This window comes from Ranitomeya variabilis, chromosome 5 (assembly GCF_051348905.1).
Source record: "Ranitomeya variabilis isolate aRanVar5 chromosome 5, aRanVar5.hap1, whole genome shotgun sequence".
Classification (NCBI taxonomy): domain Eukaryota; kingdom Metazoa; phylum Chordata; class Amphibia; order Anura; family Dendrobatidae; genus Ranitomeya; species Ranitomeya variabilis.
This window is the reverse complement of record NC_135236.1, coordinates 543756467-543828555: the sequence shown is the minus strand read 5'-3', so window position 1 is coordinate 543828555 and position 72089 is coordinate 543756467. Positions and strand designations below refer to the sequence as shown.

The 72089-nt window shown below is 44.1% G+C and overlaps 1 protein-coding gene across 2 annotated transcripts; it reads left to right on the top strand.

Moving 5' to 3' along the window:
* Positions 1-16765: 16765 nt before the first annotated feature.
* Positions 16766-70762, top strand: NDFIP1 (Nedd4 family interacting protein 1). 2 transcript variants are annotated; one of them, XM_077265848.1, is made up of 8 exons: positions 16766-17029; positions 42790-42877; positions 46158-46288; positions 47214-47301; positions 50964-51088; positions 54149-54215; positions 55153-55269; positions 67963-70762. In XM_077265848.1, the coding sequence occupies exons 1-7, from the start codon at positions 16997-16999 to the stop codon at positions 55254-55256; spliced, it is 636 nt and encodes a 211-aa protein (XP_077121963.1). In that variant the 5' UTR covers positions 16766-16996; the 3' UTR covers positions 55257-55269; positions 67963-70762. The 2 variants fall into 2 exon arrangements, with proteins under 2 accessions (XP_077121963.1, XP_077121964.1); XM_077265849.1 differs by having other exon boundaries at positions 16859-17029; positions 55153-55258.
* The last annotated feature ends 1327 nt before the right edge of the window (positions 70763-72089 follow it).

Here is a 72089-nt window from a genome sequence, read left to right as displayed (position 1 = left end):
TAAGGGGTCTAGCCCATCTTGGCTCTCACTGAGGAGCTGGAGGAAGGTGAGTTTAAATGCTCCTTTTATTTTGGTGCTGGTGCTGTGTGGCGGCCATTGTTGCTGTGGCTTTGTGCTGGTGGGGCGGCGCGGTCTGGAGTCATGGAGGCTCCCACACTAGGATCGGTTCGGGTTTCATAAAACCCGACTTTGCCTAAAAGTCGGCGATTTATGAAAATGACCGATCCGTTTCGCTCATTGCTAGTCTATAGGAGACCGCTGCCTGGGGTTTCGGGAATTAATGTGATATGCACAGGCTCTGAGCCTTTAGCTTTTACAGCACAGCCTATCCTGGGAAAACTATCATTAAGTGTCAGTCTATTATTAAGTTTCTCACTAGGAATCAAGGGCTCTGCACTGATACCGTGGGTACCAGGGGTCACAGTCTCTGTACTGATACCGTGGGAACCAGGGGGTCACAGTCTCTGCACGGGTCTCAAAGCGCCCCTCTCCAGTCACAGCAGAGTCCGCTTTCATGTACTCACAAGATGCAGTCTTTCTGGGCAATCTCCCTGTATTTGTCCTCTGACCGGGAGCTCTCTCTCTCTCTCTCTCGGTGCACAGCTGCGCCCTGCTCTGACCACTGCTCATGCTGCTCACACTGCCCTCTTCCTTGCGCGCGCGCGCGCGCCTTTTCCGCTCTCTGCCAGGCTTCCTTCCTATCCCAGTCTCTAAGTCTGCCCCCTGTGGAACCTGCAGCACAGCTCAATGGTTCCAGGCACAGAGCCGAGAAGGTAACCGCCCCCGGACTCTTCTTGTGCTTTACTTCCTTACAGCCATACAGGAGGACTGGGGTGATTATGGCATCGAAGATTTTTAGCCAGACCCTCACTGGTGGCTTCAGATGGTAGATTTTCCTTCGGATGGCATAGAAGGTTTTGCAGGCCTTGTCCTTCAGGGTCTCTATGGCTTGTTTGAAGCTCCCTAACTGGTGAATTTCCAGGCCCAGGTAGGTATACAGTATTTGTCAGTTTCTGTAAAAGCGCAGTTGTTTAGCATGAATGGAAGGTGCTGGTTTGGTCTTGGTTTTCTCTTCTGGAACACCATGATGTTGGTTTTTTTTGCATTGATCGGTAGTGCCCATGTGGAGCTGAATTTCTCCAATATTTTCAGATTTTCTTTTCATATATCTATATGTACACTACCATTCCAAAGTTTAGGGTCACCCAATTTTGTGTTTTCCATGAAAACTCATACTTTTATTAATCAAATGATTTGCCAAATGAATTAAAAATCTAGTCCAGCCATTGACAAGGTTCGAAAAAAAGACTTTTATTTGAAATAATAATTTTCTCCTTCAAACTTTATTTTCGTCAAAGAATGCTCCCTTTGCAGGAATTATAGCACTGCAGACCTTTGGCATACTAGCAGTTAATTTGCTGAGGTAATCAGGAGAAATTTCACCCCATGCTTCCAAAAGCCCCTCCCAGAAGTCGGTTTGGCTTGATGGGCACGTTTTGCTGTATGTTGTTTCCCAGTATCGCCTTGGTTACCTGTCTGCCACAGTACTACATTAATACGTTGCTTTGGAGGCTTTCTTACTTCATTTTATTTACTCTAGGGATATTGTCAAGGGTAGTACAATAAATATAATCGATCCCCTTGCATTAATACCATGGCAACGATTACAATCACACACCAAGCCGAGCACATCCACCTCACTACACGGATGCTGAGTTACCACTGCACGCACTGCGCATGCGCCGCTAGCTCAGCCCTACTGCGCATTTGCTTACTGCTGCTGCCCACACTACGTACTGCGCATGCGCCCCTAATTCGGCCCCACCGCGCAAGCGCAGGCTATTGCTGGTACTACACACAGCGCAAGCGCCGGCGTCCACCACATCCGGTCACAGCACTGGCTAGAGTATTTATATGGCGGCTCCGCGCCTTGAAACTCCTCAGCCTCCTCTGCCTAGACACAGTTTGTGTCGGCTTCCCCCACTTTGCCACCAACGCTAGTGTCTATGACCAGGATTGCGGCCCCGCTGCACTACCAATGGATGTAAGCTAACCAACCATGACAGATAAGTCCTTTTCATCTTTGCACCCAGTTATTCTTAGCAGTGTATTTACAGACCACAAGTCTTCCGGGCAGGTGTGCACATACGGCGCCAACACCACTGTGTATTTTGTGATATACTTCAGCCCTGCGAGCTCAACGCCACACGGGTAAGTATTGTGTATTCTATATCCTGTGGGATTGATGTTACCCATAGTATCCAATGGGAACTGTTCTAGCTTTTGTTCATTTGTATATTTGTGTTGCAGTGACCCCTCTTTTTGGGTAAATGGTACATATACACCATCTGGGATATCCTCTATTCGGATTACTGGCCATATACTCCTACACAGGGTAAATATCTATCTGTATGTCTTTATCCCTTTACGCCATGTATCAATGGGAATAACTGCAGAGACGTTTTACTGTAACGCACTAAGGACTAAGAGGTTGCCCAATGTCTAGGGGTTATTCATATACACTTATAGAGTGTCTTTAAGCTATCTCTCATCTTTTTCTATTACCTTAAACAGGTTATGCTTTGGGCCAGCCTCCCTTTTGATTACCCTTAAGGCTTCTTTCACACTTCAGTTGTTTGGCGTCAGTTAGCTCCGACATCGTGACGGATCAACGGATCCTTCAAAATTGTTTAGAAAACGGTTCTAACGGATCCGTTTTTTTGACGGATCAGTTACACTGATACATCAAAAAAAGGATCCGTTAGAACCGTTGCGACCGTTTTTCCATCCGTTGTAACCGTTTTTTGACGGATCCATTTTTTAAAAAAGGAGGATCTCAATGTGATTGGCTACTGGAAACTACTGGTAAACTATATATACAGTGTATTTACACCACATCTTTGAAAGGTTGTAGAGAAAGTGGCAAAGATGGAAGGAGTGCTGGCGAATATTGTGAAGATATGTGCGGATTTCACTTTTGAGGCAAATCGGTTGGCAGTCATCGTTCGAGACAAGGAGGAAGAAAGACTGCGCATCCTGCGGCAGCGGCGGAAGAGAAGGCTGTGGATCCATCCTATCACAGCCCAACGCATGACCCGTGGCGTTTATTCCACACTGTACATTGAATTGAGGGAAAATCCTCAAAAATTCTTCAGCTATGTGCGAATGAAAGCGGAAAATTTTGAAATTTTGTTGGGCCATGTGGAAGAATCAATACGCAGACGAGACACCCAGATGCGCTTCTCCATATCACCAGCGGAGCGTCTGATGGTGACTATTCGGTAAGTTATTCTTTTTTTTAATGATTCTCATTCATCAGACTTATAACTGTAATGTTGTTTTTTGAAGTTTTTATTAATTATTGTCTTTTCCTTTTGTTAACAGATTCCTTGCAACTGGAGAATCGTTTTCATCCCTACATTTCCAGTACAGGCTTGGGATATCCACAATCTCAGGGATCATCGGAGAGACCTGCCGGGCATTGTAGGATTGCTTACAAGCGGAATACATTCCAGAGCCATCACAGGAGAGGTGGCTGGAGATTGCCCACAATTTTGAACAAATATGCCAGTTCCCAAATTGTGTCGGAGCAGTTGATGGGAAGCATATAGGGATTGTCAAACCTTATGGATCTGGATCAGAATTTTACAACTACAAAAAGTACTTCTCAATTGTATTGATGGCCATAGCCGACACACACTGCAAATTTATCGCTGTGGATATCGGTGCGTATGGACGCGCAAATGACTCCCAGATTTTTAAAACTTCATCAACGGGGCGTCGTTTGTATGGAGAGACATTTGACTTTCCACCGCCTAGACCTCTCCCTGGAACCACCGGTCCACCATTACCATTTGTGTGCGTTGGAGATGATGCCTTCCAGCTTTCCCCACACTTGCTTAAACCCTATGGAAGTAGTGGACTGACCCAGAGGAAGAAAATTTTTAATTATCGCTTAACCAGAGCACAAAGAGTTGTGGAATGTGCCTTTGGCATATTACCGTAACTGCTAAATGGAGAATCCTACTAACTGCAATTAAACTGCAGACTGACACTGTTGATGTGGTACTTCACAATTTTGTATTATCCAAAGAACATGTTTCCCTGGAGGATAATGTGTCAGAAACCACCTTGCGGGATTACCACAAGTTTTCGCAGACCAGTAGCAGTGTCCAGAATGCGGGACAATTTTGCAGACTACTTCATGTCTCCTCAAGGATCAGTTGACTGGCAGTACGAAATGGTGTAAAAAATTTTTTTTTCACACTTGTAAATATACCATGTTTTTTGTTTTGTTACAAAACCTTTGGACTTTAACCTCGCAGTATTGTATGTTTTGAACCGGTACCCCTTTACACATTTTCTACTGTTACTTTTACCATAACCTTGGTGGTTTTTATACAGTTTTTTTTTTTTTAAAAAGGAAAGACAATAAAATTGTTTTTAAACCAAAAAAAGTTTTATTTATTTACAAGTTTACAGGTTCTCATAATTTGGGGTGGAGATAGTAGCGGAGGGGCTGACAGGGTGGACCACGTCGATAGTGGGGGACAGGACATCACGGGGAGGAACAGAAGTGGAATGGGTGGTGAAAACATGAGGTTGGGCAGGGAGTTGAGGTACAGATGTGGTCTGTGGGAGGTATGGTGAAGGTGTTGGTGGGATTGGGAATGGTGAAGTTAAAGGGGAAGAATGAAAAGGGGAAGGTAGGTACTGGGAAATACTGAGGGGGGAAGGAAGGAATGGCGAAGGAGTAGAAGGAGGATGGATGGGAGGAGGATGGATGGGCGGAGGATGGACAGGAGGAGGATGGACGGGAGGATAGACGGCGGCTTGAGAGGGGAAAGGTGTTGAAACATGAAGGGTAGGTGGAGGGGCTTGGGACATCGCCTGCGCTAGAGCAGTGTGGCAGCCTTGCATCACATGCATCTGCAGGTCAGGAGTTAGATTTTCCATGTGCCTGAGGACCGACTGAAAAAAACTGTGTCTTGGTGACTGGTTTGCATCTGAATGCATCCTATCCAGATGACTGCTGAGTTCAAGTATGCTTTTGTTAAGCATATTGTACCCATCAGATGTTTGCTCACCCAAAAGCTTGATGGCATTCTGGAAGGCTGCATTCAGATGCAAAAACTCAGGCGCATAGCTCCTTTCCTGACCTCTCTGGCGCTGCCGTCCTGACCCCAAAGGTGGTCTACATGTTGCGGCAGTGTCAGAGGGGTGGGATAAAGGGAACTCTAACTCATCACCTGCAGCTTCAAGTGACGAAGTCCGCCCTGCTGCTCCAGCGCTGGTGGATGGGGCCGAGGGATCACACAAAAGGGAAGGTACAGATACAGAGGGGTCGACGAGGTCCCCGGTGGTGGACTCCTGAGAGATCGCTCCAGAGGGTTGCAACTCTGATGCAGGCTCCCGAGTGCTGCAGACAGTGCTGTTAAAGAAGAAAAAAAAATAAAAATTTGGTATCTTGATATTACAATTGCCCTTGCTGCCAAAAAAAATTTGAAGGTTACACATTTTAACAGTTTGACTGAAAACACGTGGTGTTGAATATTTACCTTCTGCTCAGCAGCGTCGACCGGAGGAACAACAGGGCTCTGGCATATTTGTACCTGCTCCTGCGTCCTCTAGATCCACTCGGGGCCTGCATCTCCTTGTTAAACTCCCTCTTGAAGCGATCCCTGAGTGACCGCCACCGCACGATAACCCTGTTACCTGGAAAGATAAAGCAAAAATTGGTTACTATACAACACATTAAATCATGCTAACACAAGTTAATGAAGTGTGAATACTTACGCGCTAAATCCTGGGCCCCAGCATCGAGTTCCTCCCAGTTCTCCAGAACAGCACTGCACACTTCCTCCCATAGCCGTCGGGTGATGAACTGGTCAGCATGGCGGCGGTCCGCCATGTTCCACAGCGGCTCCCGATTTTGAACTTCTTGGATGAGGGTGTCAACATCTATCCCCTCCTCTTCCTCAGCCTGTTCGGGAGCACGCTGTGAAGCCTTAACAAAAAAAAAAATTATAAAGGGAAAGATTGTACCACATGAATTTTACAGTTTACTAAACACCAAACCAAAAAGGAACTTACTTTTTGGTGACCGCCGCTATTAGCATTCCGACGACTATGGGAGGTGCTTTGAGGAACTCTAGGTCGAGCCCCGGATTGTGAAGACTAATAAAAATAAATAAATAAATTATGTGCTTGGATGGAGGCATATGTACTGTGTGTGTGCTGTGCTGAATGTTTGTGCTGGGTGTAGTGTGTTTTATGTGAGGATCTGTCTCTGTAAATCTTACACTATGCGCTCCCGCTCCTTGCATTTCTCCACCCTGCCCGTCTCCTTCTGGAAGCCCCTCTGCTTCAGCTTCCTGTGAAAACAGAATAAATACATATAGGGTTCAAAAACATATGTTACCAGAGACGTACCCAAAAAAATTTATGAAGAAAGAAAAAAATCACCTCAGGTGGCTGACGATGTGAGGGGGGGGGGGCTCTTAGAAGAAGACATTATGGTCCTGTTTTCCAGTGTCTGTCTTGGGTCCTTGCTGCGTTTCTCTTGGGTCCCTAAGAATCTGCAAGTATAAAGGGAGTTCTAAGCTACTATACAAAAGGATAGATACAGCTTTCGGGACTTTATACTTACATCTGTTTTCCAAACTTGGGGGGCCTGGCTGCGCCTGTCTTGGGTCCTCGCTGCATTTCTCTTGGGTCCCTAAGAATCTGCAAGTATACAGAGAGTTCTAAGCTACTATACAAAAGGATAGATACAGCTTTCGTGACTTTATACTTACACCTGTTTCCAAACTTGGGGGGCCTGGCTGCCTCTGTCTTGGGTCCTTGCTGCACTTCTCTTGGGTTCCTTGCTTGGTCCTTCTAAGAATCTTCCAATTGAAACACAGTTTTAATTAGAATGATTATGTATTGGTATGCCAACATACATTTTGATTCCCCCCAAAAAATTATTACACCAAAAAAAAAAAAATGTTAACTGTTACCTTCAAACTTGATATGTTTGATGCGCAAGCTGCAAAACCCTCCACCTCCTGTTTCCCCCCCAAATTCCTTGAAAGCAACACCAAAACTACTTCAAACTTGATATGCGCCATGCGCATGTTGGTAAACCTACCCCACCCCCTCCGCCAAACACAGTTTCAACCTTATAAAAAATTTCCCTCATTCAAAGTTAAAATACCAATACCCAAAAATGTTAATTATGGTTACCCTACAGTTACTATTTTCTAAAACCAGATAACATTTTCTATACCAAAGGTTTGCATTCCGCATTTGTATATAGAACCTCAAACACCTTTATTGAATGTAGACCCAGTTTTAAAGTAGAAGCTACACTGCTCTTTATTTTAAATACCAGTACAGTATGTCAATGTATGAAAAATAACAAAAATGCAGGACACACACATCACACTGCATTTATACACACACCACACACATGTCACAGCACAGCCATTCAAAATACCAGCACAGTATGAAAAATAAAAACATGCAAGGCGGGCGGTCGGGCACACACACACATCACACGGCATTTATACACACACACACACACACACACGTCACAGCACAGCTATTCAAAATACCAGCACAGTATGAAAAATAAAAACATGTAAGGCAGGCACACACACACACACGCACACGCACACACACACACACACGCAGAACTCATGCTGGATGGCAGTACTCACATGGCAGTCTCTGGCGGGTCTTGCTGGCTGCTGGCAGGATCTGTCTTGCTGGCTGGTGGCAGAGTCTGTCTTGCTGGCAGGGTCTGTCCTGCTGGCTGCTAGCAGGGTCTATCTTGCTGGCAGGGTCTGTCTTGCTGGCAGGGTCTGTCTTGCTGGCTGGCACTTTGTTCTATCTTGATGGCACATTGAGGAATGAGGCCCACCTGTCCTGTTTATATAGTTTTGGGGTTGTCTGGGCAAAGTATCTACTTTTTGGAGCATGCTCAATTGAAAAAAACGGATTGGGGCGACGGATCCGCCAAATGACGGTTCGCGACGGATCCGTTGCCCATAGGCACCCATTCTATGAAATGGCGGTCGCGATGGATCCGTTGCGAACCGTCAATTAGGCGCAGACAAAAAACGTTACAATGGCCGTCAATGTCTAGACAACGTCCGCCAAATTTCGACGGATCCGTCGCATGGCGGATGGAACGGATGACCATCCGCCACAATCCGTCACTAATGTATGTCTATGGGAAAATAGCGGATCCACCAAAAAAAAATGGCGGATCCGCTATTTGAGGAAGATGGAGGTTTCAGACTGACGCCAAAAGACTGAAGTGTGAAAGAGGCCTAAGCGACATAACATATATACGAACCACTACACAGGGTATGTGCACTTGTTTTATTGTCCTTAATATGTGATATCTAATCTCGCTCAGACAGTCCGATCCAATCCTTTTGAACCAGTCTTGTGCTCAATGTCTATAATGAACATAGGTCTCAACACTACAGTATGTGTCTCCATTGCTTTGGTCGTCTGAGAACCCTGACATATGTTTCTAAGAGTGTATATAGGTTCTTTTTGAAATTGTAAATAGTTTACTTATTGCTTTTTGTTTATTGTATATATTGTATAGATTACTATGGGTTTTTGTTCATTATATGTACATATCTTTTCTGTTACAGCACCTTTGTGATCAAGGCCACTGGGTGGCAGAAACGTTAAAAGGTTGCCTAAATAGAATACCTCATTAAGATTTCATTTTCACCACCGTTTTTTCAATAAAAGTTTCATCTAAGCAACTCTTTTTGAATTGGATGAGTGCAGTGATTTTCTTATTTCAATTGCTTACCATACGGTCAAGCTGCTCCCACAACAGCTCAATGGGGTTGAGATCTGGAGACTGCGCTGGCCACTCTATTACAGATAGAGTACCAGCTGCCTGCTTCTTCCCTAAATAGTTCTTGCAAAATTTGGAGGTGTGCTTTGGGTCATTGTCCTGTTGTAGGATGAAATTGGCTCCAATCAAGCGCTGTCCACAGGGTATGGCATGGCGTTGCAAAATGGAGTGATAGCCTTCCTAATTCAAAATCCCTTTTACCTTGTACAAATCTCCCACTTTACCAGCGCCAAAGCAACCCCAGACCATCACATTACCTCCACCATGCTTGACTGAAAGTGTCAGGCACTCTTGCAGCATCTTTTCAGTTGTTCTGCGTCTCACAAATGTTCTTCTGTGTGATCCAAACACCTCAAACTTGGATACATCTGTCCATAACACTTTTTTCCAATCTTCCTCTGTCCAATGTCTGTGTTCTTTTGCCCATATTAATCTTTTCCTTTTATTAGCCAGTCTCCTCAGATATGGCTTTTCCTTTGCCACTCTGCCCTGAAGGCCAGCATCCCGGAGTCGCCTCTTCACTGTAGACGTTGACACTGGCGTTTTGTGCGTACTATTTAATGAAGCTGTGAACCTGTGAGGCGTCGAATTCTCAAACTACAGACTCTAATGTACTTGTCTTGTTGCTCAATTGTGCAGTGGGGCCTCACACTTCTCTTTCTACTCTGGTTAGAGCCTGTTTGTGCTCTCCTCTGAAGGGAGTAGTACACACCGCTGTAGGAAATCTTCAGTTTCTTAGCAATTTCTCGCATGGAATAGCTTTCATTTCTAAGAACAAGAATAGACTGTCGAGTTTCACACGAAAGTTCTTTTTTTCTGGCCATTTTGAGAGTTTAATGGAACCAACAAATGTAATGCTCCAGATTCTCAACTAGCTCAAAGAAAGGTCATGTTTATAGGTTCTCTAATCAGCCAAACTGTTTTCACCTGTGCTAACATACTTGCACAACGGTTTTCAAGGGTATTCTAACCATCCATTAGCCTTCTTACACAGTTAGCAAATACAAAGTACCATACGAACACTGGAGTGATGGTTGTTGGAAATGGGCCTCTATGCACCTATGAAGATATTGCATTACAAACCAGATGTTTGCAGCTAGAATAGTCATTTACCACATTAACAATGTATAGAGTTTATTTCTGAATCATTTAATGTTAGCTTCATTAGGAAAAACTGCTTTTCTTTCAAAAATAAGGACATTTCTAAGTGACCCTAAAGTTTTGGACGGTAGTGTATCTATACACACAGAGGCTGCATACAATATATATATATATATATATATATATCTATCTATATACACAGAGACTGTATACAGTATATATCTATATGTATCTACACACAGACTGTATACGGTATATATCTATATCAGTCCATGAAAAAGATAAAAAAAGTGCACTTACCCGTGTATGTAGAAAGTCACAACTTTATTCGGACAACATTATAATAACAGCAAGGGAGAGTGTAGAAAAAATGCGGACAACGATCGTTTCGTGCCTTAGCACTTCAACGGGTCCAAACACTGAAAGGAAGTAGGGTGGGTCCATATCAGTGCTAGCTGGAAAGCACTGCCCCTCCTCTTACTCCTCCTGTCAGCGTGGTGCACAAATCACCTATATCTTAAATGTGAAAACATTAATAACAAAGACATGTTTAAAACCACAATTTAAAAGCAACGCAACCAATGATTTAAATCTGAAACAGGACATTGCAATAAATTTTACAATTTTTAGAGGAAAACGGCCATGTCGATCCTTTCATATAAACCTAGGGGACCTACAGCGCCTGCGCGCATAATCCATCTCCCTTCTCTCTGGAGTAGTAAGCGCTGCAAGTCTCCACCTTGTTTTGGTAAGGAAACCTGTTCCAACCCCGCAAAACGTAAAGACTGTATATTACCATCATGTTGATTTCTTACATGGTTAATGAACCTCGGAACCCCTTTGCCTGTTCTCACCAAATTAAAATGTTCTCTTATTCTTTTGAACAACGGCCGGATTGTCTTACCTATATAGTAAAAGCCGCATGGGCAGAAAATAGCATATACAATATGAGTAGACCTGCATGAAATGAAATCTCGAACTACATGTTGGATGGGACCAATTTTAACGTAGGTGCCTGTTAGATGGTATTTACAAAAGTTACAATGGCCACATTTAAAATTTCCCTTAGGTGTATTTGATGTGAGCCAATTATCCCGATCTGAGGAAAATCTATTACGCACTATCAGATCCCTAATATTTCTGCTACGCCGGCATGCGAATAAAGGTCCCCTGTCTGTCATTTCTTTTAAGTCAGTGTCTTGACCTAGGATATGCCAGTTTTTACGAATTACTGACCTAATTTGTGAATCCATAGGTCCAAATTCAAAACAAAAAACAAACCTTTTTTCTTTTTTTGTGGACCTGACTCGAGAATTATCATTTATATCTGCACTTACAGCTCTATTTAAAGCCCCATCTAAAATTGCATGAAGTGTGTTTTTTTGATTATGATTGATAGGAATAGGATCCGTAAGGCTTAAAAGTGTCCTGATATCCTCCTGTATATCTTCATTTTCTTTTTCAACTATAAACCCCAAAGGGCCTATTTGACATGGGACTTCTCCAGGCAAGATCTCTACTGGAGTTTGTTTTTGTGTTTTAGTTTTTTTATTTGTGTTCCCTCACAACTCGATTCTGATGTTCTTCTTCGTCCCCCAGATGATATGGCTAGGACGCACCCGTATGACGGGTAGGCTCGGAGCTCTTCCTGGACCCTAGTGTCGCCCTTCTCCTGTTGTTGCCCCCTGTGTCTTCATAGGTGATTTGTGTGAGACAGCCCGCCTATAGCTGACTGTCCTGCCGTAGGTTTGAAGTATTGCTTGGAGCCTAGTACTTCCTCGGCGTTCCGGCCACCGGCTACGCGCCTCAGTAGGATGTTGCCTCGTCTTACAGCACGACTCCTACTGGTATTTCTCCTAGTTGCGTTGATCTCGTTTCTCACTCAGCACAATATACCTCGCTTCTTGTCCTTTCTTAGGGCACCACCGCTATCTAGGGCAGACGCGGTCCCGTAACGTTCTCTCTCTGTTCGCTAGGCCTCCGTCAGGATCCCACCCCTGACAGGGACCCCCCTGAGTCTCTCCCCGCAACACCCTCTGCCACAGGGTGTTGCCTGTTCGATTCCCAGTCAGCTTTCTGTCTAACTTCCTGCCTAACCCCCAGTTTTACCAGATTGTGAGGAGTGGCCTAATACATAGCACCCTTAGCTCCCCCTGGAGGCCAGACTGTGAAGTGTATTGGTGTCTGTGATACCTGGTCAGAAGAACTCCTTCAGTGCCATCAGACGTACCATAGCCCCCCTTAGCGGCGGAGCATCAGTACTGCAACGACTAGGACTCTGGGGCGCTGCACTCCCCCCCGGTTAAATCCAGTACTGCTGGACTGGGAAGAAAACAGCAATACATGTCAGCAAAAAGACATACAATTTTGGAAATGCAATAACAATAAGTAAATTTGAACAGAGCTTCCCTTGATGGGAGGTGAGGACACTTGAACGTTGCAAACATGGTTAAATACTTTAAATAACATACTATAAATAACTTTTCTTACCCAACCGGGTATTCTACTTAGTGCAAGTTTTTGAACAATAATTTAACATGGCCTTTAAGGACGTACACGCTGAATCCACTAAAGACCTTCTTATAAAACATTATAAGGCTAATCAACTTTTTCTTCATTTTCCACCTTTACATCTGCAGGACCGCCTGTCTATCTGCCCCAGGCCTACTGCCTCTCGTTCTGTTACAGGACCGCCCCTTTCTGCCCGGGCCTACTGCCTTTCTACTACTATACACAGTATAGAACTTCTCATCCATCTCTCATTTTAGGACCGCGGAGCCATCTCTGTATGGCTCCTAGGAGGACTCAGTGACTAACCCCGTAAGGGTTTACTTCCTGTCCTCATTCTCTCATCACATTATCAAACATTTCTCACAATCAGTCAAGTAACTACTCATAACTTTTCCGGGAAAGCATTATTACTATTTCTTCTCTTTAAGGCATCATTATACTTTAAGTACTATAGGTGAACATTCCCTTTAAGAGGGGACCAAGTCTCTATGAGGTAGTGCAACTTCTCAAGCTGCAAGTCCGTATGCAGCAAGGACTACTGTACTGTTTCCAGGAACAGTTTCTTCGCAAAGAGTCCTTTCTTTTATAAAACCAGTAGAGGGCACCTTTAAGAAGGTGCAAACTATTTACAAGGAGTTTGTAATCATGCAGTGTTCATGATCCAGCAGTTCTTTCAACAATGATAAAACAGGAAACAAAAACAAAAAGCAGAAGAAGGGATCCCGGGTAAACAAAGGGATCCCTTTAAGAGTTACCCTGATCGGGTTGTAGCAGCAAGAGGACAAACAGTTAATTATTTACAAATGATGAAGCATTCTTGCTTACTCAGTTTCTGGCTGAGCAGGAGGCGGCCTCTGCTCTGCGGCTGATGTGGTGTCAGTGTCAAGGGTTGGTCTCTCGGGTGCAGTCAGGTCACCCGGTGTCTGGATTCGAAGGCTAACCCTGGCTGCAAGCTCGGTAGCCGCAACAAGGCGTACAGTAGCGATAGTAACAAGATCTGTCAAGCCCGGACCGGTCATGATCGGGGCAACAGGTGACACCCCCTCAGGCCCACATCGCTGGACGTTCCGAGCGCACCATCCTTGCGCACTCCGGTGGCGGGTGTAGGTCACCTGATCCCCCCTTTGCAATAGTGGGTCACCATATTGGTCGCAGCAGGGAGTCTTCACGTTATAACTGGTAACGAAGACATCAGTCGGTTGTCCCGGTTCCTGTATGGAGCCCCAACCCCGCTTTAGGTGAAAGGCCAGCACAGTTCCCCGCTTTACCACATCTTTCCTGCCGCACGCAGGCTTCGGGCGTTGTACTTTTGGCGCATTAGTTTGTTCTGTGTCTTTCCGGTTTTTCCAATGTAGGATCAGGCATTGTTTATATTGTTCCCAGGTGAGCACAGCAAGGGTGAGGCCTTCCTCCCGAGCTCCTTCTGGCCCGGTCCAGGGGGTGTCCCACTGGAGGATCACCCCTTCTGGGCTCACATCTATGGGTTCCCCCACCGTGGTCGGTAGTGGAGGTACCAGCTTCCCCATCGTGTCGGGGGTGAGCACCACCAGCCCCGCCGAGAGGAAACAGTTATTGTTGGGGTGAGGAGCGGTCGCGGGAGCGGGATCGGTCAGGGGAGCAGGATCGGTCGGGGGAGCAGAATCGGCTGGGGGAGTAGGGGCGCCTTCCATACCTGTGCCTGATGTGATTCCACCGATGTCGATCCGTTCCGCTGACAAGGACACTGGAATCGGCTGCAGCCCGGACCGCGGCTCCTCCAAGGTGGCCTCTCGATGTGGCTCCGCTCTCCATGGCTCCGCACCTGCTGGCTCCGTGGTCGGGATAGGTAGGCTCGGCTCCGCCGGAGTTCAGATCCTTCCGCTGCAGTGGATGCGAGTCCGCCTCTGGTGGGTGAAGGCAAGCCGGGATCACTTCGCCGTTGCTCGGGCACTTGCTGATCGTCATCGCTGTCCGGCATTCGGCGGCAACGCATGCACCTGGCTCCGCCATTTCTTCAAGGTCGAGTTCCCTCTTCACCTCGTTCCCGCCGTTGCAAATCAGGGGGCGGTTCTCCTCTGCTGCTGGGCAGGTCGTCGTCTCGCAGCAGAAGTCGGAGGGGGCGGTCGCTACTTTTGGCAGTCTCCTCCCATGGCACGCCCTTCTTCTTCCTCTGCGCTCCCTGTGGCGCTGCAATGGCGGCGGCTTTTGGCGGGAACTTTTAGCGGCAAGTGGCAACACACAGCCTTTGCAATAAGTCACAGTCCAGTCACAATAAATCACAGTTCCAAGGCACACATGACCTGATTCTTTAGGCTTAAGTAGATCCTGTTCGTGACGCCAAGTTGTAGCGCCCCCACTGCCGCAGGGCCGAGGGGTACCCGGTACCGGGCCTCTGAGTCTCTGCTCTGGGATTGTCACGGTGGCTAGACCCGGTCCGTGACCCTGCTGAGGGGCGTACAATGAAGGTGGAGGTATGGTGATGATGTTATGGTGGTGCGGTGCAGGTCGCAGTAAATAACGAGGACACCAGGTTGCAGTCTCTTTACCTCTTTACTGAAGGTCCCAGGATCCTCAGTCCGGAATACGGTTAACCGGGCTGCGCAAGTCCGGCCGGTCCGATGGCACCTCCAGAGTTCCCTTTGCAGGTGAAAATCTGTGCCTACCTTCTAGCGCTTGTGTGTTGTGGTCCTCCCCTGCTGTGCTTACGGGATAGTCCCCACAACTGTTGTGTCTGTTTCTCGTGTTCCCTCACAACTGGATTCTGATGTTCTTCTTCGTCCCCCAGATGATATGGCTAGGACGCACCTGTATGACGGGTAGGCTCGGAGCTCTTCCTGGACCCTAGTGTCGCCCTTCTCCTGTTGTTGCCCCCTGTGTCTTCATAGGTGATTTGTGTGAGACAGCCCGCCTATAGCTGACTGTCCTGCCGTAGGTTTGAAGTAAGGCTTGGAGCCTAGTACTTCCTCGGTGTTCCGGCCACCGGCTGCGCGCCTCAGTAGGATGTTGCCTCGTCTTACAGCACGACTCCTACTGGTATTTCTCCTAGTTGCGTTGATCTCGTTTCTCACTCAGCACAATATACCTCGCTTCTTGTCCTTTCTTAGGGCACCGCCGCTATCTAGGGCAGGCGCGGTCCCGTAACGTTCTCTCTCTGTTCGCTAGGCCTCCGTCAGGATCCCACCCCTGACAGGGACCCCCCTGAGTCTCTCCCCGCAACACCCTCTGCCACAGGGTGTTGCCTGTTCGATTCCCAGTCAGCTTCTGTCTAACTTTCTGCCTAACCCCCAGTTTTACCAGATTGTGAGGAGTGGCCTAATACATAGCACCCTTAGCTCCCCCTGGAGGCCAGACTGTGAAGTGTATTGGTGTCTGTGATACCTGGTCAGAAGAACTCCTTCAGTGCCATCAGACGTACCATAGCCCCCCTTAGGCTACTTTCACACTAGCGTCGGGAAAGACCCGTCGCTGTGCGTCGGGCCGACGTTCCCGACGCTAGCGTGGTCTCCGCCGCACAACGGGGGCAGCGGATGTATTTTTCCAACGCATCCGCTGCCTCATTGTGAGGTGCAGGGAAGTGCGGGGAGGTGGGGGCGCAGTTCCGGCCGCGCATGCGCGGTCGGAAAAAGCGGACCGTCGGGAGCAAAAAACGTTACATGTAAGGTTTTTTTCACCCGACGGTCCGCTAACACACGCCCAAGCGTCGCAAAACGGACGCGACGTTTGGCAATGCGTCGCAAATGCGTCGCTAATGTTAGTCTATGATGAAAAAACGTATCCAGCAAGAACTTTTGCTGGATGCGTATTTTCGGCAAAACGACGCATTTGCGACGTATTGCAGTTAACGCTAGTGTGAAAGTAGCCTTAGTGGCGGAGCGTCAGTACTGCAACGACCAAGACTCTGGGGCGCTGCATATATATACACACACACACACACACACACACACACACACACACACACACACACACACACACACACACACAGAGAGACTGTATATAGTATATATATAATGTAGCTATACACAGAGACTGCATACAGTGTATACATATATATATATATATATATATATATATAATGTAGCTATACACAGAGACTGTATACAGTATATATATATACACACACACACACACACACACACACAGAGACTGTATATAGTATATATATAATGTAGCTATACACAGAGACTGCATACAGTGTATATATATATATATATATATATATATATATATATATATAATGTAGCTATACACAGAGACTGCATACAGTATATATATATACACACACACAGACTATATGCAGTGTATCCTGTATATAATATGTGTGGACACAGTGCTGGTCGCTGAGCGCAGCTTCCCCTCAGCCAGTCTCCTCCTCGCCGCGCTCCCTCCTCCCTCCATTGGGCAGTGTTACCATCTCTGGATCATTCTCACCATCTGTTCTCCTCGGCCGCCGCCGTCTTGTTCTCTTCGGCCGCCGCCGTCTTGTTCTCTTCGCTCTCGGGTCACTATTTGGCCTCTGCCGGGTCATCTCCAGCTGACATGTCGGAGCAGAGCAGCAGTAGATACCAGCAGGTACATATATGGAGGGGCGGGAGGTGTCTGTGTGTGAGCCCGAGGATGAGCCGCCATGTACTAGGCCCCAGAGCTGTTCTACTGCAGCCTCACACCCGGAAACCAGGGTGTACGAGAGGAGGCCGTGTATTCCTGTGTGCGGAGGGCACCGGCGACATGTTATTATATACCGGGCCTGATATCATGTACGTGCACTGCCACCATATACACCATATACGTTATATCCATGTATGGCCACTGCCACCAATAGTGTCATGTTATATTTATACACCATATACATGTACGCCCACTGCCACCTATACCATCATGTTCTATATATACCATATACATGTACGCACACTGCCACCTATACCATCATGTTCTGTATATACCATATACATGTACGTGCACTGCCACCTATACCATCATGTTCTGTATATACCATATACATGTACGCACACTGCCACCTATACCATCATGTTCTATATATACCATATACATGTACGCACACTGCCACCTATACCATCATGTTCTGTATATACCATATACATGTACGCACACTGCCACCTATAGCGTCATGTTCTATATACACCATATACATGTACGTGCACTGCCACCTATACCATCATGTTCTGTATATACCATATACATGTACGCACACTGCCACCTATACCATCATGTTCTATATATACCATATACATGTACGCACACTGCCACCTATACCATCATGTTCTGTATATACCATATACATGTACGCACACTGCCACCTATAGCGTCATGTTCTATATACACCATATACATGTACGTGCACTGCCACCTATACCATCATGTTCTGTATATACCATATACATGTACGCACACTGCCACCTATACCATCATGTTCTATATATACCATATACATGTACGCACACTGCCACCTATACCATCATGTTCTGTATATACCATATACATGTACGCACACTGCCACCTATAGCGTCATGTTCTATATATACCATATACATGTACGCACACTGCCACCTATACCATCATGTTCTATATATACCATATACATGTACACATACTGCCACCTATACCATCATGTTCTATATATACCATATACATGTACGCACACTGCCACCTATACCATCATGTTCTGTATATACCATATACATGTACGCACACTGCCACCTATAGCGTCATGTTCTATATATACCATATACATGTACGCACACTGCCACCTATACCATCATGTTCTATATATACCATATACATGTACGCACACTGCCACCTATACCATCATGTTCTATATATACCATATACATGTACGCACACTGCCACCTATACCATCATGTTCTATATATACCATATACATGTACGCACACTGCCACCTATAGCGTCATGTTCTATATATACCATATACATGTACGCACACTGCCACCTATACCATCATGTTCTGTATATACCATATACATGTACGCACACTGCCACCTATAGCGTCATGTTCTATATACACCATATACATGTACGTGCACTGCCACCTATACCGTCATGTTCTGTATATACCATATACATGTACGCACACTGCCACCTATACCATCATGTTCTATATATACCATATACATGTACGCACACTGCCACCTATACCATCATGTTCTGTATATACCATATACATGTACGCACACTGCCACCTATACCATCATGTTCTGTATATACCATATACATGTACGCACACTGCCACCTATAGCGTCATGTTCTATATATACCATATACATGTACGCACACTGCCACCTATACCATCATGTTCTATATATACCATATACATGTATATCGTATATATACCATATACGTGTATATACTGTGTGTATATATATATATATATATATATATATCATATCTATGTACGCACACTGCCACCTATAGCGTCATGTTGTATATATATCATATACATTATATCCATGTATGTGCACTGCCACCTATACCGGCATGTTCTGTATGCACCATATCCATGTACGCTCACTGTCACCTATAGCGTCATGTTCTATATATCATATACAAAATATAATGTACGTGTGCTGTCACCTATAGCGTTATGTTATATATACACACCATATACATGTATGTGCACTGCCACCTATACCTTCATGTTCTATATATTCACCATATACATGTACGTTCACTGTCACCTATAGTATAATGTTCTATATATACCACATACAAGATATAATGTACATGCATTGTCACCTATAGCATTGTTATATATACATACCATATACATGTATGTACACTGTCACCTACAGCGTCATGTTCTATATATACCATATACAAGAGTTAAAGTACGTGCAGTCACCTATAGCATTATGTGATATATATATACCATATCCATGTATGCACTGCCACGTATACCTTCATGTTTTATATTTTTTCACCATATACATGTACATGCCCTGTCACCTATAGCATCATGTTCGATACATACTGTACCATATATAAGATATAATGTACGTGCACTGTCATCTATAGCATCATGTTCTATATATACACTACATACATGATATATATTTACAAGCACTGCCACCCTCAGCTGATTTCCTATTCTTTTGCATGTTTGTCATACTTAAATGTTTCAGATCACCAAACGAATTTAAACATTTGACAAAGATAACAGAAGTGAACACAAAATGCAATTTTTAAATGCAGGTCTTTATTACTAAGAGAAGACGAAATCCAAACCTAGAGGGCCCAGTGTGAATTTGAAATTGCCTAGCCACACCAGGCCTGATTACTGCCACACCTGTTCTCAATCAAGAAATCACTTAAATAGGACCAGCCTGACAAAATGGAGTAGACCAAAAGCTCCAGAAAAGCTGAATATTTTGTTGTGATCCAAAGAAATTCTGGAACAGATGAGAAAGTAATTGAGATCTATCAGTCTGGAAACGGTTATAAAGCCATTTCTAAAGCTTTCGAACTCCAGTGAACTACAGTGAGAGCCATTATGCACAAATGGCAAAAAAAAAATGGAACAGTGGTGAACCTTCCCAGTAGTGGCCGGCCGAACAAAATTACCCAAAGAGCACAGTGACGACTCATCCAAGAGGTCATAAAAGACCCTACAACAACATCCAAAGAACTGTAGGCCTTAAAGTCAGTGTTCATGATTCCACCATAAGAAAGAGACTGAGAAAAAATGGCCTGCATGGCAGAGCATGATGAAAACCACTGCTGAGCAATAACAACATAAAATCTCGTCTCAGTTTTGCCAGAAAACATGATGATCCCATAGACTTTTGGAAGAATACTCTGTGGACTGACGAGACAAAAGTTAAACTTTTTGGAAGGTGTATGTCCCATTACATCTTCTGTAGAAGTAACACCGCATTTCAGAAAAGGAACATCATACTAACAGTCAAATATGGTGGTGGTAGTGTGATGGTCTGGGGCTGTTTTGCTGCTTCAGGACCTAAAAATTGAGTACAGTAGTTCAATGCGGTATGTGATGTAAATTTTTTCATAACAATTTGGTAAAGTTATGAAATGTTCTACAAATGTTCCTGATCTAGGAATTTAGTTGACATGAATCTGTGCTGCGTTTTATGTATATGCTCAGTAGTGACCAATGCTGTGGAGTCGGAAGTCAGGGAGATTGAGGAGACGGAGTCATAGTCGGATGTTTGGCTTACAGGCTCCACAGCCCAGGGCATGACCTTAAGACTATGTGCACACGTTGCGGATTAGGCTTAGGAATTTCTGGTGCAGATTCTGCCTCTCCTGGCAGAAAACGCACCTGCGGATTTGTCGCTTTTTTTTGCGGTTCCGCAGCGTTTTTTGTGCGTTTTTGCTGCGGTTTTCTAGCGGATTTGCTGCGTTTTTTACCCCTGCGGTTTTCTATAACGGAATGGGTAAAAAAACGCTGCAGATTCACAAAAAAAGAAGTGACATGCTACTTCTTTTAAACTGCAGTGTTTCCGCAGCGGATTTTCCGCAAAATGTGCACAGCATTTTTTTTTTCTCATTGATTTACATTGTACTGTAAATCAATTGCGGATCTGCAGCGTTTCTGCACCTCAAAAAATGCTGCGGATCTGCAGAGAATCCGCAACGTGTGCACATACCCTAAAAAGGCGGTTCATTCTCGGAAACCATCCAGAGTGGCTGAATTACAACAATTCTGCAAGGATGAGTGGGCCAAAATTCCTCCAGAGTTGTAAAAGACAGTGATCGCAAACCCTTGATTGCAGTTGTTGCTGCTAAGGGTGGCCCAACCAGTTATTACTATAGGTTTAGGGGGCAATCACTTTTTCAGACAGGGCCCTGTATGTTTGGATTTCTTTTTCCCTTTAATAATAAAGTCTTTCATTTACAAACTGCATTTTGTGATTACTTGTGTTATCTTTGTCTAACGTTAAATTTGTTTGGTGATCTGAAACATTTAAGTGTGCCAAAGATTAAATAGAATAGGAAATCATGAAGGGGCAAACACTTTCACACAACTGTATTGTCATGTTCTATATACACTCACTGGCCACTTTATTAGGTACACCTGTCCAACTTCTTGTTAACACTTAATTTCTAATCAGCCAATCACATGGCGGCAACTCAGTGCATTTAGGCATGTAGACATGGTCAAGACAATCTCCTGCAGTTCAAACCGAGCATCAGTATGGGGAAGAAAGGTGATTTGAGTGCCTTTGAACGTGGCATGGTTGTTGGTGCCAGAAGGGCTGGTCTGAGTATTTCAGAAACTGCTGATCTACTGGGATTTTCACGCACAACCATCTCTAGGGTTTACAGAGAATGGTCCGAAAAAGAAAAAAAATCCAGTGAGCGGCAGTTCTGTGGGCGGAAATGCCTTGTTGATGCCAGAGGTCAGAGGAGAATGGGCAGACTGGTTCGAGCTGATAGAAAGGCAACAGTGACTCAAATCGCCACCCGTTACAACCAAGGTAGGCCTAAGAGCATCTCTGAACGCACAGTGCATCGAACTTTGAGGCAGATGGGCTACAGCAGCAGAAGACCACACCGGGTACCACTCCTTTCAGCTAAGAACAGGAAACTGAGGCTACAATTTGTACAAGCTCATCGAAATTGGACAGTAGAAGATTGGAAAAACGTTGCTTGGTCTGATGAGTCTCGATTTCTGCTACAACATTCGGATGGTAGGGTCAGAATTTGGCGTAAACAACATGAAAGCATGGATCCATCCTGCCTTGTATGGAGCATCTTTGGGATGTGCAGCCGACAAATCTGCGGCAACTGTGTGATGCCATCATGTCAATATGGACCAAAATCTCTGAGGAATGCTTCCAGCACCTTGTTGAATCTATGCCACGAAGAATTGAGGCAGTTCTGAAGGCAAAAGGGGGTCCAACCCGTTACTAGCATGGTGTACTGTTATGACCCCAATGGCGAGGGTCTCAGAGATATCAGCAAGTCTGCAAAGTACAAAAATCCAGCTCATAGGGCAGTGGTAACTGGGTTGACCATATATCTACTCCTAACGCCAACCCTAGAAGTAGCCGGGGAACATGCCTACGTTGGTCGCTAGATGTCTCGCGCCAGCCGGAGAGCTAACTACCCCTAGAAGAGGAAAACAAAGACCTCTCTTGCCTCCAGAGAAAGGACCCCAAAAGTAGGATACAAGCCCCCCACAAATAATAACGGTGAGGTAAGAGGAAATGACAAACACAGAGATGAACTAGGTTTAGCGCAGAGAGGCCCACTTACTAATAGCAGAATATAGTAAGATAACTTATATGGTCAACAAAAAACCCTATCAAAAATCCACGCTGGAGATTCAAGAACCCCCGAACCGTCTAACGGCCCGGGGGGAGAACACCAGCCACCCTAGAGCTTCCAGCAAGGTCAGGATACAGATAATATACAAGCTGGACAAAAAATGCAAACAATAACGAATTGCAAAAAGCAAAAAAGCAGACTTAGCTTAATCAAGCAGGAACCAGGATCAGTAGACAAGAGCACTACAGATTAGCTCTGATATCAACGTTGCCAGGCATTGAACTGAAGGTCCAGGGAGCTTATATAGCAACACCCCTGACCTAACGACCCAGGTGAGCATAAAAGGAATGACTGACAAACCCAGAGTCAAATCACTAGTAGCCACTAGAGGGAGCCAAAAAGTAAATTCACAACAGTACCCCCCCCTTAGTGAGGGGTCACATCGGATGACTCAGTGGACATAGTCTTGTAAGACTTGTGGAGATGAATTATAACTCACATTGCATCTAACTAGACACCACTTATTTGCTATTCTCTATACCTCATTTTTTATTGTGAACTCTCAGAATTTTTCTCTGTAAATCATTAATAGGATTTTCTTTTGCTGATAGCCATTATTATGTCGGCTATGTATAGATCAGCCAAGTAATCTGAGTGTTCCCTGCCATCTCTTTCAAGACTCTTACTTCCTTAGAAATAACCGACAACAATTAGTACATGTTATCTCTGCTATTACAGCCGCCCATGGAAACACCATACTTTCACAATGATGCTGTCATTACGCCAATTCTTCTAATGCATGGTCTAAAGATCTACCACTCTCTGCATAGCTTTGTGTTTTTTAGCCGTGCTTGCTAGCTTGGAAGGAGTATTGTATGCGAAGAATGCCACGTTCCACACTTACTAAGGTACCTTAATATTCACCTGTTTATAGGAATCTAGTAACTGGCTATCTAGTACCCTTGGTCTATCCAGGCCTTAAAAAGCGATATAATGTGAATGAAGGGCCTAAACCTGATGACCCCTCATCTGTTTCAGGGCCCCATGCATGTTAGATTACAGTTAGCTATTCTCGCTGGCATCAGTATGGGGCTCTCATGAAGTCCCAATTTTAAATGGCCTTTTAGGGAATAATGAATGCTGGGACCTGATTAATTCTTCATGTCTCCGGTGCTGGTACTGCAGTGAAATGTAATGCTTTCTGCTGTATTCCCCTGCAGATTAGAGCTGATTGCCCAGGATCCTAGCATCTTGTGAGGATCTGAATATTTCAGCGTCATGTCACCATCTGTGAAATGTCAGTTTGTTTATGTCATGGGCAATGCAAAACCATGTAGCATCCACTCCTGTAACTCCGCATTGTGATGTTTCTCTGCTATTACCCATGAATATTCGGTTTATTAAAACAAACTTGGTTTTACTCGGAGTCCCTGTGCCCACCAGTGGTCCCCTGCACTGCTTTCAGTGTCAGCAGTGACATTGTGTCGAGAGCCGGGCTGCCCGGTGGTGAGCTTAGTGTTTTGAGTGCGGTGTTTCATCTACATGGGCAGTGCCGCTGAGCTCAGGTGTTGGCTGCAGTGCTGTTGACGTGACGTCAGCGCTGCAGCCATTATCAGACGTCAGGAGCAGCACCACAGGAAAATATGCTCCGGAATTATTATTTCATGGGGAATACCCGAATCTACCAGGGAGACATGCCAGGAGAGCTGACAGGTCCTCTTAACCCCTTTACGACATATGACATAAGTTTATGGGATGGTTGAGAAGGGGTTCCCGCAAAATGACGTAAATTTATGTCATTGCGATCATGCGGACACGATCGCAGCTGGGACCTTGGCTTAAGTGAAAGCTGAACAGGAACTCACCCTGGGCCATTTAACCACCTAAGTGCCACAATCGGTAGCGATCTCAGCATTTAAAAGGCAATGGGACAGGTAAGGGACATCTAACATGGTGTTCGAACAACAAGCAATGTGCATCAGAAACTGGATGTGTAATTTCAGCCAGGTATGTTTTACTCTGAAGTGCCGCAGTATTTCTGCAAAAAACATACATTTAAAAGCCGTCTGAGGATCACACTGCCCGGGTGACTAGTCCAAAAGGCAGGTTTCCGGTGGCTTTTCCTAGCCCTGATCAGCTTGTTAGATTCCCTTTTAAAGGAGCTGTCCAGTGAAAACAAGTTATAACTAGTGTTGAGCATTCCGATACTGCAAATATCGGGTATCGGCCGATATTCGCTGTATCGGAATTCCGATATCGAGTTCCGATATTTTTGGGATATCGGAATCGGGATCCATATTCATGTAAAAAATAAAGAATAAAAAAATATGGATATACTCACCCACCGACGGCCCCTGGCTCTCAGCGGTGCAACAGGCAGCCTCCGTTCCTAAGAATGCAGTGAGTGTAGGACCTGCGATGACGTCGCGGTCTTGTGATTGGTCGCGTGACCGCTCATGTGACCACGACGTCATCGAAGGCCCTTCACTCACTGCATTCTTAGGAACGGAGGCTGCCGGTTGCACCGCTGAGAGCCAGGGGCCGTCCGAGGGTGAGTATATCCATATTCTTAATTTTTTACATGAATATGGATCCCAGGGCCTGAAGGAGAGTTTTTCTCTCCTTCAGACCCTGGGAACCATCCAGGATCACTCCCTATTACGTTCCGATATTTGTGTCCCATTGACTTGTATTGGTATCGGGTATCGGTATCGGTGATATCCGATATTTTTTGGATATCGGCCGATCCAATCCAATACCGATACTTTCAAATATCGGAAGGTATCGCTCAACACTAGTTATAACCTATCCACAGGACAAATGTTAACTTATTGATCGGCCACTGGGACTCCCACTGATCAGCAAAAGTTTTATGCCTTTTAGAATGGAGTTGCAGAGCACATGCTCTACCAAACCATTCATTCTCTACGGGGTAGCTGGAATAAGCGGAGTGCAGTCCCTTAGAGAACAAAACTGCCCCATTCTGCTGATCGGTGTGGATAGATAACGGGTTTACAATGGACAACCCTTCAAACAATACATGGTTTGGGTTACTCAGTGTAGCTTTTATGTTGCGTGACAGCTCAATCTATTTATTATTGTGATTCTCAGATTTGTCATCATAAAATACTGTAAGTTACTGATGTACAACCCCTGGCAAAAATTATGGAATCACCGGCCTTGGAGGATGTTCATTCAGTTTTTTAATTTTGTAGAAAAAAAGCAGATCACAGCCATTGCACAAAATTAAAGTAATTTCAAATGGCAACTTTCTGGCTGTAAGAAACACTAAAAGAAATCAAGAACAAAAAATGTGGTAGTCAGTAATGGTTACTTTTTTTTAACCAAGCATAGGGGAAAAATTATGGAATCACTCAATTCTGAGGAAAAAATTATGGAATCATGAAAAAACAAACATACAAAAAAACACTCCAACACATCACTAGTACTTTGTTGCGCCATCTCTGGCTTTTATTACAGCTTGCAGTCTCTGAGGCAAGGACTTAAAGGGCCACTGTCACCCCCCACAGTTGCTTCTTGCCCAGCGATTGCTAGGAGGAGGAGGCACGATCTGTATATTGTATCCAGAAGCAGTAAGGCGGGGGACCGGGCTGACAGGATGCAACACGCTGTGCGCATGCCCAGGAATCTCAGCCCCGCACTGTGCATAATGCATAACCAGTGCGGGGCTGGGATTCCAAAGGTGGGGGCCGCACTGCCCACGCAAGCGCAGTGTGAAAGCCTGGCTTGGACGGCAGACGGCCAGAGCTTACTGCGCCTGCGCAGAACAGTACTACACAGAGCAGGCGCCAGTTTGAAAACGTAAACAGCGCTGAGGGGGCGGCGCAGAAAGACCAAGAAGATGTGAGTGACGGCAGAGGAGCGTTTCGAGCTGGGGAGGGAGGACCAGCCTACGTGGCTAGAGACTCCAATTATGGCTAAGTATCAAATCGCTTTTTTTGGGGTATACTTGAACCTAAAACTAAAAGAGCCACCTTGTTAGAATGCAGCATTACTGCTGCACAAGGTGGCTCTTTTAGTTTATAACGGCTGGAGGGGGGTGACAGTGGCCCTTTAATGAGTGTCAAACAGTACTCTTCATCAATCTGGCTCCAACTTTCTCTGATTGCTGTTGCCAGATCAGCTTTGCAGGTTGGAACCTTGTCATGGACTATTTTTTTCAACTTCCACCTAAGATTTTCAGTTGGATTGAGATCCGGACTATTTGCAGCCATGACTTTGACCTTATGTGTCTTTTTTCAAGGAATGTTTTCACAGTTTTTGCTCTATGGCAGGATGCATAATAATCTTGAAAAATGATTTCATCATCCCCAAACATCCTTTCAATTGATGGGATAAGAAAAGTGTCCAAATATCAACATAAACTTGTGCATTTATTGAAGATGACAATCTTCCCAGTGCCTTTACCTGACATGCAGCCCATATCATCAATAACTGGAAATTTGCATGTTCTCTTCAGGCAGTCATCTTTATAAATCTAATTGGAATGGCACCAAACAAAAGTTCCAGCATCATCACCTTGCCCAATGCAGATTTGTGATTCATCACTGAATATGACTTTCATCCAGTCATCCACAGTCCACGATTGCTTTTCCTTAGCCCATTGTAACCTTGTTTTTTTCTGTTTAGGTGTTAATGATAGCTTTCATTTAGCTTTTCTGTATGTAAATCCCATTTCCTTTAGGCAGTTTCTTTCAGTTCGGTCACAGGCATTGACTCCAGTTTCCACCCATTCATTCCTCATTTGTTTTGTTGTGCCGTTCCTGTTTTGAAGACATATTGCTTTAAGTTTCCGGTCTTGATGCTTTGATGTTTTCCTTAGTCTACCAGTATGTTTGCCTTTAACAACCTTCCCATGTTGTTTGTATTTGGTCCAGATTTTAGGCACAGCTGACTGTGAACAACCAACATCTTTTGCAACATTGTGTGATGATTTACCCTCTTTTAAGAGTTTGATAATCCTCTCCTTTGTTTCAATTGACATCTCTCTTGTTGGAGACATGATTCATGTCAGTCCACTTGGTGCTACAACTCTCCAAGGTGTGATCACTCCTTTTTAGATGCAGACTAACGAGCAGATCTAATTTGATGCAGGTGTTACTTTTGGGTATGAAAATTTACAGGGTGATTCCATAATTTTTTCCTAAGAATTGAGTGATTCCATAATTCTTCCCCATGCTTGGTTAAAAAACGTAACCATTACTGACTACTCAGTTTTTGTTCTTGATTTCTTTTAGTGTTTCTTACAGCCAGAAAGTTATCATTTGAAATGACTTTGGTTTTGTGCCATGTCTGTGATCTGCTTTTTTTCTACAAAATTAAACAACTGAATGAACATCCTCCAAGGCCGGTGATTGCATAATTTTTGCCAGGGGTTGTAAATAGCCGAGAACCTCCAGTCTAAAATATGGCTGATATAAAGCAGATCTCTGAATTCTGCTAATTGCTAATCATCTATCAGAATCTGCCTCATATAAAGTCAGTGTGCTGGATTTTTCAGCTGGTAGAAAGTAGTCCTGGGAATAACCCTCTTGGCTGCTCTGAGGATATGGCTGAGGAAGCTGGCTTTTGTTTGCATGGTAATCATCTCATATACCTGTAATTACAGTACACACCAGGGATTGATTCCTAACTTCCCCACAGCAGTCAGCACAATGAGGAAATAGTTGATGATTCTATGCGTGAAATACAGTATGCATGTGGAAATGTAGGGAAAAATCCCAGTACGCTTCGCTTTTTTTTTCTTTTTATTTGTTGTGTCGCGCATAAAATACTCTGCTCTGTCTGTAGTCTGCTGTGGCATTTGGCATTTTAACATCTAAGAATCAGTGTAATAATCCGGTGAAAAGTAAAGCATTCAGTTATAATGATGTTACCCAGAACTGAGTGCCAACTGGCACCCACTTTACCCAGCATGATGTTATATTGAGTGTGATCGTTGCCTGAAATGGCAAAATGGATATGGATACACCTAAATAAAATGGGAATGGTTGGTGATATCAACTTCCTGTTTGTGGCACATTAGTGTATGGGAGGGGGAAAACTTTTCAAGATGGGTGCTGACTAGTGATGAGGGAATATACTCGTTACTCGAGATTTCCCGAGCACGCTCGGGTGACCTCCGAGTATTTTTTAGTGCTCGGAGATTTAGTTTTCATCCATTGTGTTGGATTGTCAATGCAACCCTCTTCTCCCACTCTTGACACAATGGTAGCAACACCGCAGAGGAAATGCTAGCACAGGCTTCCAGTATTCGTTGTTTCAGATGCTGCACATCTCGTATCTTCACAGCATAGACAATTGCCTTCAGATGACCCCAAAGATAAAAGTCTAAGGGGGTCAGATCGACCTTGGTCAGTCAGTCAGACCTTGGTGGCCATTCAACTGGTCCGCGATAACCAATCCACTTTCCAGGAAACTGTTCATGTAGGAATGCTCGGACCTGACACCCAAGATGGTGCACCACCACATTATGTAAGGTCCGAGTATTCCTACAATTGACAATCCAACACAATGGGCAGCACTTTGAATACATTTTATAAGTGGTCATAAACTTGTAAATAACTCATGAAAGAATAAAGTTACATTAAAACCCAGCACACCAAGTTTGATGTGTCACATGACCCTCTTCCCATTGAAAAAAAAAAGTTGGATCCAAAATGGCCGACTTCAAAATGGCTGCCATGGTCACCACCCTTCTTAAAAAGTTTTGCCCCTCCCATATACTAATGCGTCACAAACAGGAAGATGATATCACCACCCATTCCCATTTTATTTAGGAGTATCCATATAAATGGCCTACCCTGTACTTTTCCTCTGATTATTCCACTCCTGATTTTGGCACACATATACTGAATGTGTGAATCAAGGGAACTGTAGGAGAAAAGAAGCGCAAATAGGGTCTTATCCGATAGATTCAGAATCTGTTATTCAGAAAACTGCTCACCTGGTGCCCCTTTGACAAAGCATATAAACGTCAGCTGCCGCAAATCCATGGGTCAGGCATTGACAACGTCAGGAACCATACAAAGGAATTTTGTGGATATCATCCGCGCTGCTGAACAAATAGAAGTCCGGACATATTGAAGAAAAGGAATGGTGACTTTATTCAACACATTTTGAAGTCTGTGTATGACTTCTTCCTCAGGAATTACCACATGTGTAATAACTTAAATATTTAAATTTATTCATCTCATAAGGTGCTTGCCAATAAGGATAAATAATTTACATGTCAAAAAATAGGTACACAAACAAAATTATTATTACTAGTTGGCTTGTACGAGATTTTCGCACATTGGTTGTCGGGGGCGCAGGCAATTTCAGGAAAATCAAACTGGTCAAATGTAAATGTATTTAATAATATGATGAACACAGAGAGGTATTTACATATGTAGATTGGTAATACAATAAATTGGTTTGATAAGTAGAGGCTAAAAAAATTTCTTGAGGGTTATGTTGCCACATGCAGGTTATTTTTCTGCAGGTTCCTGAAAATGAATGTTTAAACTGTATTTATTGATCAAATCGTGAATGTGAATGTGTGGTTTGTTTGTGTCTTTTCTTGCTGAAGGGGGCAAGTTTACCTTTCAAATGGTGTATTATTTGTGTGTGTGGGGCGAAGTAATCACCGAAAAAGCAGTGCATGTTTACAAATGTGTTTGCATATGTGACTCACGCAAGCTGGAAAGACCCCAAGGCAAATGCCACCTGCAGGTAATTTGACCTTTGAAATGGTGCATCATTTCTGTGTGTCGGTGGAGTATAAACGGAGCAAGTGTGCGATTGAATAGGCAGTGCATGTTTACAAATGTGTTTGCATATGTGGCTCACCTGCAGTGAAGTGTGCAATCCTCCATTGTGCCTGAAATTGGCTGGGCAAGGAGTTCGGCAAGCTGGAAAGCCCCCAAGGCAAATGTTAGGATTTGTTTGTGATGTCTGTAAGCAGCTTTGTGGTAGTGTGCTTTGGGGTAGTGTGGTGCCACCTGCAGATTTATGGAAATTAATGTTTAAACTGTATTTTGTGATTACATCGTGGATGTGTGGTTTGTTTAGCTATTTTCTTGCTGAAGGGGTCAAGTTTACCTTTCAAATGGTGTATCATTTGTATGTGTGGGTGCAGTATGAACGAGCATACAAAGTAATCACCGAAAAAGAGTGTTTAGAAATAATATAGAAGGATTTTTTACAAAGTTCAGAATTTTTTACTTGTATTCAGTAATGGTATGCTTGGTATCGGAAAAAGTAACAAGAGAAACAGCACTCACCCGATCCTTCTTTCAAAATGTGGTTTTAATCCATAAAATTGGTTACATTGATATTTGCGGAGGTGCGGATGTCAGGGGAGTTTTTTCATGAATCGTGAAGACCTGCTGGACTACGGACATTTCACGCCTTACTGGCGCTTCTACGGGTCCATGGTATGTTTGGTATTGCTCTAACCTCAAGAAATATGTTGCCAGGCCATTTTTGTGCACAATAAACGCCGTAAAAACAAGACACACACAAAATTGTTTTGTTTTTTATCATATTGTCGCACGTGAAATTTTTTTTTCGTTTTTCTGTTGTATGGCAAAATGAATGGTGTCATTCACAACTACATCTTGTCCTGCAAAAAACAAGCCCTGATACGACTAGGTGTAGAAAGAAAAAAGTTATGGCTCCTGGAAGAAAGGGAGGAAACAAACATGGTCGCTAAAAAAAAACCATCACCCTGTCCCTAAGGGTACCGTCACACAGTGCCATTTTCATCGCTACGACGGCACGATTCGTGACGTTGCAGCGTCGTATAAGTATCGCTCCAGCGTCGTATACTGCGGTCACACGTTGCAATACACAGCGCTGGAGCGATAATTTCATGACGTATTTGCGATGTAGAAGCCGTTGGTTACTGTGCGCACATCGTATACAACCTGTGTCACACAATGCAATCATGCCGCCACAGCGGGACACTAGACGACGAAAGAAAGTTTCAAACGATCTGCTACGACGTACGATTCTCAGCAGGGATCCGGATCGCAGTAGCGTGTCAGACACAGCGATATCGTAAATGCATCGCTGGAACGTCACGAATCGTGCCGTTGTAGCGATCAAAATTGCACTGTGTGACGGTACCCTAAGGCGTTAACACTGGCCTAATAAATGTCATTGTTGTAAGCACTTGTGCTTTGATATGAAGACTTCTCTTCTCTAGGAAAAAGTAAATTATTTAATTGCTTAGGCCTCTTTCACACTAGTGACGTGCACTGCACGTCGTTATGCGTCGTTTTGTAGAAAAAACGCATACTGCAAAATTGCTTGCAGGATGCGTTTTTTCTCCATAGACTTGCATTAGCGACGCAGTGCGACGCATTGCCACACGTCGCAACCGTCGTGCGATGGTTGCGTCGTGTTGCGTCGGACCGTCGCCACAAAAAAACGTTACATGTAACGTTTTTTTGTGCGTCGTGACCGTCTTTTCCGACCGCGCATGCCCGGCCGGAACTCCGCCCCCGCCTCCCCGCACATCACAATGGGGCAGCGGATGCGTTGTAAAACTGCATCCGCTGCCACAGTTGTGCGGCGCTTTCACAGTTTGCGTCGGCGCGCCTCAACGTCGCATTGCGACGTGCAGTGCACAACGCTAGTGTGAAAGTAGCCTAAGTTGTATTGCTTTATGCCCAGGTAAGCAGTGCCAGAGGCCTGTGGTGACTACTAAAGCAATACTTACATGAATATGTCTAGAGCTGTATCAAGTTTGGCCTAGTGAGCGGTGAAACCGATTATCTGTCATACTTCCTATGTTTCATGCATAGGTATGGGAACCAGATGTCTGGCTCTCAGCAAATGTGTTTTTGGTGGAAATGATTTGTGCCAGCTATGTTATTTCCATTTCAAAAAGTAACATGATGGCATGTGACCACTGTTTGCCAAAGATTTCCTCTGCATAAATTGCAAACCAAATGGTTGTCTTACCAGAGCCAACTGGAAAGATGCTAGGAAACCAGAAGACAAACCTTTATGAGGACCTTTCATTAATGTTTCAAGTTCAACTGGACACAAGATGTAATAGTGGCAGCAGAGGAGACTAAATCATTGTGGAGATGTTAGGCTGGGGTCACACATGGCGTAAGAAAATACGCCACGTATTATACGTCCGTACTACGGCCGTAATACGGAGAAATGTCCCCAAAATATTGATCCGTAGTCAGGGTGTTTCAGCGTATTTTGCGCATGGCATCCTCCGTATGTAATCCGTATGGCATCCGTACTGCGAGATTTTCGCGCAGGCTTGCAAAACCGACATCTAATGGATTTATGTGCTCAAATGTTAGGGAAAACATATATACAGTATATATATATATATATGTCATTGAGACACATATATATATATTCTGTATTTAGATTTCATTCAGCGCGATATCTGTGAACAGCCGCTAATTCAATTGCCGGCTTTTCATTTCTCCTGCACAAACCCGACAGGATATGAGACATGGTTTACATACAGTAAACCATCTCATATCCCCTTTTTTTTTGCATATTCCACATTACTAATGTTAGTAGTGTGTATGTGCAAAATTTCAGCGCTGTAGCTGCTGAAATAAAGGGTTAAATGGCGGAAAAAATTGGCGTGGGCTCCCGCGCAATTTTCTCCGCCAGAGTGGTAAAGCCAGTGACTGAGGGCAGATATTAATAGCCAGGAGAGGGTCCATGGTTATTGGCCCCCCCGTGGCTAAAAACATCTGCCCCCAGCCACCCCAGAAAAGGCACATCTGGAAGATGCGCCAATTCTGGCACTTGGCCACTCTCTTCCCACTCCCTGTAGCGGTGGGATATGGGGTAATGAAGGGTTAATGCCACCTTGCTATTGTAAGGTGACATTAAGCCAGATTAATAATGGAGAGGCGTCAATTATGACACCTATCCATTATTAATCCAATTGTAGGAAAGGGTTAAAAAACACACACACACATGATTACAAAGTAGTTTAATGAAATAAACACAGCGGTTGTTGTAATAATTTATTGTTCTCCCATTCCATTTCCAGGACCTCGCTTGGCAACATAATAAACGCACAAGATACATACCTTCTGCTGTCAGATCTCGTCCCACGAAGTAATCCATCTGAAGGGGTTAACTAATATTACAGGCAGGAGCCCTGCAAATGCAGCTGTGCTCCGTGCTTGTAATCCCCGGGGAATGAATGAAATGTAGGTCATTGACCTACATTTCCTTCAGTCGCGGTGATGCGCCCCCTGGTGGATGTCCTCATATGACCTGGAGCGTGGGAAAAAGTTCCCAGGCTGCAGTTCATGAGAACATCCAGCAGGGGCGCATCACCGCGACTGAAGGAAATGTAGGTCAATGACCTACATTTCATTCATTCGCTGGGGATTACAAGCACGGAGCACAGCTGCATTTGCAGGGCTCCTGCCTGTAATATTAGTTAACCCCTTCAGATGGATTACTTCGTGGGACGAGATCTGACAGCAGAAGGTATGTATCTTGTGCGTTTATTATGTTGCCAAGCGAGGTCCTGGAAATGGAATGGGAGAACAATAAATTATTACAACAACCGCTGTGTTTATTTCATTAAACTACTTTGTAATCATGTGTGTGTGTGTTTTTTAACCCTTTCCTACAATTGGATTAATAATGGATAGGTGTCATAATTGACGCCTCTCCATTATTAATCTGGCTTAATGTCACCTTCCAATAGCAAGGTGGCATTAACCCTTCATTACCCCATATCCCACCGCTACAGGGAGTGGGAAGAGAGTGGCCAAGTGCCAGAATAGGCGCATCTTCCAGATGTGCCTTTTCTGGGGTGGCTGGGGGCAGATGTTTTTAGCCACGGGGGGGCCAATAACCATGGACCCTCTCCTGGCTATTAATATCTGCCCTCAGTCACTGGCTTTACCACTCTGGCGGAGAAAATTGCGCGGGAGCCCACGCCAATTTTTTCCGCCATTTAACCCTTTACTTTAGCAGCTACAGCGCTGAAATTTTGCACATACACACTACTAACATTAGTAGTGTGGAATATGCAACAAAAAAGGGGATATGAGATGGTTTACTGTATGAAAACCATGTCTCATATCCTGTCGGGTTTGTGAAGGAGAAGGAAAAAGCCGGCAATTGAATTACCGACTTTTCACTAACAGCGCTGCGTATTTCTCGCAAGTCACACTGCAGGTCCGTGTGGAATCCGTATTTTTCGCGCCCCCATAGACTTTCATTGGCGTATTATTTGCGCAGTACGCTGACAAACGCAGCATGCTGCGATTTTGTACGGCCGTAGAAAGCCGTATAATACTGAACCGTAATATACGGCTAATAGGAGCAGCCCCATTGAGAATAATTGTGCCGTATGTAATGCGAGTTTTACGGACGTAGTTTCTGCGCTCTTACGTCCGTAAAACTCGCATGTGTGACCCCAGCCTTACTGAGATGACACTTAATGAGTTACCTATTTCAAAAGGGTTGTCCAGCCTTAGGGTACAAGTCTGCAGTCACTCACAGCTCCTGGCTAGAGGTGTCTGTCCTCGCTCCAAAACACTTGTATTTGGCGAGATCACGCATGTCTAGTCGGCACGTGCCTGCTTGTAGGCAAATCACATACTTGCGGTCACGATCCCTCCACTCCCTCTGCCGGGGAATCTTCATCGTGTGTGTACTCACATAGTGACTGTAGACTTCTACCCTAAGGCTACGTTCACACGTTCAGTATTTTACATCAGTATTTGTGAGACAAAATCAGGAGTGGAACGATCAGGGGAAAAGTATAATAGAATCAGGTCACCACTTACAATCACTGATGTAAAATACTGACCAAATACTGAACGTGTGAACGTGGCCAAAGGCGGACAGGTTTTACTGGAGGTGTGTACTTCTCCCTGTTTGATGCTGGCCAATCAGAAGCAGGCGGCAAACACTCAAACGATAAAAGAACACACTCCAACTATACCTTAGTCCATATTGTGTCGTCACCGCACGGACACTGCCCGAAAAAGCCGAAGACTGCCGAGTGCAGTGAATACTGCCAGAAATTAATGAGCTGCCCCAGAAGCAAATGCGGCCGGGAGACAGTGTGACGGGAGGGCGCGTCGCTGGACAAGTAAGTATAATTATAATGTTTATTATTAATGTTATGCTTTGTTTTACAGCCCCCCCCCTGCCCCATCCCATATCTGTAAAGTCCAAGCTCGGGGGTTCGGACGCAAGTTCGCATGATCTCTGGCCCCGAGCTCGAACTTACAAAAAAAACTCGGGCGAACCCGCCGATACCGATCATCGGGGGGGTTCGCCCATCACTATTAGACACCCAACACAAAGACGTGACTACTGCAGCCACTCACTGTCTGTTATTCATTTATTGCATAACGCGGGATTGAACTGCCTATATTAATATGTTTATCATAATTCTCGCACAAAAGCCCCATTTTTCCATGAGAAAGCGTAATTTTACAGCATTAGTAAATGGAGCAGTGCACAAAAACACTGAGAAATAGAAAAGCCTGGCTATAAATAGTTGGCAAAGCTAATCTCAAGCAGTAAGATATCCCCTTTAAAGAACCCAGCAGGGTTTGGCAGAAATCCACTTAGAGCCGCAGAGTTACTTTGTCCTTTGGCACGTCTCTGTCTTGTTGTGCCACTCTGAAGCAACAAATCTGTTAAAATGTCTCATTAAGGCCCTCTGTTCATAAATCACCAGGATATATCAATGCTATACGCTAAATCTGAAGGGACAATGGAGTAATACTGATTTTTTTTCCAAAATACTATAATTGGTGCAATACCCTTTCTAGGAGTAACCAACCATTATATTGTATATTCCATTGAAATATAAGGCTCCATTCAGACTGGGGTCATGGAATCCATTTGCAACAAAATCCATAACTAATCCATAGTTTTTTTTCCCCAGTAGATTTATAATGGCTCTGTTAGGTTTTTCTTCTCTATTGGATTGCACATAACAGACCATTGCTTCGGAACAACGGGGATGATTTATTTTTTTAAGTCAGTACTTGTGGAGAAAATTGTGGGGACCATCATACTGCCTGAGGGGGGTCTGTAGAGGCTATCATACTTTATGTGGGGGTCTGTGGAGGCTATCATACTGCGCGGGGGGCCATCATACAACCTGTGGAGGTTTGTGGGGTTAAACTGTGTGGAGGAGGGGGGCTGTGGTGGTCATTCTACTGTGTGGGGTGCAGTTGAGGCCTTCATTTATGGGCGTCTGTTAAGACATGGTGCCGTTCACATGTAAAGTGCCATGGAATAAATCTAATATTTAAAGCTGAATGTGTGTGTGTATGTCCGGGATTGGCATCTGCACCGTCGCAGCTACAGCCACAAAATGTTGCACAGTCACACGTCTGGACCCCGAGAGCATCATAGGCTATGTTGTGAGGCTAAATTTTAACCCCGCGCATTCCAATTCACCAAACAATTTTGCCCCTATCTACATAATGGGAAAAAAGTGAAAGGAAAAGTGTTGGAGGCAAATTGACAGCTGCCAGATGTGAACAAGGGGGACTTAAAGAGTGAGTGCGATGGCGCCAAAGAGTATATACCGTACAGTTGCTAACGTGGGGCCCCGACATGGGATACTCACCACACACGGGGATATGAACACACACACAAAATGTGCCACACACTACCACGTGCTTGAACACATATCACCCTCAGCACACATTTCACCACACATACACCAACCTCGCCACATAAAAGTCGAAACACAAAAGTCGCCGCTCAAAACTCGCCACGCGCAAAACTCGCCACATGCAAAACTAGGCTCACGCAAAACTCGCCACACGTGCAAAACTCACCTCATGGGAAACTCACCACACGCAAAACTTGCACACGCGGAAAAATTGCCACATGCACAAAAGTTGCAACACATGCAAAAGTTGCGTCACACAAAACTTGCACATACTCAAAACGCACCACACATAAAACTCCCCACGTGCAAAACTCGCCATGCGCAAAACTTGCTGCACACAACTTGCTACACTAACCTGTCACATGCAACTCGATACACAAAAAGTTGCTACACGCGTGTCGCCACACAAAACTCATCTCACAAAAGTTGCTACATGCATGTCGCCACACGCAACTCAACACACACAATTTGACACATGAAACTCGCCCTAAAACACACACAAGTCTGGTATTATCCTTCAAAAATAAAAATCTGCTTAATAAGCAGACAAACTACAAGAGCAACAAATGTACCATATAGGAAATACGGCAGCTGTCAGTCACATGACCTGTCTATTATGTGTATGTGTGAGCTAATATATACTGCCAGGGGGGAGGGCTTCCTGTTGGCTGGGGATTTATCAGGCTGCCAATTTAGCTTACAAATACTGAGGTAAAAATACTGACCAAATAACGTGTGAACGAGGTCTAATACATGAGGAGATGACATACAGGTACATACTATATACAGGGGAGAGGACACAGGTATATACTATATACAGGAGCAGATGACACACAGGTATATACTATATACAGGAGGAGATGACTTACAGGTATATACTATATACAGGAGGAGATGACATACAGGTACATACTATATACAGGAGGAGATGACACAGGTATATACTATATACAGGAGGAGATGACTTACAGATATATACTATATACAGGAGGAGATGACATACAGGTATATACTATATAAAAGAGGAGATGACACATAGGTATATAGAGGAGGAGATGACATACAGCAGATATATACTATATACAGGGGAGATGACATGCAGGTATATACTATATACAGGGGATGACATACAGGTATATACTATATATAGGAGATGACATACAGGTATATAGTATATACAGAAGAGATGACATACAAGTATATACTATATACAGGAGGAGATGACACATAGGTATATACAATATACAGGAGGAGATGACGTACAGCAGGTATATACTATTTACAGGGGAGATGACATACAGGTACATACTATATACAGGAGATGACATACAGGTGTATACTATATATAAGGGATATGACAAACATGTATATACTGAGGGGAAAATGAGAGGTGTGAGGTGAAAATGAGGGGTGTGAGGTGAAAATGAAAAGGTGTGAGTGCAAAATGAGAGGAGTGAGGCAAAATAGTGGAGTGATCGGAAAATGACAGATGTGAGGTCGAAATGACAAGTGTTGGGGGAATGAGAATGAGGGGCAATGAGAGGAGAGGGAAAATAAGAGGAGTGAGGGGGAAAATGAGAGGTGTAAGGGAGAAAATGAGAGATGTAAGGGGGAAAATGAGAGGCGTGATGGGAAAATAAGAGAAGTGAGGTGCTATAACCACAGATATTTACTATGCCCAGGCAACGCCGGGCTCTTCAGCTAGTGGCGCTATAAAAATGTATAATAATAATGCTGTGGGGTTAATATACTGCGTATTGAGACCTGATACTGTTTGTGAGAGATTGTGTGGTTATCATAATGTGGGAGGCTTCATACAACTGCTTCCACACAATATGATGGCCTCCACACAGTATAATGACTTCCATATTGTATGTGTGGAGCCGAGGTGGGGGAAGTGTCATCATACTGTGTGTGAGGTGGGGTTCTGTGAGGACATCATACTGTGTGGGTGAAGTTCTGTGGCTTCATTATACTGTGCGTGTGTTTGGGGTGGGGGGGTTGGGTATTTGGGTTCTTGTATGTGTATATAAAATTAGATCCAGAAATATTTGGACAGTGATCGAATCTCCATGATATGGGCTCTGCATGCCACTGTTCTGGATTTAAAATGAAATAACTGAGATGCAATTGAAGTATAGATTTTCAGATTTAATTAACGGGGTTGATAAAAAATATCCTATAAAACGTTTTAAGAATTGCAACCATTTTTCTATCCTGTAGTTAATGATTGATTGAAGTCTCAAAGCAGTGGACATCACCAAACGCTGGGTTTCCTCTTTTGGGATGCTTTGCGAGGCAGCTGATTTCAGTTGTTACTTGTTTGTGGGTTTTTCTGCCTTAAAGGGAATCTGTCACCTCATTTTGGCCCTATAAACTGCAGCCACTGCCATCAGGGGCTTATCTACAGCATTCTGTAATGCTGTAGATAAGCCCATGATGTAGCCTGAAAGATAAGAAAAACAAGTTAGATTATACTCACCTAGGGGTGGTCCCGGTTCGGGTCCGATGGGCATCGCAGGTCCGGGTCCGACGCCTCCCATCTTCATACGATGTCGTCATCTTCCTTGCTTCTGTTGCGGCTCTTGCGCAGGCATACTGATTTGCCCTGTTGAGGGCAGCGTAAAGTACTGCAGTGTGCAGGCGCCGGGCCTCTCTGACCTTTCCCGAGGTCTGCGCACTGCAGTACTTTGCTCTGCCCTCAGCAGGGCAGTGAATTACGCCTGCGCAGGAGCCGCGACAACATCGTATGAAGATGGGAGGTGCCGGACCCGGACCTGCGACGCCCATCGGACCCGGACCGCACCGGGCCGCCCCTGGTTGAGTATAATCTAACTTGTTTTTCTTATCTTTCAGGTTACATCGGGGGGCTTATCTACAGCATTACAGAATGCTGTGAGACATTTGAAAGATTTTCCAAAATTGGGCTGGCTTCTTTAGATCTTTTTGCAAAATCTAATCTGGTCTTTCTATTTTTAAGGCTGATTAATGGTTTGCACATTGTAGTGAACCCTCTGTATTTGATCCCATGAAGTCTTCTCTTTATGAAAGACTTAGATACTGAAATATCTACTTCCTGGAGAGTGTTCTTCACTTGGGTGGATGTTGTGAAGGGGTTTTTCTTCTCTATGGAAAAGATTCTGCGATCATCCCCGCAGTGTTCTTCTGTGAATGTCCTATCCTTTTTGAGTTCCCAAGCTCACAAGCTCTTTTTTATTTGCAGAATGTACCAAACTGTTGATTTGACAACTCCTATCATTTCTGTTATCTGTGTGCTTGATTACTTATTATTTTCAGCCTAATGACTGTTTGTTTCTCTTCTATTGAGATCTCCTTTAATCGTATGTTGTGGGTTCACAGCAATAGTTTCCAAATGCAAATACCACACCTGGAATCAGCTCCAGACCTTTTACCTGCTTAATTGACAGTGTATTAATGAGGGAATAGCCGATGAAGCCCATTAAAGAGCTTTTGAGCTTAGAAAAAATATACCTCATATAAATATATGTGTGGTCAGTATAAAGGACTGGCACATGACTTATTCCTTCCAAGGACCATACTAAGGACCAGGGGGCATGCACTACGGGCGGAAATAATGCGATTCCGCCAGATAAATAGGAAAGGGTTCTTTACAGTTAGAGCAGTCAGAATGTGGAATTCTGACCACAAGAGGTAGTAATGGCAGACACTTTAACAGCTTTTAGAAAAAGGGCTGAATGATTTCCTCAATACTTATAACACTGCTGCTTATAGTTAATGTAGTGACAAAAAAAGCGGTGGAGAAAGGTTGAACTTGATGGACCTACCGGTAGGTCTTTTTTTCAACCTATGTAACTATGTAATTGATTATATAACTGTATCTTGAATATGCTTTTGTAAACGGCTAAAATACCAAAACTTGTGTCACTGTCCAAATATATCTGGCTATAGCTAGATATATATCTCATGCAATGGTGGTAGAGCTCTTACTTAAAGGGAACCTGTCACCTGAATTTGGCGGGACTTGTTTTGGGTCATATGGGCGGGGTTTTTGGGTGTTTGATTCACCCTTTCCTTACCCGCTGGCTGCATGCTGGCCGCAATATTGGATTGAAGTTCATTTTCTGTCCTTCGGAGTACACGCCTGCGCAAGGAAATATTGCCTTGCGCTGGCGTGTACTACGGAGGACACAGCATGAACATCAATGCAATATTGCGGCCAGCATGCAGCCAGCGGGTAAGGAAAGGGTGAATCAAACACCCGAAAACCCCGCCCATATGACCCAAAACCGGTCCCGCCAAATTCAGGTGACAGGTTCCCTTTAAAGCAAATGTGCTTCTGTTGTAATGTGCTGTTCTACTGATTTCCTATATATAACATCTTTCCTGTGAAACGATTCGCACATTGGTTAACAGGCCTGGCAGGCACGAGGACAGGGTTCTGTCTCAATGTGCAGTTAGCTTTAAATAGGGGCGTTACTTATTATGTAATATAGAACAATAAACTTTTATACGTGAAGCTGTTTCAGGATTCATAAAATATATATACGGCCCGTACTATTGTGCGCCGCACATACAACAGTCTGGTTTTCCTTGTGCCATTTTGCAGTGTCTTTTTTTTCTCATTAATATTTATTTATTTATGTATTTATTTAATGACCCCGGTAATATTTCTAAAATCTACTTTCCAACATTGCTTCCAAACACTCACACAGTTTGGAAAGCCGGTATATTGGAGTGCCCCATCCTGCTCCATAATATGCTGCCTCATTTGTGGTGGAAATGGATGAGATTAGATAATGTAAGGGAAGAAGAAAACATATTCCTGATATACAGCTTTTGTTCTGTTAAGTGCACTCAGATGAAAGGCTAAGATTACTGAATAATACATAAGATACTGTAGTTCTGCAGGGAAGAATGGGTTAAGTGCCAATGCTGCTATTGCTTTTAAAGAGAGCTGCTCTGTAAAAGCATCATATCACCAACAAATACCAATAGAATAGAACAAAAATAACATGCAATCATACATTTAGTGCTCTTATTTCTACTATATGTTTCATACAAGAATTTGGACCCTAAGTGGTAATCTTGGGGCTGTGTATATAGAGGCCTTGTATGATAGTATGTGATTAAGACCAGCAGTACCCATAGGACCCCCATGACATATGATGGAGTCCGTCGGGTTATGCAGAGGTGGCTATTTCACGGGGTCCTGTTTTAAACCATAAAATATGATCGAACCAGTAACGGAAGTACCAAACAAGCATGATGTTCGGTCGTGACATGATGCTTCAAAGGAAATTTCTGTTCCTTATGCAGCTATTCAGGTGTTGTGGTGGCCTTCATTATCCTGTTATGTCTCTTTCAATGCTTTTGTACAGTCATTTGTGTAGGTTTTAGTCCTTACTGATGTTTCTAATCACAGTTACAGAATGAAGAAGAACCCGTAGAAAGTCCCCAGGCTTCCGCAGATGCTCCCCCTCCATATAGCAGCATTGCTGGAGAGAACGCAGGTGAATTCATTTTTTTCCATTATAGGAACTGTGCATCATAATGTGTTAAAAATGTGTTTAAAAAGGAAATATTGAACAGCACTAAAACCAATATTTCCTCTGTTATGCAGGAAACATACACATTAGTATCAGTACAAGCACCGTTGTACTCAGACCAGTCATCTGTTACTGATCTTATCTGACTACCAGAAGACAGATAATAGTGTCAGTTTAAACTCAAGTTTCCACATTTTTTTTTTAACCGTATAGATTACATTAACTTGCTAATGGTTATTCGCAATTTATGCGATATTCACATTATCGACCTTCATTGTGTAATTGATGTGTCAAATACCTCTGTCGAGAATTGAGGCTCTCATGATCCTGTCTAACCATACTGAAAACGGATGATTACACGTGTGCACGGTCACCGTATAACATTTAGATAATGTTGAAGATATAGAAAGAAATACTTTAGCAATTTAAACCTAAAAAAAAATGATTCTCCATTCAAGATATGTACCTTTTAAGGGTTAACTTGGTTCATTCTAGCATTAGTATTACTCACCGCTACGTCCATCCATCCATGCAGAAGCGTCTATTAGGCCACGTTCACACGCTGCGGGTTCCTCTGCGGGTTAATCCCGCAGCGGAATTGAAAATCTGCAGGGCAAAACCGCTGCGGTTATCCCTGCAGATTGTTCCGCGGTTTCCGCTGCGGGATTACTCCTGTACTATTGATGCTGCATATGCAGCAATATGCAGCATCAATAGTAATGTAAAAAATAATAAAAATTGGCTATACTCACCCTCTGACGTCGCGATCTCCCCGGCGCTGCAAGCGGCTGTGCCGACAAGGACCTTCGTGACGTCACGGTCATGTGACCGCGGCGTCATCACGATCATGTGACCACGACGTCACCACAGGTCCTGTTCGGCACAGCAACTGAGACCGGACGCCGCGGGCAGCGCTGAGAGATGAGTATAGCTTTATTTTTTATTTTAATTCTTTTTTTTACACCCAAATATGGTTCCCAGGGCCTGGAGGAGAGTCTCCTCTCCTCCACCCCGGGTACCATCGGCACATTATCCGCTTAACTTCCCGCAACGTGGGCACAGCCCCATGCGGGAAGTTAGCGGTTCAATGCATTCCTATGGGTGCAGAATCGCTGCGATTCTGCACCAAGAAGTGACATGCTCCTTCTTTTTTTCTGCAGAAAATCCGCGCGGATTTTCCACAGAAAAAAAGGATCGTCGGCACAGCGGGTTTTGTTTTCCATTAGGTTACATTGTACTGTAACTGCATGGAAAAAGGATGCGGACCCGCAGCTGCAAAACAGCTGCGGGTCCGCAGCAAAACCTGCAGCGTGTGAACATAGCCTAAGACACCTATCCATTACTAATCCTATAGTTACAGTATATGGTAAATAAACACAAAGCTAGAATAAAGTATTTAAGGCTGGTTTCACACTTGCGTTTTGATCTGCAGCATTTAAAAAAAAACGCATTTGGTGAAAAAACGCATGTAAACGTGGCAAAACGCTGCGTTTTTTAGACGCATGCGTTTTTGCATGCAGAAAAAAAACCGCGGCATTTACATGCGTTTTTTCCTGCGTTTGCGTTTTTTAAACGCATGCTGAGAAGTGTGTAACAGCTGCCAACCATCAAAATCAACTAGAAAACCCACTAAAAACAGAAATAGCTAGGGTTAGGGTTAGGGTTAGGATCCCTAGTAACCCTAGGGATCCTAACCCTAACCCTAGGGATCCTAACCCTAACCCTAACCCTAGGGATCCTAACCCTAACCCTAGGGATCCTAATCCTAACCCTAAGGGTTAGGATCGTAACCCTAACCCTAAGGTTTAGGGTTAGGATCCCTAGTAACCCTAGGGTTAGGGTTAGGGTTTTCTTGTTTTTCTTGTGTTTAGAGTTAGGGTTAGGTTTAGGGTTTTCTTGTTTTTTCTTGTGTTTAGGGTTAGGGTTTTCTTGTTTTTTCTTGTGTTTTTCTAAAAAAACGCATGCGTTTTTAACGCAAACAAACGCATGTGCTTAAAAACGCATGCGTTTACATAGACAGCAATGCATTTTTTGCCGCAAATAAACGCATGCGTTTTTTTGCGGCAAAAAAACGCCGCTAGAAATTACTACGTTGCATTTCTGCAAATGAACGCACGCGTCAAAAAACGCATGCGTTGCCGAAAACGCGTCAAAACGCACGCTAAAAAACGCATGCGTTTTTTAATGTTAAGTATAGGAAAAAAACGCATGCGTTTAGCACTAAAACGCTGCAGATCAAAACGCAAGTGTGAAACCAGCCTTATTTGAAATAAAACAAAACACACATTAACTTTTTTATTTGAAAATAACAAACACAGTTATACTCACCTAACGCCTAATTCCACTGAATCCCTTGTCTCCTGTAATAAAACAAAAATAAAAACAATATAATATCCTTCACCTGTCCATCATTCTGTTCTATGCCGTAATCCATGTCTGGGGGATAAATAGTTTTCAACCTGCATGGTGCCAAGATGCGACCGTCCAGGCTGAGAACCACTGACAAATGATGAAGAATTAGCTGGGTAGAATGGCAAAATAAGCAATTGTGAGTACACAGTGCTATATGATGATTGCAATATAGTATGGGGATAGAAACTTTTGTGGGAGTGCTTCTTTAATTATACTTAATCTCTGTACTGTAACTATACTTTCATAGATCTGTAATTGGTCGTTATGACTGCATTTCCATGTGCGATTGGTGCGCATTATGATCACCGTACATACAATCATATTTACCAGTTTATTTATATTCCCATTACATATTTAGACCAGTATATTCATTCTAGCACTGATTTTTTCATGTTAGTCATGCTACCATTTGATTTAACTCCATTTATTGATCACGGTTGTGTTTAGATTTATCTAATCATTCCCTGATGATCAGATCACCGTAAATACTGTGGACAACTATCAACTATACAATAAACTTACTCTGGTTTTCTGTGAACTTTTGGTTATATTGGCTAAAATGTGACTTTTTTTGGATCATAGAGCTAATGTGAAAGCTGGGTTCCTCCTTACCTATTTTTAAATTATATCTTAATAAAAACATGTTTTTTGTTTTTTAAGTGGGTGATTTCTTAGTGAGTCCAATGTGTTTTTGCTATAGTTTACATGATACATCTTAAATTGCTTGCATCTCTTTATCGCTTGGCAGGAATTTACTAAAAATGTGCATTTTGAGGATATTTGTGTAATATGTTTTTATTCCATCAGTGTGTTTTGTTTTCTTTCATTACAGCATTTTTTGACTATAAAGATGAGCCAGGATTTCCAAAACCACCGTCGTACAATGTGGCAACATCGCTCCCTAGCTATGATGAAGCAGAAAGGACTAAAGCAGAAGCTACAATACCCTTGGTTCCTGGAAGAGTAAGTCTTCTGGTCTAATGCTTTATTTTATTCACCTCAATTTGTGGAATTTTAAATGTTCCACATAGCATAGATTACAGGGATTTTCCCGCAGCAAAATTAATTTTAGTCAACGCTTTGATCAATAGATCTGTGAATAATATTACGTTCCACAATTGGATGTGTTTACAGAAAACTGTTAATGTGTTAATCTCTCAGAAAATAATCAGATTATTATTCCAAGATCTATTCATTCAAATGTATTTTGTTCCCTTTAAAGGGAGTGGCTTAGAGAAGCCAAACATGCGCTAGATGAATATTAAAAACATACTGATGTCTAAATATTCTTAAAGTGAACACGTCGGTCATTTCATACTGCCAGGATAAAATACAGAGATTCCTACAGTTTGTTTTTCTCTAAAATGCTGTGCCGATTCAGAGAAAGCGCAGATGGAGAAACTAGTCGGGCATGGTTAGAGTAGTCCGGGCACAGTGGTAAGTGCCTGCTGGGTGGGTCTATCTTCGCTTGGTTAGATTGACAGCTGTTCCATTATTTGTGTGTAAGAGAGACCTCTAAAGTAAGCCAAGCTGAGTGGGAGAAGCCGGGCGTAGCCATCCAGTGGACTCGAGCCAAAACCTAGACTCCTTTCCCCATGCCTAGCTCATTTCTTATGCTGTAAAACATAGCTTTCTGTATCGAGAGAGCTTTTTGTACGGAAGCTGGCTCCTTGGACGAAAAACCTCTAACACTCCTAGGAAGTTGCACACTATATTTACACCTACAATATTTCCAGTGCTGTAGCAGTTGGGCCAATTTCATTCTTGTAAAGTCAATCATTTTTATGATAAATCTCTCCCATTGTTTTAATGTTTTTTGTTATCCTGACAGTCAAGATTTCTTCCTTGGATTATCACTTTGTTCTAATATGTGACTTTTTGTGTACAGGATGATGATTTTGTGGCGAGGGATGATTTTGATGATGCAGACCAGCTCAGGATAGGAAACGATGGAATTTTTATGCTCACATTTTTCAGTAAGTATATTGACTAAGATGTCATATACCCTTTCTTTGCAGCTGCCTTTGCTTTAACCCAATGCAGACATTACATCTCTTCCCTCATTTCTGTCTATCGGCCTAACCGACCGCTACACTCTGCAAATGACTTTCGACTAACCTCTGTACTTATCTGTACCTCCCACTCCCGACTCCAAGACTTCTCCCGTGCTGTGCCAATGTTCTGGAATGCTCCACCCCAAGAAATTAGGACCATCCACAACATGCACAGTTTTAGGCGCTCCCTCAAAACACATTTGTTCAGAGCAGCCTATCACGTTCCCTAATCAAAGTCATTTTATGTTGTGTGTGTAGCCCATTCACTATTTCCACCTATCCCGCACCCCCTGAAGATGGCTGGACCTTCATTGTAAATACATCATTGTAAATACACACCTGTACTTTGTATCTCCCCACCTCATTGTAGATTGTAAGCTCTCACGAGCAGGGTCGTCTTATTTTGCTTTAATTATTGCATTGCTATCGTTATTACTTATGACTGTTGTGTTTAAAACTGCTAAACTGTAAAGCGCTGCAAAATATGTTGGTGCTATATAAATAAAGATTATTATTATATGTTGGGTGCAGATATATGGAAGTGACTCGCACATTGCAAATGTTGCCTGTGTTCCTCTCACTGCTATTTAATTTCTTAAATGCTGCTGTCAGTCTTTGACGGAGGTATTTAGGCACGTGATGGTGCCGGGGCGTCCAGTACACCTCCCTCCAACCATGTGATTTTAGGGTGCCGATGGGTTTCTGAAGTGCACCTTCACTGACATGTTGGTACTCCTTTTGAAGACCAACTAACTAGACTGATTTTGCGTTAGACTGCACTATTGCCATATTGCAGTGCATAGAACAAGCTATCAGGTGAGTGCTGGTTCAAAAAATAAATAAATAAAAATGAGAAAAAAATATATAAAAATAGCAAAAATTTGAATAGCCCTCATTTATCCCCTCTAGAAATAAAAATCGCACCTCCACCTAAACGAAAATAAAAGCAACCAAAACATTGGGCCCGATTCATCAATACAAGGCCTTGATGAGCAGGTGTGCTGGAGTTGGATGCTCCCGATTGAAGAATTCCATGCCAAAAATGTTACTGGAGTGAGATTTGTGGCAACGATGCCGAAGTCCCCGGGTAACCAGGGTAAACATCGGGTTACTAAGCGCAGGGCCGCGCTTAGTAACCCGATGTTTACCAAGGTTACCATTGTAAATGTAAAAAAAAAAAAAACACTGCATACTTACATTCCGGTGTCTGCCACGTCCCTCGCCGTCAGCTTCCCGCACTGACTGTGAGTGCCGGCTGTAAAGCACAGCACAGCGGTGACGTCACCGCTGTGCTCTGCTTTTACTTTACGGCCGGCACTCACAGTCAGTGCGGGAAGCTGACGGTGAGGGACGTGGCAGACACCGGAATGTAAGTATGTAGTGTTTTTTTTTTTTACATTTACAATGGTAACCAGGGTAAACATCGGGTTACTAAGCGCGGCCCTGTGCTTAGTAACCCGATATTTACCCTGGTTACGAGCGAACACATTGCTGGATCGGTGTCACACACCGATCCAGCGATGACAGCGGGAGATCCAGCGACGAAAGAAAGTTTCAAACGATCTGCTACGACGTACGATTCTCAGCGGGGTCCCTGATCGCAGTAGCGTGTCAGACACAGCGAGATCGTATGTATATCGCTGGAACGTCACGGATCGTGCCGTCGTAGCGACCAAAGTGCCACTGTGAGACGGTACCCTTAGACAAGCTATGGTGTCCCACCCCAGACATGCCCCCATCCCACTCAAATTTGCCCACTTTGGCAGAGCTAAGAGAAACTGGAGTGAAAATGCCAAAAATTGCAAGATTGTATCTCAACTTTGAGTTGCGCTTTAATTTTGCAACTTTGCAAAGCTTTTAGGCCAGAATTCTGGCATGAAAGTTTTGATTAATCGGACTCGTAGTGGGTAAGACAAAATGGTATAAAAAAACGTCAGTTCATCATGCAAAAATAAGCTCTCACACAGCTCTATCAACTGAAAACTAAAAGTTACAGATCTGGTCATTTTTATTTCCCATACATTTTAACTTTGTAAAAGCAAAACAGCCCCAAATTGGCAAAGGTGCATACTTTTTACCTTTTCACCCCACTTGGAATTTTTCTCACTTTTCAGTGCAGAACATGGTAAAATGAATAGTGGCATTCAAAAGTACATACAGCTTGTTCCCAAAAAAACAGCCTGGCTATAACGGTGGAAAAATAAAAAGTTATGGCTCTTGTCAGAAGGGGAGGAAAAAACAAAAGTGCAAAAAATATCAAAAGTGGCTGAAGTGGGGAGGGTTTAAAGAAGTTTGTGTGTTAAAGGAGTATTTAATACCAACCTGCAGCGGCAGTTTGGGGAAAGTCATCAGCTGACGTCACCTATCTCAGGTAAAATCAGCAGGGGTCCCATCCACTGGACCTGTTGCGATCATGATAGATAGTCTGTCTACTTGTCTAAATGCTTAGAAAAATTTATAAAAAGTAATAAATACCGTATTTTTCGGACTACAAGATGCACTTTTTCCCCCCCAAAAAAGGGGGGAAAATGGGGGGTGCGTCTAATAGTCGCAATGCAGGCTCACCGTGGCGGCAGAGGTGCGGTGGCAGAGGTGTGGCGGCAGAGGTGTTGCGGCAGACGTGCGGGGATGAGGAGGCGCAGTGAGCGGGGTCCCTTTCCCCGGTGAGGTGATGCAGCAGCCCGGTAAGCAGCAGAGCCGGGTGAATCCTGTTGTTAGCGGTGGTGGCGGCCATCTTCCGGAGACCGCGCATGCGCAGATGGAGTGCTCTGCTTCCCGGGGCTTCAGGAAAATGGCCGCGGGATGCTGTGCGTGATCTTTTTTTCTGCAATTTTCACCCCAAATTTGGGGTGCGCCTTATGGTCCGGTGCGTCTTATAGTCCGAAAAATACGGTATACATTTTATCTTCCGACTTGTCCATAAAGAGGACCTGTTGCCTCTCTATTTTAGCAAATGACTGTTTCCATCAGTATAACAGTTCTGCATTGTTCTGTTCCTCTGTAATTTCTCCTACAAATTTAGTAATAAATTGTCTGGGTTTTACTAGATGGAGGTAAGTCCCTGTACACTTAGGACCCTGTCCAATCATTGCTGCCAGTAATGGTAATAAAGTCAGAAATATTCAGGAGGAATAACAAAGAAACAGTACAAAACCGAATTCTAGTGAAAGAGGCTCTGGAATTGTAATGTTTGTTTTACATACTTGTATTCCCATAAGTTCCTCTTTAAGGGTATGTCTAGGATGATTAGAAGAAAAATCAAGTGAATACGGCCCACGTACAAGGCGATCATATTTTTTTATTTTTTAGGGGTTTCTAGGATCAATAAAAAAAAGTTGATTTTTTTTTTTCCAGAAACTGCACCAGGTATTGTAAGTAAATGGGACTCAGCTACAATAGCAGGATATCAGACCCAACCCATGGGTACGTTTTTTTTATAGTATAACTTCAGTTTTTTTTCTATTATTTTTCTATGTCTCTTCCAAGAAGGTGACACTTGCCATGTTTGATAAGGTAAATGAGCAAGGTAATGGGGTACCTTATCCTAATATCTAATGCATCAAGTGTATGTTTTCCTTTCCTAGTGGCATTCCTGTTCAACTGGATCGGATTCTTCCTCTCATTCTGTCTGACTACTTCAGCAGCTGGAAGATACGGAGCCATTTCTGGATTTGGCCTCTCCTTGATTAAATGGATCCTAATTGTGCGAGTAAGTGTTATTGAAAGGATGTCCAAACCCAAAGAAATGTTATCTGGAGACATTCACATGTATCGCATACGCTACATAGAGAATATTCAGCTCTTCAGTCACCTGGAGTTTAGTATGGAGAATCCTGGTGACACATCCACAGGATATTAATCACATAACTACGTTGGCGGCAAACTAAACTTTCAGCCAATCACAGCACAAAGGCGTAGTCCAAGCATTTAGTAAATCTATGCAAATGAGGTAAAATGATTAGACCCTGAGTCATCATCGGATTGGTATTTTAATCATTCACTTAATTAGCTGCATCTGTCATCACGTGCAGCATTGTTCTAAGTACTAAAGCAGTCACCATTCCTGTTAATTATTATTATTATTATTATAGCACCATTCATTCCATAGCCCCTTACATGTGAGAATGCTGAAACATAGTGCTGAACTATAACAGGTGTTAGTCTGGGCAGTGCTCCTACATAACTTCTGTACTGTAATACTGCATGATGTACACCACTTTGTGTAGCAGGTTACAAAGCCAATAAGTGCATATGTCATCCGATTATTAATATTAGTGATGCTAATGGTTTTCTTTAGGACAGGGGTGAGCAATTATTTTGTACGAGCAGCCACATGAGAAATGGTGACTTTTATGCAGGGCCCAACCAATATGAGATTATGATCAATATATTTTTATTATTATTATTTTATATAAGTATTAATTTAATCACTTAAAGGGAAACTGTCATCAGGTTTTAGCTACCTCATGTGAGAGCAACCTGATGTAGGAAAACAGAAACCCTGAATCCAACGATGTATCACTTAGTTTACTGGGTGCAGCAGTTGTGACACAATCTGAATTCTTAGAGATTTCCAGAGCTGAGAAAGCCCGCCCAGCCCACACCAGGCTCTCTTATGTACGTTGTCTGTTGACAGTGAGCTGCTTATCAAAGAAGGGGGTGTGGTTGGTCTAGCAGGCGTGTGAGACCTAGTCCCAGCAATGATAATCACCGAATGATAAAACCTTCATTGTAAGTAAACAACAGCACACAGCCTGATAAGTGACACATCGCTGAATTCTAGTATAAAGGAGAATTGAGAGTCAAAACTAGCCAATGTAAATTTACAATCAATTGAATTTTATTTCAAAGAATCAAATACATAAAAATACCATCAATTAATGAATAATAAATAACAACTAGCAACTACATCCTAAGTACATCAAAGAAGCTTTCCAGGACATAACGGGACACAAATAGATCGCAATAAATACTACTCCCCAGTCATATATTATCATATGTAGTTGCTAGTTGTTATTTATTATTCATTAATTGATGGTATTTTTATGTATTTGATTCTTTGAAATAAAATTCAATTGATTGTAAATTTACATTGGCTAGTTTTGACTCTCAATTCTCCTTTATACTACTATTTGTATGAAGAGTCGCCATTTGTGTGTTACCTATAACTGACGTCTTATTCTTTACATCGCTGAATTCTGTGTTTTAACTCATACCTCATGCTGTCTTCAGATTACATAGCAAAAACCTGCTGACAAATTACCTTACTCCATTTTTTTAGTGTGTGAACCATTGCCACCATCTTCCTGAGCGCCTGTACTGCATTACACCCTAAAAGACATCCTCTGGCTTTGATTGATATGGGTGACGCGTCCGAAAGAGATCTCGCACCTGCGCATTACCTTAGCCTGCGCTAGCTGACTATGCTAATGTGCAGGCTCGAGGTCTCTTTCTGGTGTGTGAATGACACTGGACACCTCATTGACATCAATCAAAGCTGGAGGACAGCTTTTTGGGGCAAAGAGGCGCCACAGACACTGAGGACATGATGCCCATCGGACTGGACCAAAAGCATTTACATACCGCTCTGGGGAAAGTAAAAGGTATTTTTGATGGTATACAGGGAGAGTTATGGGACGATGGATACATTGGTGTGATGCAGCACAGGTTCACAGAAAGATGGTGGCATTGGATCATACACTAAAAACTATTAACAGGTTCTCTTTCATATTGAGAATGATGTAAGTTGGCTAGCCGCTGCTGCTAAAACATGTTACAATAGGCCTTATTGTAACGTATCCTCATCAGTAACCGCTAACCAAAACCAAAGAATTTACTGCTTTTTATAAAGTTTTTTAACCCCCCCCAGAAAACAGTAAATCATACTGCTCCTGTTGTTTAGCCTTTTTACCTTTATTAACAGTCCACCATACACATTAAGATTCAGACCCCATAATCCCCACACAGTATATTCCTCCCAAGCAACTGACAAGAAAAAAAAAAACAAATGCTACCTTGCCATTTTTTTAGGGATGCACATACCCTTGAAATTGTCACACAAGGCAAAAGGATCATAGTGGCTTTCAGCACCAGGCTACCCCAACTTTGGGGTGGTATGCCATTCTTTCCAGCCCATTGACTGACTGTCCTGGACCATGAACCGGATAGCAAGAGCCAAAGGGCTGTGGTCCGAGGCCGCAGTTTTCCCAGTTATGCTATACACAGGCTATTAGCGCTATACATATATACAAATACAATAGTGTGCAAATGCAGATATGCTCCATGTCCAGTCTATACATCACGGCTTGTGCAGCGATCTCTGTATGAGGCTACATTTGGGTACATGTTGCGCCCCCCATTTCTCTTACTGCCTCCCATTTCCTTATGAGCATTCTGCTTTCCTTTGTACTAAGGACTTGTTATGGCTAAGCCTGACCTCTAGTGGCGAAGATGTATATAGCACAACTAGAAGTGCATTCTGCCACAGACTGTGCAAGTAGTGTAAGTTACCGTAATCTTCAGATTTTCATATTTGCTTATATAGACGATAGAAAAATATGTGGTTGATACCTTTTTAATGGCTAACTGAGAAGATGGTAACAAATTGCAAGCTTTCGAGACTACTCAAGTCTCTTCATCAGGCATATCTGAAGAATCACATATTTGTACGCAACAAAGCACAGAAATAAAACAGTATTTATAAGATCTGCATTTCTTCATGTGAAAATAATAAGTTGTACCCATGCTCTTTTTTTATTTTCCTTCACAGTTTTCCACCTACTTTCCTGGATATTTTGATGGGCAATACTGGCTCTGGTGGGTGTTCCTGGTATTGGGTAAGTACAAGTCTTGTAGTGTTTTACTCTACAGAAAGTAGAATTTTAGCCTGTATATGAGAACACCGTAACTCGCATTTACTAATTACTAATTTTGCACCAATGACATCAAAAAGGGCCTTGATGAGAAATGTGCTTAGTCAAATAAAAGGCGCATACTGCATTTGAAACTTTTTTATACCTGATATGAGCATTCATATAAGTGCACCAATAATTTGCACATTTTTAACCTGGCCTTTAATAAGTGAAAGGATGATTGCTGACGCCACACCTTGTTGGCAGCTTTCAAAACTGCCCACCATGATGCTCAATTGCCACACAATTTGTAAACCAAATGCGATGGGATGTGGTTTGTGGTCACCCTATGGGTGGTGCCTCCATGTGCAAATGGTTTTGGCTATAAGGCTTCTACAAATGAAACAAGACCTTTTAACTAGCAGACCCCATATCTCTAGTAAGGGTGCATTCTCATTGCATTTGTATTGTATATCAGATTTATACATTAGAAGGATTTCTCAACAGATACCTCTGACAGTCTAGCTATATAGTGGCAGACATTACTCATTGGCTCCAATGTTAAAAACAGAAAAGGTAGATTCTGCTGTAAAAAAAATGGTATACGGATATTCATTGGGCTAATGTAGATAGAAAAGACACTTGGGTTAATAGACAGGAGGCTATGGATATAGTTGATGTACGCGCTGTGAATGCACCCTTATAATACATTACTTACAGCCCAGCTATCAGCTTGGCCAAAACAATAGCAACTTCATACTCACCCATGCCGTGTGATTTACATGATACGTTTCCCCAACATATGATCACATGGGGTTAATACTTTTGGAGCCTTCATCAGTGATCTGTTTGCAGTGAGTGGCATGTCCATTATGTTGCAGAGAATGTAACCTAATATACATACAATCTTTTTTGTTTCTAGGATTCCTCCTGTTTCTTAGAGGATTTATTAATTATGCAAAGGTTCGGAAGATGCCAGAAAACTTTTCCACTCTTCCCAGAACTAGGGTTCTCTTTATTTATTAACAGTAAGTCATTGGTATGTATCTTATGTGAATGGTACTGTGTATGTATTAGGTAACGCACTTGTAGGCTCTTTATAAGGTAAACCCTTATGTATTATGTAATGCACTCAATTGCCCCATCCACTGACAAATATCAACCACTGCAGACCTGGACAAGAGGTTCATGTAATTGTCCCAAACACTAGGAAAAGGGAAAAAAGTAATCTGAGTGACTGACTGTGCTGGTGCCAGGCAGTATGTTAGAAACTGGTAGTCCTCTGGGATATTCATGCTCTGTAGTCTCTAGATCAGGCGTGCACAGCCTGTTCTGCTCCAAGGGCCACTTTGCCATATTGCGGGTGGCAGCGGATGGAGTGCGAGGGCATGGTGCAATCTGTAGGCCACTGTTTCAGCCTTTCAACTGTCTCGGTTTGTGGGCTGGATTGGAACAGCCAAGGCCCCCGGATGTGGCCTGCATGCAGCAGTATGTCCAGCTCTGCAGTAGAGCAACTGTGCAATGTTATCATGTTAAGGCCGGCGTCACACTGGCAAGTTTTACGGACGTAAGAGCGCAGAAACTACGTCCGTAAAACTCGCATTTCATACGGCACAATTATTCTCAATGGGGCTGCTCCTATTAGCCGTATATTACGGTTCAGTATTATACGGCTTTCTACGGCCGTACAAAATCGCAGCATGCTGCGTTTGTCAGCGTATTGCGCTAATAATACGCCAATGAAAGTCTATGGGGGCGAGAAAAATATGGATTCCACACGGACCTGCAGTGTGACTTGCGAGAAATACGCAGCGGTGTTAGTGAAAAGTCGATAATTCAATTGCTGGCTTTTTCCTTCTCCTTCACAAACCCGACAGGATATGAGACATGGTTTACATACAGTAAACCATCTCATATCCCCATTTTTTTTGCATATTCCACACTACTAATGTTAGTAGTGTGTATGTGCAAAATTTCAGCGCTGTAGCTGCTAAAATAAAGGGTTAAATGGCGGAAAAAATTGGCGTGGGCTCCCGCGCAATTTTCTCCGCCAGAATGGTAAAGCCAGTGACTGAGGGCAGATATTAATAGCCAGGAGAGGGTCCATGGTTATTGGCCCCCCCGTGGCTAAAAACATCTGCCCCCAGCCACCCCAGAAAAGGCACATCTGGAAGATGCGCCTATTCTGGCACTTGGCCACTCTCTTCCCACTCCCTGTAGCGGTGGGATATGGGGTAATGAAGGGTTAATGCCACCTTGCTATTGGAAGGTGACATTAAGCCAGATTAATAATGGAGAGGCGTCAATTATGACACCTATCCATTATTAATCCAATTGTAGGAAAGGGTTAAAAAACACACACACACATTATTATAAAGGATTTTAATGAAATAAACACAGCGGTTGTTGTAATAATTTATTGTTCTCGCAATCCATTTGCAAACCCTCGCTTGGCAAAATAATAAACGCACAAGATACATACCTTCTGATGTCAGATCACGTCCCACGATGTAATCCATCTGAAGGGGTTAACTAATATTACAGGCAGGAGCCCTGCTAAATGCAGCGGTGCTCGTGCCTGTAATCCTCGGCGAATGAATGAAATGTAGGTCATTGACCTACATTTCCTTCAGTCGCGGTGAGGCGCCCCCTGGTGGATGTCCTCATATGACCTGGAGCGTGGGAAAAAGTTCCCAGGCTGCAGTTCATTAGAACATCCAGCAGGGGCGCATCACCGCGACTGAATGTAAGTACAGATCCAGCTTTCCTTTCAGCACCCGGGGATTACAGGTGCCAGCGAGTGGTTTATCGCAGCTCGTGCCTGTAATATTAGTTAACCCCTTCAGATGGATTACCTTGTGGGATGTGATCTGACATCAGAAGGTATGTATCTTGTGCGTTAATTATTTTGCCAAGCGAGGGCCTGGAAATGGATTGCGAGAACAATAAATTATTACAACAACCGCTGTGTTTATTTCATTAAAATCCTTTATAATAATGTGTGTGTGTGTTTTTTAACCCTTTCCTACAATTGGATTAATAATGGATAGGTGTCATAATTGACGCCTCTCCATTATTAATCTGGCTTAATGTCACCTTACAATAGCAAGGTGGCATTAACCCTTCATTACCCCATAGCCCACCGCTACAGGGAGTGGGAAGAGAGTGGCCAAGTGCCCGAATAGGCGCATCTTCCAGATGTGCCTTTTCTGGGGTGGCTGGGGGCAGATGTTTGTAGCCAGGGGGGCCAATAACCATGGACCCTCTCTAGGCTATTAATATCTGCCGTCAGTCACTGGCTTTACCACTCTGGCGGAGAAAATTGTGCGGGAGCCCACTCCAATTTTTTCCGCCATTTAACCCTTTATTTCAGCAGCTACAGCGCCGAAATTTTGCACATACACACTACTAACATTAGTAGTGTGGAATATGCAAAAAAATGGGGATATGAGATGGTTTACTGTATGTAAACCATGTCTCATATCCTGTCGGGTTTGTGCAGGAGAAATGAAAAGCCGGCAATTGAATTACCGGCTGTTCACAGATATCGCGCTGAATGAAATCTAAATACAGAATATATATATATGTGTCTCAATGACATATATATATATATATATACTGTATATATGTTTTCCCGAACATTTGAGCACATAAATCCATTAGATGTCAGTTTTGCAAGCCTGCGCAAAAATCTCGCAGTACGGATGCCATACGGATTACATACGGAGGATGCCATGCGCAAAATACGCTGACACACCCTGCCTACGGATCACTATTTTGGGAACATTTCACCGTATTTCGGCCGTATTACGGCCGTAAAATACGGACCGTATTGTCTTACGCCGAGTATTAGATTCTCTAATCTGTCCTGAATGCAACAGTTAGGCTCATCTTTCTGTGCAACCTCTGCATTAATGCACTAAACTTCAGATTTTGTTACCAAACAGCACAGAAAAAAATGCGTCAAAAATGTAACATGTGCACATGCCTTTAGGGTGGTCTGGAAAAACTCCTAGTAGGGATTGTGATATTGGTTCAGTTGGCTCAAGGGATTTTAACATCAGCTTGAAGGAGTTTAGATATCCTGCCCTTCAGTTTCTGATGCCTGGGCCTGGTGCCTCACGACATGATCTGGCCTGATGGTGACGTGGTGCCTTGTGATGTGGTTCTGGCCTGCAGCCTTGTGACGTGGTTCTGGCCTGCAGCCTCGTTACGTCCTTCCCTGCAGCCTCGTGACGTGGTTCTGGCTTGCAGCCTCGGTACATGGTTCTGGCCTGCAGCCTCGAGTCGTGGTCCTGGCCTGCAGCCTCGTGGCATGGTTCTAGCCTGCAGCCTCGTGATGTGGTTCTGGCCTGCAGCCTCGTGACGTGGTTCTAGCCTGTAGCCTTGTGACGTGGTCCTTGCCTGCAGCCTCCTGACTTGGTTCTGGCCTGCAGTTTCTGGATGTCCTGGCCTGCACCCTCGTGACGTAGTTCTGGCCTGCAGACTCGTGACGTGGTTCTGGCCTGCAGCCTCGTGACGTAGTTCTGGCCTGCAGCCTCGTGACGTGGTTCTGGCCTGCAGCCTCGTGACGTGGTTCTGGCCTGCAGCCTCGTGACGTAGTTCTGGCCTGCAGCCTCGTGACGTGGTTCTGGCCTGCAGCCTCGTGACGTGGTTCTGGCCTGCAGCCTCGTGACGTGGTTCTGGCCTGCAGCCTCGTGACGTGGTTCTGGCCTGCAGCCTTGGATGTCCTTGCCTGCAGCCTCGTGACATGGTTCTGGCCTGCAGCCTTGTGACATGGTTCTGGCCTGCAGCCTCGTGTCGTGGTTCTGGCCTGCGTCCTCGTGGCGTGGTTCTGGCCTGTAGCCTTGTGACGTGGTTCTGGCCTGCAGCCTCGTGGCATGGTTCTGGCCTGTAGCCTCGTGACGTGGTCCTGGCCTGCAGCCTCGTGACGTGGTTCTGGCCAGCAGCCTCGTGACATGGTTCTGGCCTGCAGCCTCGTGATGTGGTTCTGGCCTGCAGCCTCGTTTTGTGGTTCTGGCCTGCAGCCTTGTGACGTGGTTCTGGCCTGCAGCCTTGTGACGTGGTTCTGGCCTGCAGCCTCATAACGTCCTTACCTGCAGCCTTGTGACGTGGTTCTGGCCTGCAGCCTCGAGTCATGGTTCTGGCCTGCAGCCTCGTGGCATGGTTCTGGCCTGCAGCCACGTGACGTGGTTCTGGCCTGCAGCCTCGTGACGTGGTTCTGGCCTGCAGCCTTGTGACGTGGTCCTTGCCTGCAGCCCCCTGACTTGGTTCTGGCCTGCAGTTTCTGGACATCCTGGCCTGCACCCTTGTGACGTGGTTCTGGCCTGCAGACTCGTGATGTGGTCCTGGCCTGCATCCTCGTGACGTGGTCCTGGCCTGCAGCCTTGTGACGTGCACTAAACTTCAAATTTTGTGACAAAACAGCACAGAAAAAAAGTGCGTCAAAAATGTAACATGTGCACATGCCTTTAGGGTGGTCTGGAAAAACTCCTAGTAGGGATTGTGATATTGGTTCAGTTGGCTCAAGGGATTTTAACATCAGCTTGAAGGAGCTTAGATATCCTGCCCTTCAGCTTCTGATGCCTGGGCCAACTGCCTCGGTTTCGGGTTACTTTCTTGGGTTTGGCTTGGGCCTGGTGCCTCACGACATGATCTGGCCTGGTGGTGAAGTGGTGCCTTGTTACGTGGTTCTGGCCTGCAGCCTCATAATGTCCTTACCTGCAGCCTCGTGACGTGGTTCTGGCCTGCAGCCTCGAGTCGTGGTTCTGGCCTGCAGCCTCATGGCATGGTTCTGGCCTGCAGCCTTGTGACGTGGTTCTGGCCTGCAGCCTTGTGACGTGGTTCTGGCCTGCAGCCTCATAACGTCCTTACCTGCAGCCTCGTAACGTGGTTCTGGCCTACAGCCTCGAGTCGTGGTTCTGGCCTGCAGCCTCGTGGCATGGTTCTGGCCTGCAGCCTCGTGACGTGGTTCTGGCCTGCAGCCTCGTGACGTGGTTCTGGCCTGCAGCCTCGTGACGTGGTTCTGGCCTGCAGCCGTGTGACGTGGTCCTTGCCTGCAGCCTCCTGACTTGGTTCTGGCCTGCAGCCTTGTGACGTGGTCCTTGCCTGCAGCCTCCTGACTTGGTTCTGGCCTGCAGTTTCTGGACATCCTGGCCTGCACCCTTGTGACGTGGTTCTGGCCTGCAGACTCGTGACGTGGTTCTGGCCTGCAGCCTTGTGATGTGGTTCTGGCCTGCAGCCTTGTGATGTGGTTCTGGCCTGCAGCCTCGTGATGTGGTCCTGGCCTGCAGCCTCGTGACGTGGTCCTGGCCTGCAGCCTTGTGACATGCACTAAACTTCAAATTTTGTGACAAAACAGCACAGAAAAAAAGTGCGTCAAAAATGTAACATGTGCACATGCCTTTAGGGTGGTCTGGAAAAACTCCTAGTAGGGATTGTGATATTGGTTCAGTTGGCTCAAGGGATTTTAACATCAGCTTGAAGGAGCTTAGATATCCTGCCCTTCAGCTTCCTGACTTGGTTCTGGCCTGCAGCCTTGTGACGTGGTCCTTGCCTGCAGCCTCCTGACTTGGTTCTGGCCTGCAGTTTCTGGACGTCCTGGCCTGCACCCTTGTGACGTGGTTCTGGCCTGCAGACTCGTGACATGGTTCTGGCCTGCAGACTCGTGACATGGTTCTGGCCTGCAGCCTTGTGACGTGGTTCTGGCCTGCAGCCTTGTGACGTGGTTCTGGCCTGCAGCCTCATTACGTCCTTACCTGCAGCCTCGTGACGTGGTTCTGGCCTGCAGCCTCGAGTCGTGGTTCTGGCCTGCAGCCTCGTGGCATGGTTCTGGCCTGCAGCCTCGTGACGTGGTTCTGGCCTGCAGCCTCGTGACGTGGTTCTGGCCTGCAGCCTTGTGACGTGGTCCTTGCCTGCAGCCTCCTGACTTGGTTCTGGCCTGCAGCCTTGTGACGTGGTCCTTGCCTGCAGCCTCCTGACTTGGTTCTGGCCTGCAGTTTCTGGACGTCCTGGCCTGCACCCTTGTGACGTGGTTCTGGCCTGCAGACTCGTGACATGGTTCTGGCCTGCAGCCTCGTGACGTGGTTCTGGCCTGCAGCCTTGTGATGTCCTTGTCTGCAGCCTTGTGACGTGGGCCTGGCCTGCAGCCTCATGTCGTGGCTCTGGCCTGCATCCTCGTGGCATGGTTCTGGCCTGTAGCCTCGTGACGTGGTTCTGGCCTGCAGCTTCGTGACGTGGTTCTGGCCTGCAGCTTCGTGACGTGGTTCTGGCCTGCAACTTCGTGACGTGGTTCTGGCCTTCAGCCTCGTGACATGGTTCTGTGTTATGATCCGGTGACCTTGGAGCCGCATGAGAGACTTTCTCAGGAGTAGGTGGTACCTGTACTGACCGCAAACCCTAAACTAACACCGCAACTAGAAGTAGCCGTGGGATGTACCTAACACGTCCTAGACACCTCGACACAGCCGGAGGACTAAATACCCCTATAGATGGAAATGGGAATTCTATCTTGCCTCAGAGCAGAACCCCAAAGGATAGGCAGCCCCCCACAAATATTGACTGTGAGTATAAGAGGAAAAACACACGCAGGCAGAAAAACAGGATTTAGCAAAGAGGCACTTCTAGCTAAATAGAAAAGGATAGGACAGAATTCTAAGCGGTCAGTATTAAAATCCTAAAAATATCCACAGCAGACAATACAAATATTCTACATCTAACTAAAGACATAGAAAGTATATCTGCATCTCCTGAGAATCCAGCATGACTGAAAAATCCAAACAAAGTCTAAGCTGGACAAAAACACCATGAATTGCACTGAATTGCAAAGCACACTGCATGTGTGCACAGAGACAAAAAAACAGACACTTGTCTTAGCTGAATTGGCAGCAGGGCATGAGGAGCCAGAGAGAGATGCAATCCCTCCAAGTACAATGGACAACTGGCATGGACTCATGGATCCTACACACCTAAATACCTAATAGAGCTGCAATCAGCAGAAACACCTGCCCGGATAACAACCCCAAGACAACTGCACTACCACCAACAACCACCGGAGGGAGCCCAAGAGCAGAATTCACAACAATTCTGGCCTGCAGCCTCGTGACATGGTTCTGGCCTGCAGCCTCGTGACGTGGTTCTGGCCTGCAGCCTTGTGACAAGGTTCTGGACTGCAGCCTTGTGACGTGATTCTGGCCTGCAGCCTTGTGACGTGGTCTTAGCTTGCAGCCTCGTGGCATGTTTCTGTCCTGTAGCCTCGTGTTGTGGTTCTGGCCTGCAGCCTCGTGACATGGTTCTGGCCTGCTGCCTCGTGACATGGTTCTGGCCTGCAGCCTCGTGACGTGGTTCTGGCCTGCAGCCTTGTGACGTGGTCCTAGCTTGCAGCCTCGTGGCATGGTTCTGGCCTGCAGTCTCGTGACGTGGTTCTGGCTGCAGCCTCGTGACGTGGTCCTGGCCTGCAGCCTTGTGACGTGATTCTGGCCTGCAGCCTTGTGACGTGGTCCTGGCCTGCAGCCTTGTGACGTGCACTAAGCTTCAGATTTAAGACAAAACAGCAAAGAAAAAATTGCGTCAAAAATTTAACATGTGCACATGCCTTTAAGGTGGTCTGGAAAAACTCCTAGTAGGGATTGTGATATTGGTTCAGTTGGCTCAAGGGATTTTAACATCAGCTTGAAGGCGTTTAGATATCCTGCCCTTCAGTTTCTGATGCCTGGGCTAACTGCCTCGATTTGGGGTTACTTTCTTGGGTTTGGCTTAGGCCTGGTGCCTCACGACATGATCTGGCCTGGTGATGACATGGTGCCTTGTGACGTGGTTCTGGCCTGCAGTTTTGTGGCGTCCTTACCTGCAGCCTCGTGACGTGGTTCTGGCCTGCAGCCTCGTTACATGTTTCTGGCCTGCAGAACGAGTCGTGGTTCTGGCCTGCAGCCTCGTGGCATGGTTCTGGCCTGCAGCCTCGTGATGTGGTTCTGGCCTGCAGCCTTGTGACGTGGTTCTGGCCTGCGGCCTTGTGACGTGATCCTAGCTTGCAGCCTTGTGGCATGTTTCTGGCCTGTAGCCTCGAGACGTGGTTCTGGCCTGCAGCCTCATTATGTGGTTCTGGCCTCCAGCCTCGTAATTTAGTTCTGGCCTGCCGCCTCGTAACGTGGTTTTGTCCTGCAGCCTCGTAACGTGGTTCTGGCCTGCAGCCTCGTAACGTGGTTTTGGCCTGCAGCCTTGTGACGTGGTTATGGCCTGCAGCCTTGTTACATGGTCCTGGCTTGCAGCCTCGTGGCATGGTTCTGGCCTGCAGCCTCGTGACGTGGTCCTGGCCTGCAGCCTCGTGACGTGGTCCTTGCCTGCAGCCTCGTGACGTGGTCCTTGCCTGCGGCCTCGTGACGTGGTTCTGGCCTGCAGCCTAGTGATGACGTCCTGGCCTGCACCCTTGTGACGTGGTTCTGGCCTGCAGCTTTGTGGCATGGCTCTGGCCTACAAACTCGTGACGTGGTTCTGGCCTTCAGCCTCGTGAATTGGTTCTGGCCTGTAGCCTTGTGACATGGTTCTGGCCTGTAGCCTTGTGACGTGGTTCTGGCCTGCAGCCTCGTGGCATTGTTCTGGCCTACAACCTCGTGACGTGGTTCTGGCCTGTAGCCATGTGACATGGTTCTGGCCTGTAGCCTTGTGACGTGGTTCTGGCCTGTAGCCTTGTGACGTGGTTCTGGCCTGTAGCCTTGTGACATGGTTCTGGCCTGCAGCCTCGTGGCATGGTTCTGGCCTGCAGCCTCGTGGCATGGTTCTGGCCTACAACCTCGTGATGTGGTTCTGGCCTGCTGCCTCGTGACGTGGTTCTGGTCTGCAACCTCATGGTGTGGTCCTGGCCTTTTGCTTTTTGAATCAGGACTTCATTACTTTGAGACTTGCTGTCCGGTACCATTTGTGCTTTATGTCATGAAAGTCGAATCCAAGAATAGTATTAGTAGGCTGTTGAGGTACTCAAGGGAGTCAGTGAGTTCCTGCTTTGGTAATATGCATTTCTGTACAAAGTCTGGTGAGTCCAACAAAGTCTATCTTTGTTAGATGTGGATGTTGCACTAAACTGAAGGAAACCCAGTTATTTCTCCTAGTCTGAAGTTGTCAGATGGGCTTGCTGGCATTACGTTGGTAAACCATCAATGTCCCAGTCTGTCCCCCTTGTTTAGAATTGTAAGATGGACGTTGTACTTTATAAACAAGCATGAAAAATCAAGAGTTAAGAAGTCTCAACTAACATGGAAACATTGCTTTCCGAAGAAGGAAAACCTTTACCCCTTAGTGCAATATCGCGTACATGTAGGAAACACAGGAACTAAGCTCTCTCCACACGTGTCAGATACCGACTATAGTACTTTGCCGAAATCTGTCTCTAGCTTACACGGCCAAGGATGAGCTCACGGAACTATTAACCATTTACACGCCACTGTCATTTTCCTGACTGCGGCATTTAAATGGAAGGAGCGTTGCTTGTTGCACTTACCGGCTTCCATCAGTGGTCTGTGATGCGGTAATGGGGTGCCATCGGGTTACTTTGGTAGCCGGGGGCCTGCTGAAGGCACCCGTTGCCACCATCTTGGTACTCCTCTGAAGCTCAGCTATATTGAAAGGAAAATAAGATGTACAATGTATATCTTCAATTGCCGCATTGCAGTGTATAGAGTAAGCGATCAGACGATTGCAGGCTCATGTCACCTAGGGGGGTCTTTAAAGTAAAAGTAAATTTTTTAAAATTTTGTCAAATATAAAAAAAAAATATAAAAGATCAAATCCCCCATTTCCCTGTTCAAAATAAAGACCAGTCTGTCCATAAAAATCCGGTCTTCCTGTCTATCAAAATTAATTAACCAGATAGGTAAACGCCATGACATAGAAGAAAAGAATCAAAATGACAGAAATGCAGGGTGGTTTTTTTGGTCACCAGTCCTCCCTAACCCCCCCCCCAAAAAAAAACAAACAAAACAATAATCAGCGTGTCATGTCCTCATCCAGCTCAGTCGATGGAAAAACAAAAATCTTATGGGTCTCGAAAAATGGCAGCACAGGCAAAAAAAAAAAAAAAAAATATATATATATATACGTAATAAAAAAAATCTATACAAGTTTGGTATTGCTGCAAATTGCACTGACCTGGAGAATTGTGAGTAACTTTTACCATAGAATGTACGCCGTAAGAACAAAGCGCAAAAAAACACATCGGAATTGAATTTTTTTTTCCACAATCTCACCACTCTTGGAATTTTCTTTCCCATTTTTCTTTACAATGAATGGTAAAATGAATGGCGTCATTCAAAATACAATTCTTCCTACAAAAATCAAGCTGTCAGACGGAAAAATTAAAAAAAGTTGTTGCCCTTGGAAGAAGGGGAGGAAAAAACAGCGTAAAATCTGGTTGCAGAGTGAAGGGGTTAATAATGATATATTAGTAGTATTGCCAAAAAATATATATTCTGCACATTTTTTAATGTAAAGCTTAAGCTGCACAGACATTTTAGCTTAAATTTGTGGTGCAATATTAGTGTTCAGGTTACAATGCATAATCTGCCTAAAGGCTCTTGCAGACGATGGTATTTTCGGTCCGAGTGCGACCCAACAAAACATCGGACCGCACTCAGACCAATGTTATTTTATGGGGTTGTGCACCTGTCAGATTTTTTCCTCGGACTGAGAGATACAGTTAGGTCCATATATATTTGGACACAGACAACATTTTTCTAATTTTGGTTATAAACATTACCACAATGAATTTTAAACAAAACATTTCCGATGCAGTTGAAGTTCAGACTTTCGGCTTTCATTTGAGGGAATCCACATTAAAATTGGATGAAGGGTTTAGGAGTTTCAGCTCCTTAATATGTGCCTCCCTGTTTTTAAAGGGACCAAAAGTAATTGGACAGATTAAATAATTTTAAATAAAATGTTCATTCCTAGTACTTGGTTGAAAACCCTCTGTTGGCAATGACTGCCTGAAGTCTTGAACTCATGGACATCACCAGACGCTGTGTTTCCTCCTTTTTGATGCTCTGCCAGGCCTTCACTGCGGTGGTTTTCAGTTGCTGTTTGTTTGTGGGCCTTTCTGTCTGAAGTTTAGTCTTTAACAAGTGAAATGCATGCTCAATTGGGTTGAAATCAGGTGACTGACTTGGCCATTCAGGAATATTCCACTTCTTTGCTTTAATACACTCCTGGGTTGCTTTGGCTTTATGTTTTGGGTCATTGTCCATCCTTAGTATGAAACAACGACCAATCAGTTTGGTTGCATTTGGCTGGATCTGAGCACACAGTATGGCTCTGAATACCTCAGAATTCATTCGGCTGCTTCTGTCCTGTGTCACATCATCAATAAACACTAGTGACTCAGTGCCACTGGCAGCCATGCATGCCCAAGCCATCACACTGCCTCCGCCGTGTTTTACAGATGATGTGGTATGCTTTGGATCATGAGCTGTACCAAGCCTTCGCCATACTTTTCTCTTTCCATCATTCTGATAGAGGTTGATCTTGGTTTCATCTGTCCAAAGAATGTTCTTCCAGAACTGTGCTGGCTTTTTTAGATGTTTTTTAGCAAAGTCCAGTCTTGCCTTTTTATTCCTGATGCTTATGAGTGGCTTGCACCGTGCAGTGAACCCTCTGTATTTACTTTCATGCAGTCTTCTCTTTATGGTAGATTTGGATATTGATACGCCGACCTCCTGGAGAGTGTTGGTCACTTGGTTGGCTGTTGTGAAGTGGTTTCTCTTCACCATGGAGATTATTCTGCGATCATCCACCACTGTTGTCTTCTGTGGGCACCCAGGTCTTTTTGCATTGATGAGTTCACCAGTGCTTTCTTTCTTTCTCAGGATGTACCAAACTGTTGATTTTGCCACTCCTAATATTGTAGCAATTTATCCGATGGGTTTTTTCTGTTTTCACAGCTTAAGGATGGCTTGTTTCACCTGCATGGAGAGCTCCTTTGACCGAATGTTTACTTCACAGCAAAACCTTCCAAATGCAAGCACCACATGTCAAATCAAATCCAGGCCTTTTATCTGCTTATTTGAGAATGACATAACGAAGGGATTGCCCACACCTGTCCATGAAATAGCCTTGGAGTCAATTGTCCAATTACTTTTGGTCCCTTTAAAAACAGGGTGGCCTATGTTAAGGAGCTGAAACTCCTAAACCCTTCATCCAATTTTAATGTGGATACCCTCAAATGAAAGCTGAAAGTCTGAACTTCAACTGCATCTGAATTGTTTTGTTTAAAATTCATTGTGGTAATGTCTATAACCAAAATTAGAAAAATGTGGTCTCTGTCCAAATATATATGGACCTAACTGTAAATGCCCAAGTTTGAGCTGATATTCGGAATGCATTTGGCCATTCAATTAAATGAGTCTGTGGAAAACATCAGACTGTACTCGGATGACATCTGAGTGCAGTCCTATTTCCACAAACGGATAGAATGGAGAAGATGGGGATCTCTTTAGTTTGGATTTCCATTGTCGTATATTCGTGTTGGCCACAATTATTACTCCTACATTTACATATTTCTATAATCTGTTCCTCCGCAGCACTTTACAGTTCAGAGCGTACAATCTACGACTTTAACACATGATATGAAGGGGACGGTGCAGTGACATGAACCTTGTGTCCTGTAACATTCTGTGACGCGTCCGATTGCTCTGCGTAAGGGAAATAGCCACTATTATCGGTGTGACCTTCCATATTCTCATTGCAGTGTTGTCGTCCCGGCCTTCCTGCCTCTCCAGAAAACCAAGTGACGAAAAGCAATGGCACCTGCAGGAAGAGGCTCGTAATTCCACACACTGAAGAGTGAAAAAATATCTGCTTTATCAAAGAAAAGTAACAAAAAAAAGTTCTTTAAAATAGCTAAACATCTTAAATAGGCAAAGTTACTGTGGTCGAGGAAGGAGAAAATAAGCATTTCCTTTTGTTTGTTTTTAGGTGTAAACTTTGAATAGTTCTTGCAGAATTTTGTTGTTATTCTTCTGAAATCATTAGTGGCTACTGTAGAAATCAAAGCTATTGCAATCGAGTTTGTGAATTACTAATAAAGCCTTATATATTGTTTGCAACACACAAAGACAACATTGACCTGCACTCCTTCTGCCAGCAGAGGGCAGTCTCGCTTTACCTTGTTTTTCCATATTCTTCATCCCACTGCCGTACAGATGTTTTTCGTGTATTGTATTGTGTTCCGCTTTGGGGGTAAAAAAAAAGCATACAAGTTTTAGACATTGACTTCTTAATTTCACAGCGCAATCTCTAGAGTATACTAGACTTGCTTTTGCAAAGGAAGGATGTTTGGAATTAAGATCTGCTATTCCTAGTATGTATACATCTCCATGTACATATGCACAGTGAGCTGAACCGTTATTCATGGGGTCGCAGCATTTGATATTTGTGATTGTCAAGAGGTTTCAATCTTATGAATGTAAAAAAAAAATAAAAAATGGCGGCCTCTTGTATAAGGTTCACTTTCAATGTGGATGCTGCTAAGCCCAGGATAAGTTTAGAAATGCTGTACCAGTCCTGCATGAATCATTGGCAATTATTTAGTGATAAGTCCCTTAATTAATAATCATGTGAAGTTATATATAATATATATATTTTTTTCTTAAAGGGGTTCAATATTGTCCAATATTTCTCCTAAAAATGAACACAGCAAACAGGGGCAGTGACCTTCACTAGTTATTGATATCTAAGCCTCGAGTACAGGCTATTAACAAATACTGTGTATCTCTCACACACGCTGCAGTTTTCTGATCAGGGCTGGATACAAAAGAAAGAAATACACGTCTTCCCTTTATATCTTCCTGTCTTTTGGGTTCCTCTCCTAGGTGTGACTGAAAAACTGCATCAAAACTGCATGTGTGGTTCCAGTGTAGTAAGGAAACGGACAACTGCTGCATGCAAGGCTCTGTTCACATGTCCTTTCAGACATTCCCTTGGTCTCTTCCGTTTTCAGAAGCAAACTGTAGCATTAGTGATACAAAAGGAAGCAAAGAGACTACATTGTTTATTACGGGGTCCTTTAAGGTTCCATGTTTTTGAACAGAGGAAAAAGTTACTGCATACAGGCATTTTTTTGTTTCTAAAAAAAAAAAGCAAAGATATACCCCATAGTATTTAATTGGGCCCATCTGCTTCTTTTTGCATAACTGATCTGAAACAGAGAAGATACAGATTAGATATTAGAAAAAACTTTTTGACAGTGAGGGTGATCAATGAGTGGAACAGGCTGCCACGAGAGGTGGTGAGTTCTCCTTCAATGGAAGTCTTCAAACAGAGGTTGGACAGACGTCTGTCTGAGATGGTTTAGTGAATCCTGCATTGATTGAGCAGGGGGTTGGACACAATGACCATTGAAGTCCCTTCCAGCACTAACATTATAGGATTAGGTTTGTCTGCTCCTAAAGTGGAAGAGACAATAAGAATGTCTGAACAAACATAAGAACCGAGCATCATATCTCATTTTTGTCTATAGTGTACCCTGTGAATCATTTCTTTTTCTTTTATACTGTATGTCAGCAGAAGTTGATGACTTTTGAGGAGCATATGTTGAAATCTAACTGGATGAGCTGGAAGTAGCTAATATTCTACAAAATGTTATCCCAAGAGCTTGACTATTGCAACTGGAATCAAATTCATAGAAATAGAAACCTTAATGAGACGGTATTTAATGGGAAAATTCTAAGCAGATCACACTAGAGGGACCGATGTGCTTGGACCTCCACTGGTTTCCAGAATGCCGGTGACACCATATGAGTTCCCAAATCCCTTTATAGAATATGGGGATGAGATTGGCTGTTTGTCTGTATGTGAGCGCTAAGATGCCAAGGATGTGATCTGCTGATAGGGCTCTATGTTAGAAGATCGCAGTAGGGTTGGTTTCCCCTTTCACTGGTAATGATCCTTTTCTAATCTTGTGTGGGACTAGAAATGGTCCAGATGTCAGTGCCCTTTAATTTATCCTGTAATAGACACATGGTGGAAATTGACATAACTTCCAGAATAACTGTATTGATTGATTAGCTTTCAGATATACTGATTCTGTCTTCATCATATTCCCACACATTAAGATTTAACGTTTAAGATACTAATTAACCTTTTGTGTAGAGAAGCCATTACTTTACAATTCTAGGCAGGAAATTGTATGAATCTAAGAGATAGTTGTAGATTATTCATATTATATTGCAGTCACTGGCAGAATAAGGTGGCATCTCCACTGACGGCACTTTCTGCTATCATTGGCTTTAACCTGCACACTCGGACTGGAAAATTAAAGTAGCTGGATGTATTTTTTATTTAACATGGGTCAGGCTGTTTGCTATGGATTGGGTGGGGGTCATACATAACTTATGTGTACTTTCATGTGATTTTAAAATCTGTAAGCAAAATGTTGCATTTTGTGTAGACCGATATGCACCTTTATTTGCCATGGGGCAATTCACTTTAAAATTTTACTATGTTAAAAATGTAAATATAGCAGAACATTAATAAATGTCACTTATGTAGCAATTCTCAGCGTATACTTATTTATATGTCTTTACTAGTCTGTTATGGGAAAATATGCCTTCTCTACAATACACTGCATTACCACATAAACTACATATTCCGTACCATTAGCTCCATGGAGGCTTCCACCGGATCGTTTTGCGCTGATCACTCTGGTGGGTTCTAAGGTGCTCCCTAACAATGTTGCTCAGGCACCTTCATGCAGGTGGAGGTGCCTTAAATAATAAATGTTTTCCAGCCATTGGCTGGGGACACTTTAGCACAGCATGCGTGGCCCTTTTAAGAACGAAAGGAGCGCACAACCTAAGCCCAGTGCCCGGGGATCTGCACGCCGTGCGCAGACCCTGGGTAGCAGGCTGAGAGGACAGAGGAGAAAGTGTGGGACGGAGGCCGTGGCAGTGAGTGAGTCGACGTCCTTGTCAAGGGAGGGGAGAAGCTTTCAGAGACACGGGTGCTAAATACTGCTATCTACCTTTTTCAAGATCTCAACTGGTACATGTTTCTTCCGTACGGATGCTGAAGATGCTTCTATCCTCAATGTAGAATGTGATTTAGAGCTTCCAGCAGCACATGCCTAACCATTTATATCTAAGGATTTAAGTTTAAGGATTTTAATTTACATTCATTTTTTTTTATTTTGAGTGACATTTTGAACATTGGAGCCTATTCCTACTCTTTCCATAGTTATGGTCTCATGTTACAGAGTTGTCAACTAGCTATGGTTCTCCAAGAAGTAAATAATATTGTAACTTGAGTGTTTACAGTATTTCTTGCTAGTTCTTATGATGCATCACATCCAACTTCCGTTTGTTGTATGTAATTGTATAAACCCATCCTTTGCATTGACACGCCTATCTGTACTGTTTAATCTGCTATGCCATGAAGAAAATGGGGATGTGTGTACTTGTAGAAGACTAACAATGGCTACCCAGCCAAAGCTTGTTTTTGTAGGATATGAACCCTGGCACACACCTCTTCTCAGTGTTTTCCCTACCAGCACAGAGTGGAAAACAATTTGATCTCTTTACAACTCCCCGGATGTATTTCATGTACCCCGCCTAGTGAAGTGTGTTATTTTGGTTTGCACAGCCAAGGTATCTTTTACACCTGGAGGCTGTTTGCTCACAGAAGCTGTTAACAAAGGTCACACAGGTTGTCCTACCAACAAGATTCCTATGGGAAGCAATTGAAAGATCTGAATGCAATGTTTTCTTAACTTTGTCTTCCTGCTTTGTTTGTGTCTTGTGTATTTTCGGTATCTCAATTGAGCGAGCTCAGGAAACCGCACCTACTTATGATTTCAATGGCTTTGGCCAGGGAGATTAT

Coding starts and splice junctions, on each gene's coding strand:
- NDFIP1 (XM_077265848.1), top strand. CDS start 16,997: ATGTCGGAGCAGAGCAGCAGTAGATACCAGCAG. Junction 46,289..47,213: donor TACCCTTGGTTCCTGGAAGA/GTAAGTCTTCTG, acceptor TTTTGTGTACAG/GATGATGATTTTGTGGCGAG. Junction 47,302..50,963: donor TTTTATGCTCACATTTTTCA/GTAAGTATATTG, acceptor TTCCTTTCCTAG/TGGCATTCCTGTTCAACTGG.